This window comes from Anastrepha ludens, chromosome 2 (assembly GCF_028408465.1).
Source record: "Anastrepha ludens isolate Willacy chromosome 2, idAnaLude1.1, whole genome shotgun sequence".
Lineage (NCBI taxonomy): Eukaryota > Metazoa > Arthropoda > Insecta > Diptera > Tephritidae > Anastrepha > Anastrepha ludens.
The window spans coordinates 102,336,721-102,408,088 of NC_071498.1; the positions used below are offsets into that span (position 1 = coordinate 102,336,721).

The following is a 71,368-nucleotide window of genomic DNA, read 5'->3' on the forward strand; positions in this document are numbered from 1 at the left end:
TTTAATTCTACTGACTGAGTGCTTGGGCTTGTCCAACCCCCCACAAATCTAATCTAATGTAATCGGTTCTAATTGAGATAAAATTCGCACAAAAAAATTCGTCTAAACAAAACCTAATTTTTATAAAATTTGCCTATCTCGCACCATTAGAAAAAATCGTGGGCGGTTTTTCATCACTTTTACAGCATAGTAGAAAAACTCAAAAGTTCGTTGCAGTAATAAAAGAGATCTTTGCTTGCTTATAAATGAATACACCTTGATGGGAGTCATACGGTATAAAAAGTGATTTTTAATATCTAATTTGTAAATACGCGATCGGTCATCAAACGTTCAGAGTTTTTTCCTTTCAAATCTTCGTAAATATTGCGGTAACGTTCCATTAACTTTTGATGGTTATGATCAAATAGAGTGTCGCGTTCTTCTGCAGGTCAAAATTAATTAAAATTTTGAAGTTATTTTGTAATTGGAGAAGCACCACAGCAGAAACGTAATCGTCACTTTCAAAAAACCCGCGTAAAGAAGAAACACCGCACAAGACAAAAACACAAAACCGCGCGTGTGAACTAAATGGAAAAGGATTTATGGTGATCCTTTTTGCATGCAAAGAGTTTAAGTTTTTAGTTAAGTTAAGTTAATTTTTCTTCTTCTTATTATGAACACTTTATTTGGTGTTGTTGTACTTTTTATTTTTTCAATACAAATTATTTTTAAGTTTTGAAGTAAAACACTTCATCCTTTTAATCCCTTCTTAAAAGTTTTGTTTTTCACTTCACCTGTTATTAATTTCACACTGTGCTCTCTTACACACCATACTGAGTATTACCAATTCTAAGGGCTTATATACTGTTTTACGAATAAGCTTGTGAGGTGTTTTAGTTTTTTTTTTTGTTGAGCTGCTTATGCAGAATAATGTAATGTACGTGTTAAAACTAATATTTTAAACTTGAATTTGTATCGTAATTTGTGGTAAATGCCTTTTCTCACACATACATATATACAAACCTTATTGAATTGGTTGTTGTAATTTTTTTGCCTTAACGAAATTTATTTTGGAACATCTACATATGTATTTGTGATAGTACTTCGAAAAGCTAAGCTTGAAATTCGCAAACTGAAATTTTATGGGCAATTCTATTAATTTTGTTGTTCAGAAACGTGAATAAAGTAAATCTTGTTCTATGTACTAATGTACTAATAAATCACTTCCATTTCTTTATTAGATGCATTACCGATGACTCATGAATGATTTTCGTTTACTATTTTATTTGTTTGTTCATCTCTGTACTTCTGATTGTAGTTTTCCTACGTAAAACTAATTTTGTAATGCTGCTTGCATATAAATTGAGTTTTTATAACTTCCAACAGGAGAAAGAAAGGTACTTAATTTTATTGCTAATGTTGGAACTCATATTTATAGTTGCCAATGGATGTGGTTAAATATGCGAATATAATGTTTTACAATTTAAAGTCATTACATAGTTATTTTGCTGGTTGGCATTATAAGTAAATCGACTGACTCCCCTTTCCTTCTTGAGTGAATTTTCTTGTATTCCTTACACGTTTACTGCGGCGAAAACTCATATAATAAAAGTTGTTTGGTCATTTCCAATTTTTTTTGTAAAGAAGTGTGGTGAACATTTTTGCACCTTCTTTCGAAGATGAAATTAAGATCTTCAGTTTATGGGCCCGACCCTATTTTAACATCATTCATATTACCAGAACGAGATCATTGGAACGGAGATATTAGCCCTACAAACAGTAAAATTATGTGAGGTGTTTTGTGCGTTTTGCCGATTGAAGCAAAAATTGTAAGCAGATCCAAAAGTGAATTAATCTTATTATATCTAAACGATATCAATATAGCATTCATTCCCGCATATCTTACCCTCCGGATACAGCATAATTTGTGTTCATTAGCAAACTAGCCAAGGCGTTTACAAGGTGACGGCAGATGACATTAGAGCAACAAAATTTTTAAATTTTAGGATATCATGGGAAAGCGAATAGAGATATGGAATGAATTTAAAATAGATTAAATTAAATTATCGCGCGTTCACAACACAATGTGCTTGTTGTAAACTTTAAATAACCACACTTTTGGTCTTCTTTACGGATATTGTACTCAATATACATACACGCCTGCTTGGAGCTCACAAGCAATCAACGTGAAAATAAATAAGAATGAGTAAGGATCGAAACAAAACATTGAAATCAAAATATACTAGGTTGTTCAATAAGTTTTGCGGTTGCATAAGAAGGGGCATTGCTACTAGTTTAATTTTTTTTCATATGAACGTATGTGAAGTTTCATTTCATTCTCTGATTACAGGCCGTTTAGTAGTGACGTGTCACAGTATTTTCTACAATGGAAAAAATCAAGTATCTTATAGTGATTGAGTTTTTATTTTTGGAAGGTTTAAAAGCAACGGAAATTTATGAGCGAATGTTGAAAATGTATAAGGACTTTTCACCATCAATTAGTGGAGTATAAAGATGGGTTGTTGAATTTGAACGCGATCGTACAAGCCTTGAAGACGATCCACGTGAAGGCGTCCAAAAACAGCAACAACACGATAAATGGTAGAAAATATCCTGTATTAGTGGGAGGCCTAGGCTTCTCAATGGGCAGTGTGAGCAATATTTTGACTGACGTATTGGGTTTCAGAAAGCTGTGTGCCCAATGGGTGCCGTATTTCCTGCCAACGGAACAAAAACACATTCGAATGCGACTTTCTCAGCAACATTTACAGCGTTTTCGAAAAGTGGGTCGATTTTTCACTATGTATGAGACTTGGGTATATTACTATGATCTTAAATCAAAACAAGAGCCTAAGGAGTGGTGAGGATCTGGTTCTTCAGCTCCGAAAGGAATTTTGTTGGTAGATTACTTGCAAACTGATAAAACAATAAATTCTGAATATTATTATAACCTTTTAGACCAGCCAAACGAAAAAAATTCGTAAAACAGACCCAGTTTGCTAAAGAAAAAAATTAAAATACTTTCGGACAGTCAATGAGTCCCCAAAGCTTTAAATAACTTTACATTAATTCAAACGTCCTTATAGAGTGTAACAATGCACTCAACAGACTGGCGACTCTTAATCAGATCTTCCTGGTTTGAGTGCAAATGCTCCCCCAAAGGAGCTGGTTCGTTTATTCGCGATACTGAATAATTAAAATTAAGCTCTTAGAGGCGCACAATAGATCAATCTGGTCGCAGTGCATAAAGGCTTAGCCTAACCCGTACAACCATTACCATTACCATTATAATGAGATCATGTAAATAGTAAAAAATATTCCATTTTAATACAAATTGTTCTAAAGGCACAAAACAGTTGTTATATCAAGCATATATTTTATTACCTCAATATTGTAGCGGCCGCCGTAGCCGAATGGGTTGGTGCGTGATTACCATTCGGAATTCACAGAGAGGTCGTTGGTTCGAATCTCGGTGAAAGCAAAATTAATAAAAACATTTTTCTAATAGCGGTCGCCCCTCGGCAGGCAATGGCAAACCTCCGAGTGTATTTCTGCCATGAAAAAGCTCCTCATAAAAATATCTGCCGTTCGGAGTCGGCTTGAAACTGTAGGTCCCTCCATTTATGGAACAACATCAAGACGCACACCACAAATAGGAGGAGGAGCTCGGCCAAACACCTAACAGAAGTGTACGCGCCAATTATTTATTTTATTTTTTTAATATTGTAGTTGTTCACTTTAATTATCACTGAACCTAACAAATTAGCACTGCTTCTTGAGATCTCTGATGTGTGGTTGAGGAATTTTATAGTTAATTGAGAACGTATTGTTGGTATTTTTTTAAATCAGTATTTGCATGAAGTTCTAGAGTTTTTACATATTTATCAATAAATTTAAAGACGCGTCTAAGAGTTTTTCTGATTTTAGTCATAATAAGAATATCATCAGCGTTGGCACATATCTGAAAATCATTATTAAATAATGTTCCATTCGGGCTTATTTCTTGAACGGTTGTGTGAAGCATTTAATAATTACAAGCTTTTTGGATGACCTCAACGGACGCTAAACGTGTTCCTCTCATGGCCAAACCAAATTTTCCGAATAGGTAGAAGTCACAGGGAGCAATATCAAGTGAACGCGGTGAGTGATTGATGGTTAAAACGCAATTTCTAGTCAAAAAATCGGTCTCAGGAGTGGATTCATGAGATGTTGCATTATCATGCAATAAGCGCCAGCTTCCTCCTTCCTGGTATTCAGGGCGAATTCGACGAATGCGATGCAACAAACGCTTCAAAACGCCAAGGTAAAAAATTGCATTGACGGCTTGGCCCGTTGGTAAGAACTCCTTCTGGACGATTCCCTTGGAATAGTGAAACCAAATAAGCATCGAATTGATTTTTGTCTTCTCCAAACGCAATTTTTTGGTTGGGGGCTCGTCTGGGGCCTTCCATTCGGCACTTTGACGCTTAGTTTCAGGTTCATATTGGAAACACCACTTTTCATCACCAGTTACAAAGTTGTAAAGGAAGTTATCGTCTTTCCTCGCCTCTTTAATGAGGTCTTTCGAATGTTGAGCAATTCTGAGCAATTTTGGTCCTCAGTTAGCTTGTGCGGAATGAAACGCGCATAGACCTTTCGTCAGCCCAAACAAGCAGTTAAAATGCAATAAATTGATGTTTTGGAGATATTCAACTCCGTTTCTACGAACTTCAGCGATGATTTTGGTTCATTTTTGATAAATTTACTAACAATTTCGATGGAGTTTTCGGTGGTTACTGATTTTGGGCGGTCCGTATGTTCAATTTCATGAATGTCCTCACAACCAGCTCTGAAACGTGTAACCACTCTTTGTTCGAAACTCATTTCTGTAACGATGACGCAAACATACTGACACTTTAGACGCAATATCTTTCCTTCCACTAAGCCGAATGTCTCCAAACTTTCAGCGGAAGTCAGCTAGGGATGTAACTTCCAACGAACTAACTCATTAAAAAGATGGCGCCATCAAAAACAAATGTGTGTCGCCAATCCTTTTTATTTTGGACCTCACCTTGTAGTACAGGGTGGGCCAAATAAGACCTACTAATGTTAAGCACAAATAACTTTTTTATTGTTTGACATATTTGTTTTTCTCTTTTTGTAGGTTGTAATTGAATTATTGGAAATTTATTATGGAACTATACAGTACAACACAACGCGTTAAAATTATCGAGTTTTTCTATTCCTACCCAATTAGCCACACAAATTGATTTTTTAAATAATGTTTTGATGTCGGATGAAGCGCATTTCCCTTTAAATGGTTTTGTCAACAAACCAAACTGTAGATTGTGCGGCTCTGAAAATCCAAGGGCAACACACCAACATCAGTTGCACCCATCTAAATGTACAGCTTGGTGCGGTGTTATGGCCACTAGAATTATGAGGATGAAACGACGGAATCGATTTCAGGAGCTTCTTACAGAACATTGATTGAAAACTTTTTGCAGCCAATGGCAGAGCAGTATCCTAATTTGTGGTTTCAACAAGATGGAGTAACTGCGCATACTGCTAGGCAGTAGTCTTTAGTAATTAGTAGGTCTTATTTGGCCCACCCTCTATTTTATTTGTTTTCTATCTTTTCTGTCCAATGCCCATTTGAAGTCAACAAAGAGGCAAAATTATCAATGTTATATTCGTAAACTTCTCAAATATCTGATGGACAGTAAAACCTTGATCGATAGTTGAGTGGGAGTTTCTGAAACCACATTGGTAATCGCTTTAAATTTTCTTATGGCCAATGTAGTACTGGTATTCTTAAAAAATAGACTCTTCAACATAGATTTCAGCTGTATGTACTACTTGTTGCTCGTTCGTTGAAATATTATTTCCATCTATCTATAACTTGTTGTTTTTCGCTGATTGTGGAGCCATCTTTTGTTTTGCATATATTTATTCGAGGATGAAATATTTTAATTTGCTTTTTGATGTTCGGATACATGGCTTTGACATGTTTCTAAAATCACTTTCAACTTGTTCAATTTGCCACTTCATGTTCTTGTATATTTTTTTCTGTTTTCGTATTATTTTTAGCTTCTTTTCTTTTATTTTCATAGTCTACTCTATTTGCACGCGTGTTTCTTTCCTATATTTTATTCTAGCTTCCTTTTTCATATAATTCGTTCATTACTGATCTCTGCTCTCCAAATCCGGTATTTATGATTGCATCTTTCAGTTCATTCCATTGATCTTTCACGTCCATTGATCTGAGTCGTTATTTGTGCTATTTTCGTTAAATAAAATATTATCTATGGTATTTTTGTACTTCGCTTTCATATCTTCGTTATTTGTAAGTTCATCTGTATTCCACTTTAATTTCTTATAGCCTTTATCATCATTTACACTTGAAATTCGGATCCGACCTAGCTATCAAGAAAAAGTGATCTGTGTCGCAGCAAGCGCCCCTGAATGATCTCACATCTATGGCCGACGTAGCATTTAACCGATCTTATTAGCCATATTGCAGCAAACCACTTTCCACGTTTGAAGATGAATTCGTTTGTGCTTGAAGGCTGTACTACTCAAAACTAACCCGTGAGCACTTGTAAAGTTACATATTCGTATACCATTCTCATTTGTGTGGTTGTGTTAGAGTTTTCCTTTCCTACTTTTGCATTTTAATCGCCAACAATCATTAAGATGTCGTATTTGCAAATTATGTTAGTTGCATCATAGTCGTAAGAATTAATCTTTTATAGCATCAGTGCTATCGTTTTTAGGTGCATAGATACTTATAATGGTTCCATTTTGAAATCTACCTTGCAATCTTAAATAAGATATACGATCGTGCTTTTTCTGGTTTTACTGTCTACATAGAATCCTGTTCCGCGTAAGCCTTGCGTTTCTGAGCCACTACGAAATATTGAGTAAGCTTTCTTTCTCACTTCGCCATCACCTTTATATCTTATTTCTTATAGTACACAAATATTTGTTGGATATCTCATTAGCTCATCTGCAATTTCAGCAATTTTTCTAGGTTGCAGCAAAGTCAATACGTTCCATGTTCCAAGTCTCAAGTCATAGCCCTCCAAACGTTGCCCGAGGCTGTTGCTGACGTGTCGATACAAGTATTTTTATATTGACATTGAGTTGTCAACCTAAAGGACAGCCCCTTTCGGGAGTTCTCATCTTACATCTTTCGTTCCTAGAGCTTCCACCAAGGTTTCTTCTTTCTTACATGAAGACAGCTACTTGATCTTCGCACTAGTCGATGTAAATGAATTGGAAAAGAAAGGTAGAAGGCTTCATTTCTTTAGATCTGACATTTCGTTGCACATTCTTTCCCTTTGAGACACCAACTGAGCTGCCCACATTTCTATTTAATGAGCCTTCCTTACGATTTGTAGCTACTTGAGGCAGAGCGACTTAATAGCAGATGCCTCAGGCAGTTTTCGAAGGTGCCCAACGGTATTTTTTTAAAGCGCATATTGCAAATTCGGGATTGATTTCATGTTTTGAATTCCCGATTATGTTCAAATACACAACTGTTTTACTAAACTTTCAAAACCACAGGTTAATAAAGCTTTTTCTAGAAACCAAATATGGGCTCCGGACCTTTTACCATCATCATGAATTCCTAGAGTTGCAGTGTGGAACATAGGGCCACAGGACCTTTAATCCAAAGATTTTATTATTTTAGAGATATTTAAATTCTGCTATTTATGATATTTATTTACTTATAGTGCAAATTACATACATTTATCGATTTCATATGGTTTAAAGAACTATAGGAATACCAGCAGCACTGCCTCATTTACTACTTATATATTCATTAATACCGATATTTCCGCAACCATTCGCCTTAGAGTGCAGCACTGCCACCCTGGGCGAACTTTTTCATCCACAACATAATCGGATCACGATATTCGTTCAGCCAGTCAAAATTAGATTGAATATTTGCTTTGGCGACAGTCTCCAAATCGTTTGACAGCTTATCGCTGCCCTTTACCTTATCCAGTAACGCCAAATACTGTAAAGATACATCACAAAATGGGTGTGAAATTATAAGATATTGTAAATAAGAAGTGTGCATATTTCAATACTCACTTTAGTTTCTTGTTCATTGTTAAATATGTAGGTGGACATGTCAACCATTGCTTGATAAAGTGGGTTGACTCTGGTGAATTCCGGATTTAAATTACTGTATGCCTCCCAATTTTCGTTGAGAAATTCAATACACACTAAGAGTCCAACACTGCTGCTCGAATACGCTGCACCGAGTAAGGTGATGCGCTCTTGGGATCGCCATTCGACGGACATATTGATTGAGCTACTCACAAATTTTTGTAGTTGAGACTCGGTTTGCGAACAACCCAATGTAGAGGTGAGTGAGTCACGAAACGCTTGATCACGGGATTGCAATATTTGGTTATAGACAAAATCGAATTCTGTATCACCGGACTGACGTAGGCCGTAACAGTATACATTCCATCGTAAGCTTGGTTCGATGGTGATACCATTGTTCACTATTTCCTTTAATTTGTTACTCGTCTCCGTCAGACAGCTCTCAATTCCTGACAAGCAAGCGAGTTCAATGACGATGTTACGTACTTGCACGGTAAGACGCTGTGCTCCAGATACATCATTCATACCCAACTTCTCAAAATGTCCTGTCACCAATGAGGCTACGTAGAGTAAGAAATTTTTATATTCCTTATCACTATTCAGATACACTTTCAATGTAAGAATTACAGAGTAGCTCGTAGCCCAAGGTGCGTACTGATCCTCGTTCGGCAGATATTGCAATAAATTAAATAGCATGCTGTAGTCGATGCGATCTGTAGAAGTGTACTGGTAGAGGTCGTTAATTAGTTGAGCACGATTGCGTGAATGGAATTTGTATGGTCGTGATTTCAGCTCATCAATGATAAGATTCCAGTTTTGTTCATCGTAATTGATGCGATAGAAACCGGTCGATTGTTTATTGAGAATCAACCAATCATCAGCTGCTAGACTATTATCGCTGATTTCGATTTCTTTCGTTCTGAGCATAAAATGCGATGCGGTGGTGTTACGGTAGTCTGGATTTGATTTGTGGGCATAATTCAAGGGGATGTACCAAGTTTTGTCAGATGTTAGATTTTTGTTTGAGAAGAAAGCATCTTGGGTTATGGTGAATGTGTTATTGTTGTAATTACGTGTAACGGTGAGTAGAGGGTAACCGGATTGTTGAGACCAACTTGAGAACATAGCCGCCATAGTCGCAGGAAGTGACACGTTTTGTGCATCAGCAGCATTACTAAGAGCGTCGAAAAGTTGCCACTCGTCAGCAGCAGTATACTGACTGTTGGAAAATTCAAAATAGTGATAGAAAAAAATTAATTTTATATTAAAACAAATAAAGGATTGTTGAATACCGTACAGCATCAAACCGAAAAAATCCATGCTATGCCAAAGGCTTTTGAAAAAGGGGGCAAGGAATAATATCTGTCAAACATCGCTTTTGATGTTTTTTGTAGTAAAATTGGAGGATATTTACATCTGAGATATTTTATGTGAAAAACGGTAAGGAAAATGTTCGTAATATAAAGATACATTTTGTCCCTCACAGGAAAATGGAAGAAGTCAAATAATAGAGTACCTTTAATACGAAACTAAAATACGGGTGTCAGCCAAAAATTTTCGCCCATCTCTTTGTATAGATGCACCAAGAATAAATTTATAATAATAGTTTTGAATTAAACGGTCATACTTAAGAGCGAGTGGTGCTGCAACATTTCTCAAAAAGTCCTACATAAGCACATAAATTGGCTTTAGTTGACCCCGAACGTGTTTAATACTTTAGGACAAGACTAACTGATGGACGGATAGACTTGGTAAATCGATCGGTAAATGTAAATGCTTATAGTACAGTTGGATTGTTACAAAAAACGGTTACTCCACCAGATCAGCTAATTGAGATTACTATTTCCTTACAATTAGTGGAGTAAGCTGTTGAGGAAGCGGATTAATAGTCGAATTCTCTAAAGTGCAACGCTAATGCGCTCACTTTCATATAATTCCTTATATACTTACTGTTTAGGCCACACACTAAATTTCTATAAAGTTTTAGCCACCCTAGTGTTAATAGCGCCTACCGTGTTAAACGCTTTTCGGCGAGGTTACTTTCGTTATAAAATGTAAATCTAGTATCACTCCAAATCGACTAGAGGACAAGGACGTTTCAACTATCAGAAGGTGAGAATACTTTATAATATAATATATAGTATTTCATTATCATATATTATATAACAACAAACTATGCAACGATCATTCTCAATGAGAGCTGCTGCCTATATAATGGGTTGCGATAAATGTCCAAACACACTTACTTTGTAGTCAAATAAAGATTTAGTCCTTGGCGGAACACCTCGTCGGTCAGCACACACTGCCACATATACAGTACCGAGGCTGCTTTCGAATACGAAATAGAATCGTATCGTGCAGAGATCTCGGATGGAGTTTGCACGTAATGCGTCATTGGATTTGATTGGCCTGAATCATCTGCAGCGAGTGCAACTTGAAAGTCGTCGATAAGGAACATCTGATAGACGTCCCAGTCAGGATATGTCTAATAAACAAGGAAAAAATTAATATAAAATTGACTTTTTTACCATAATTTCGATCGTTTACCGCATCTATCGTCTTCCAAGCGAAGAAGTTAGCAAAACCTTCTTTCAGCCAAAGATACGTCCACCATTTGATAGTTACTAAGTTTCCAAACCATTGATGGCAGTATTCGTGGGCAATGATATTGTCGTCATATATTTGTGAACTTTTTGTCGATGTCGTCTTGTTGTAGATCATATACTGTTCTCGATACGTTGCTAAGCCCCAGTTTTCCATGGCACCAGCTGCAAAATCAGGCACACCAACTTGATAGAGTTTCGGCAGTACGAAATCGAAATTGTAGTATTCAGCAAGGTTTTGCAGAAACAGCATTCCGGAAACCAATGCCAATTGCTGATTCTGCTTTGTACCTGGACGGGTGTAAACTCTTTGTGGAATCGAGTTCAACACTCCTTCAGTATATTCGAAATCGGACACAACAAACGCTACTAAATAAGTTGACATACTAGGAGTCTTTTGGAAGACAGAATATCCAGGTCTAGATGGGGAAAAATTAATACATACCTACGATATTTATTTATCACAGTTACCTGCTCATCTCCTCGTCCAGAGGCATATTTGATATGGCACTGTATGAGGGATCATGGTTAATAGTGATTGTGAATGTAGCACGCTTGGCTGGTTCATCGTAGCAGGGGAATGCATATCGAGCATTGATCGACTCAAATTGTGTCGTTGCTAAATAACTGGAAGTATAAGGAAGGAAGTATGAAAATTGCTATTGATAACGGTGCAGATTTCACTTACTGTGTGTTGTCGTTTTCATCTGTATAGGTGGACAAGTAAAATCCCAAATTATCGACACGCAATTCTCCAGCATAGGTGATGGTCAAAACCCAAAAGGTGCCTTTGCTAAAGATGAGTGAATCATTTGTTGGTGTTAGACTAAGAAATTCACGTGCTTCCTCATACGAGGTGCTTAGCTGTTCTACCACACGATCCGTGCAGTTTGCGTTTGTAATGGTTGCTTTGATTTCTGACAATTGACGTTCATGCAAAACTATGGTATTTGTGTTGTCGATAACTTCTAATAGAATTTTTACAGTGCCTGTGAATCTCTTCGTGCCATTGTGCACATTCGTTGTCAGTTCAACGGCATAGTGCAGTGGTTCGGTGGTGTTTGGCAGCCGATAATTCAAATCGGCCTCTGACTCACTCAAAGCAACAGTTTTTGTAGGTATGAAATGTGCGGCAAGATACTTATCATATCGAGGCGATATACCAGAGCCGTGTGTTGCCGCTTGGCAGGACACAATAATGGCCAACATGGCCAAAAGTATAGCACTTCCGCCCACTTTGTTGCGGTACATTTCGCGATCTAGGCGGCCGCAACGCAATTAGCGAAGTATTCTGAGCCCTTATGTGGAGGAGCTCTTTTAAGGATGTTAATTTGAATCTGAAACTTGTTATCTTAAACTAATAAGTAATTTATTGGTGTTGATATTTAATGGCCATTGGGTTTGATTTGAAATGCTTCAGATGCCTATTATTTGAAATACGCCGATATTTCGCTGATATTCATTTGAATCTAATTACAATGTGAATGTGTATACTTCTGCAGTATATGCATGTACATATGTAGGTTTCTTAACAAATAGAGATAGACTGGAAATTTTATTTGTGGACGTTTCAATTAGGATTATTTGAATGTCAAATGAAAGACGAACATCGCCATTGGCTGATTTTACCGTTTTCAAAACTTTTCGTGGACGTACCAATATGTATCAATTTTCCTTCAGTTCCTTCAGTTTCTCTTGCTATTCGGAAAGTGTTGATACACAACCCATATGTATGTCACTGTTTTAAAAGTGTGTTAGGATTTTGCAGTGGCGAAAATGCAACGATCGTTGGAGCAACGTTACTCGGTCGAATTTTGCGTAAAGCTAACCGAAACCATTGGGCTACTCAATAAGGCTTACGGGGACCAATCTCTGTCCAGTGCCCAGGTAAAACGGTGGCACAAGTCGTTCAAGGCAGGCCGGGAGGACGTCGAAGACGAACAGCGATCTGGAAGGCCTTCGGTGACGCAAACAGACCAAGATGTGAACCGGGTTCGTGAATTTTTGAACATTGACCGTCGTGCTAGTCTACGTGAGATCAGTGAAGAGTTAAATTTAACTTATTACAATGTGCGGGAAATCCTGACCACTCTATCCTTCGATCAACAAAGCTTGCTAGCATTAAATCACCTTGATTTTAGTTAATTGTCTGCAATATATCGTTTGCCAAAAAGAAAGAGCGTACCAGGAGAATTTTCGTAATTACATCTCTATGTCCCCGATTTCATTAATTTGTTGTAGGAGAGGTTTACCGAAAGAGGGATATCTTGTTCTGGCTAAGTCTAAGCATTCGCATAAATAGTGGAAACGACTTTCTTTCACCCACTCCACCTGACATCGTCTGCAGATGGGATTGAAAGAATAATTGAGTCTGGCTGCATAATCCCCTACTTTCCAGTGACCTATAAGGGTTGCAGTAATACGTGAAATAGGTACTTGAGCGAGAGCATCCTAACATGTAATACGTTCTCTGGATGTTGTACGACCGACATGTTTTTCTTGTTGTAGTAGATGTAGTTAATTGCTTCCACCTTCTTTCGGCTAAAACATAGTAGTGTGACGCAATGGATGTTTTTATTGTATTGAATGGAGTAACAACTGCTACCAACTCTGCTACGCCTAGTGCCAAACCTTTTCTTGCTAACTCGTCTGTTTCCTCATTGCCCTCTATATTCCTGTGTCCGGGAATTCATATCAGAGTAATGTGAAGCCAATAACCAAGGAATTCTAGTTCGTCTCGACACTGTGAAACTAATTTGGATGAAATGGAATTGGAATCTAAGATATGTGTATAGCTATTTTTCAGATAAATCAACTAAGTTTCTAAGTACTAATGTAGGCGTTGATTAGTTTTAAGGGCATTTTGGCGATAGTAAATCTTAACATTTCAACTACTAAGTTTTTTTTGGAGAAAATTTAAATAGTTCGATTGGTGATTTATTGTTATTATACTAGGAAACGCAATATGCAATATTACTACCCACATTGAAAGGGGTAACACTGCAACTGTCTTCTGAGGTTAAATATTTAGGAGTAATCCTAGATAGTAAGCTTACCTGGAAGAAGCACATCGATAAGAAGGTCTGCCGAACATTAAAAGTCTTCTGGCAGTGTAAGAGAACCTTTGGCAAGACATGGGGTCTAAGGCCGGCGATAGTACGCTGGCTGTACATCACCATAATTAGACCCATTATTACATACGCCTCTGTAGTAGGGTGGAAAGCCACAATGGTTAATTCCAGAGTAAAACCCCTAAACAGGCTACAGAGAAGTGTGTGCTTGGGTATCATAAGTGTCATGAGTACGACATCTGGTGATGCCCTTAATGCCATTCTGAAATTGCAACCTCTAGATCTTCAAATTCGAAAGGAAGCAATGAAAACCGCGTACAGGCTCAAGTTAAACGGAGTCTGGGGAAATGAAGTAAGCACTGGCCACTGTCATATATACCATCAGTTGTCGGAGCGGTGCACACTTTTCTCGATGCCGGTGGACAATCGGGTGCCTGTCGTTAGCTTCGGTAGGAAGAATGATGTTTTGATCTCAGATAGAGATCAATGGTTAAGTCCAAAGAATCTTTCAACGGGATATCAGCACACTTTCTACACCGACGGATCCAAAACCAGTGATGGAAGCGGATCTGGATGGTACTTAGACGAAAACACTAGGAGTATAGGAGTATGCCACAGGGCAGATGACCACAGTATTCCTTACGGAAGTCTATGCTATCTTGAATGTGGCGTACTGGCTAATTGAGAAAAAGTGGCGGGGTAACAGTATTGGAATTTATAGTGACTGTCAAGCTGCACTGAAAGCCCTTGCTAACCCTCGCTGCTCTTCGAAGTTAGTCGGTGAATGTAAGACAAAACTGAGCAGTGTTGCAAAATACAACAAAGTTAGTCTTATTTGGGTGCCTGGACATTTTGGTATTACAGGGAACGAGGTAGCTGATAAATTGGCAATTGAAGGCTCTGTAAATATGCCACTAGGCCCAGAACCCTTTCTAGGTGTCAATTCGGCACCGATTCGTCTATGGATTGACGACTTCATGAGGTCTACCCACAGAGGTCGTTGGTATGAGTTAAACTCGTGCAGAGTAGCCAAATGCTTTGTGAAAGAACCAAACAGGAAAACAGAGACCTTTCTCCTAAAACTTAGCAGAAAGGACCTGAGAGTACTGGTGGGTGTAATCATAGGGCACAACGTCTGTGGTCAGCATATGGCTACCATGGGGGTCGTAGACAGCCCGATATGCCTTTGCTGTCTTGAAAATGACGACACTGCAGAACATTTTCTCTATAACTGTCCTGCATTTTCCAGAATCAGACTTAGGCTATTGGGTTGCGATATAATGAGTATGGATAAAGTTCATAAAGTTCAGATTTGTGGAAGAGTGACCTCAAACTAATTTATCCGTCTCACCATCCACTTTTTATCTTTCCTATCTTAATTCTTTAATTCTACTGACTGAGTGCTTGGGCTTGTCCAACCCCCCACAAATCTAATCTAATGTAATCGGTTCTAATTGAGATAAAATTCGCACAAAAAAATTCGTCTAAACAAAACCTAATTTTTATAAAATTTGCCTATCTCGCACCATTAGAAAAAATCGGGGGCGGTTTTTCATCACTTTTACAGCATAGTAGAAAAACTCAAAAGTTCGTTGCAGTAATAAAACACATCATTGCTTGCTTATAAATGAATACACCTTGATGGGAGTCATACGGCACAAAAAGTGATTTTTAATATCTAATTTGTAAATACGCGATCGGTCATCAAACGTTCAGAGTTTTTTCCTTTCAAATCTTCGTAAATATTGCGGTAACGTTCCATTAACTTTTGATGGTTATGATCAAATAGAGTGTCGCGTTCTTCTGCCGGTCAAAATTAATTAAAATTTTGAAGTTATTTTGTAATTGGAGAAGCACCACAGCAGAAACGTAATCGTCACTTTCAAAAAACCCGCGTAAAGAAGAAACACCGCACAAGACAAAAACACAAAACCGCGCGTGTGAACTAAATAGGAAAGGATTTATGGTGATCCTTTTTGCATGCAAAGAGTTTAAGTTTTTAGTTACGTTAAGTTAATTATTCTTCTTCTTATTATGAACACTTTATTTGGTGTTGTTGTACTTTTTATTTTTTCAATACAAATTATTTTTAAGTTTTGAAGTAAAACACTTCATCCTTTTAATCCCTTCTTAAAAGTTTTGTTTTTCACTTCACCTGTTATTAATTTCACACTGTGCTCTCTTACACACCATACTGAGTATTGCCAATTCTAAGGGCTTATATATTGTTTTACGAATAAGCTTGTGAGGTGTTTTAGTTTTTTTTTTTTTGAGCTGCTTATGCAGAATAATGTAATGTACGTGTTAAAACTAATATTTTAAACTTGAATTTGTATCGTAATTTGTGGTAAATGCCTTTTCTCACACATACATATATACAAACCTTATTGAATTGGTTGTTGTAATTTTTTTGCCTTAACGAAATTTATTTTGGAACATCTACATATGTATTTGTGATAGTACTTCGAAAAGCTAAGCTTGAAATTCGCAAACTGAAATTTTATGGGCAATTCTATTAATTTTGTTGTTCAGAAACGTGAATAAAGTAAATCTTGTTCAGAAAAATGTACTAATAAATCACTTCCATTTCTTTATTAGATGCATTACCGATGACTCATGAATTATTTTCGTTTACTATTTTATTTGTTTGCTCATCTCTGTACTTCTGATTGTAGTTTTCCTACGTAAAACTAATTTTGTAATGCTGCTTGCATATAAATTGAGTTTTTATAACTTCCAACAGGAGAAAGAAATGTACTTCATTTTATTGCTAATGTTGGAACTCATATTTATAGTTGCCAATGGATGTGGTTAAATATGCGAATATAATGTTTTACAATTTAAAGTCATTACATAGTTATTTTGCTGGTTGGCATTATAAGTAAATCGACTGACTCCCCTTTCCTTCTTGAGTGAATTTTCTTGTATTCCTTACACGTTTACTGCGGCGAAAACTCATATAATAAAAGTAGTTTGGTCATTTCCAATTTTTTTGTAAAGAAGTGTGGTGAACATTTTTGCACCTTCTTTCGAAGATGAAATTAAGATCTTCAGTTTCTGGGCCCGACCCTATTTTAACATCATTCATATTACCAGAACGAGATCATTGGAACGGAGATATTAGCCCTACAAACAGTAAAATTATGTGAGGTGTTTAGTGCGTTTTGCCGATTGAAGCAAGAATTGTAAGCAGATCCAAAAGTGAATTAATCTTATTATATCTAAACGATATCAATATAGCATTCATTCCCGCATATCTTACCCTCCGGATACAGCATAATTTGTGTTCATTAGCAAACTAGCCAAGGCGTTTACAAGGTGACGGCAGATGACATTAGAGCAACAAAATTTTTAAATTTTAGGATATCATGGGAAAGCGAATAGAGATATGGAATGAATTTAAAATAGATTAAATTAAATTATCGCGCAATCACAACACAATGTGCTTGTTGTAAACTTTAAATAACCACACTTTTGGTCTTCTTTACGGATATTGTACTCAATATACATACACGCCTGCTTGGAGCTCACAAGCAATCAACGTGAAAATAATTAAGAATGAGTAAGGATCGAAACAAAACATTGAAATCAAAATATACTAGGTTATTCAATAAGTTTTGCGGTTGCATAAGAAGGGGCATTGCTACTAGTTTAATTTTTTTTCATATGAACGTATGTGAAGTTTCATTTCATTCTCTGATTACAGGCCGTTTAGTAGTGACGTGTCACAGTATTTTCTACAATGGAAAAAATCAAGTATCTTATAGTGATTGAGTTTTTATTTTTGGAAGGTTTAAAAGCAACGGAAATTTATGAGCGAATGTTGAAAATGTATAAGGACTTTTCACCATCAATTAGTGGAGTATAAAGATGGGTTGTTGAATTTGAACGCGATCGTACAAGCCTTGAAGACGATCCACGTGAAGGCGTCCAAAAACAGCAACAACACGATAAATGGTAGAAAATATCCTGTATTAGTGGGAGGCCTAGGCTTCTCAATGGGCAGTGTGAGCAATATTTTGACTGACGTATTGGGTTTCAGAAAGCTGTGTGCCCAATGGGTGCCGTATTTCCTGCCAACGGAACAAAAACACATTCGAATGCGACTTTCTCAGCAACATTTACAGCGTTTTCGAAAAGTGGGTCGATTTTTCACTATGTATGAGACTTGGGTATATTACTATGATCTTAAATCAAAACAAGAGCCTAAGGAGTGGTGAGGATCTGGTTCTTCAGCTCCGAAAGGAATTTTGTTGGTAGATTACTTGCAAACTGATAAAACAATAAATTCTGAATATTATTATAACCTTTTAGACCAGCCAAACGAAAAAAATTCGTAAAACAGACCCAGTTTGCTAAAGAAAAAAATTAAAATACTTTCGGACAGTCAATGAGTCCCCAAAGCTTTAAATAACTTTACATTAATTCAAACGTCCTTATAGAGTGTAACAATGCACTCAACAGACTGGCGACTCTTAATCAGATCTTCCTGGTTTGGGTGCAAATGCTCCCCCAAAGGAGCTGGTTCGTTTATTCGCGATACTGAATAATTAAAATTAAGCTCTTAGAGGCGCACAATAGATCAATCTGGTCGCAGTGCATAAAGGCTTAGCCTAACCCGTACAACCATTACCATTACCATTATAATGAGATCATGTAAATAGTAAAAAATATTCCATTTTAATACAAATTGTTCTAAAGGCACAAAACAGTTGTTATATCAAGCATATATTTTATTACCTCAATATTGTAGCGGCCGCCGTAGCCGAATGGGTTGGTGCGTGATTACCATTCGGAATTCACAGAGAGGTCGTTGGTTCGAATCTCGGTAAAAGCAAAATTAATAAAAACATTTTTCTAATAGCGGTCGCCCCTCGGCAGGCAATGGCAAACCTCCGTGTGTATTTCTGCCATGAAAAAGCTCCTCATAAAAATATCTGCCGTTCAGAGTCGGCTTGAAACTGTAGGTCCCTCCATTTGTGGAACAACATCAAGACGCACACCACAAATAGGAGGAGGAGCTCGGCCAAACACCTAACAGAAGTGTACGCGCCAATTATTTATTTTATTTTTTTAATATTGTAGTTGTTCACTTTAATTATCACTGAACCTAACAAATTAGCACTGCTTCTTGAGATCTCTGATGTGTGGTTGAGGAATTTTATAGTTAATTGAGAACGTATTGTTGGTATTTTTTTAAATCAGTATTTGCATGAAGTTCTAGAGTTTTTACATATTTATCAATAAATTTAAAGACGCGTCTAAGAGTTTTTCTGATTTTAGTCATAATAAGAATATCATCAGCGTTGGCACATATCTGAAAATCATTATTAAATAATGTTCCATTCGGGCTTATTTCTTGAACGGTTGTGTGAAGCATTTAATAATTACAAGCTTTTTGGATGACCTCAACGGACGCTAAACGTGTTCCTCTCATGGCCAAACCAAATTTTCCGAATAGGTAGAAGTCACAGGGAGCAATATCAAGTGAACGCGGTGAGTGATTGATGGTTAAAACGCAATTTCTAGTCAAAAAATCGGTCTCAGGAGTGGATTCATGAGATGTTGCATTATCATGCAATAAGCGCCAGCTTCCTCCTTCCTGGTATTCAGGGCGAATTCGACGAATGCGATGCAACAAACGCTTCAAAACGCCAAGGTAAAAAATTGCATTGACGGCTTGGCCCGTTGGTAAGAACTCCTTCTGGACGATTCCCTTGGAATAGTGAAAACAAATAAGCATCGAATTGATTTTTGTCTTCTCCAAACGCAATTTTTTGGTTGGGGGCTCGTCTGGGGCCTTCCATTCGGCACTTTGACGCTTAGTTTCAGGTTCATATTGGAAACACCACTTTTCTTCACTTCTTCACTAGTTACAATGTTAGAAAGGAAGTTATCGTCTTTCCTCGCCTCTTTAATGAGGTCTTTCGAATGTTGAGCAATTCTGAGCAATTTTGGTCCTCAGTTAGCTTGTGCGGAATGAAACGCGCATAGACCTTTCGTCAGCCCAAACAAGCAGTTAAAATGCAATAAATTGATGTTTTGGAGATATTCAACTCCGTTTCTACGAACTTCAGCGATGATTTTGGTTCATTTTTGATAAATTTACTAACAATTTCGATGGAGTTTTCGGTGGTTACTGATTTTGGGCGGTCCGTATGTTCAATTTCATGAATGTCCTCACAACCATCTCTGAAACGTGTAACCACTCTTTGTTCGAAACTCATTTCTGTAACGATGACGCAAACATACTGACACTTTAGACGCAATATCTTTCTTTCCACTGAACCGAATGTCACCAAGCTTTCACTGGAAGTCAGCTAACGATGTAACTTCCAAAGTTTGTGACGCCAATCCTTTTTATTTTGGAACATTGAATGAAAACTTTTTGCGGCCAATGGTGGAGCAGTATCCTAATTTGTGGCTTCCACAAGATGGAGCAACTGCACATACTGTTCGGCAGTAGTCTTTAGTTATTAGTAGGTCTTATTTGGCCCACCCTGTATTTTATTTGTTTTCTATCTTTTCTGTCTTTTCTGTCTTTTCTGTGAAATGCCCATTTAAAGTCAACAAAGAGTCAAAATAAATCAATGTTATATTCGTAAACTTCTCAAATATCTGATGGACAGTAAAACCTTGATCGACAGTTGAGTGGGAGTTTCTGAAACCACATTGGTAATCGCCTAAGATGGCTTTAGCATAAATATTCAGTATCTCAAACAGAGTATTAGTAAATACTTTATAGCTAGTATTAAGTAAAGATATTCCTCTGTAATTTTGGCATTCACTTTTATGAATATTCGTTTATGTAATATAGTTCTTGTCCACCATATTTAAGAAGCTATGAGGGTATTCCATATTCGCCACAGCTTTTATGTCTTTTAAGTTTTCTTATGGCCAATGTAGTACTGGTATTCTTAAAAAATAGACTCTTCAGCATAGATTTCAGCTGTATGTACTACTTGTTGCTCGTTCGTTGAAATATTATTTCCATCTATCTATAACTTGTTGTTTTTCGCTGATTGTGGAGCCATCTTTTGTTTTGCATATATTTATTCGAGGATGAAATATTTTAATTTGCTTTTTGATGTTCGGATACATGGCTTTGACATGTTTCTAAAATCACTTTCAACAATTTGCCACTTCATGTTCTTGTATATTTTTTTCTGTTTTCGTATTATTTTTAGCTTCTTTTCTTTTATTTTCATAGTCTACTCTATTTGCACGCGTGTTTCTTTCCTATATTTTATTCTAGCTTCCTTTTTCATATAATTCGTTCATTACTGATCTCTGCTCTCCAAATCCGGTTTTTATGATTGCATCTTTCAGTTCATTCCATTGATCTTTCACGTCCATTGATCTGAGTCGTTATTTGTGCTATTTTCGTTAAATAAAATATTATCTATGGTATTTTTGTACTTCGCTTTCATATCTTCGTTATTTGTAAGTTCATCTGTATTCCACTTTAATTTCTTATAGCCTTTATCATCATTTACACTTGAAATTCGGATCCGACCTAGCTATCAAGAAAAAGTGATCTGTGTCGCAGCAAGCGCCCCTGAATGATCTCACATCTATGGCCGACGTAGCATTTAACCGATCTTATTAGCCATATTGCAGCAAACCACTTTCCACGTTTGAAGATGAATTCGTTTGTGCTTGAAGGCTGTACTACTCAAAACTAACCCGTGAGCACTTGTAAAGTTACATATTCGTATACCATTCTCATTTGTGTGGTTGTGTTAGAGTTTTCCTTTCCTACTTTTGCATTTTAATCGCCAACAATCATTAAGATGTCGTATTTGCAAATTATGTTAGTTGCATCATAGTCGTAAGAATTAATCTTTTATAGCATCAGTGATATCGTTTTTAGGTGCATAGATACTTATAATGGTTCCATTTTGAAATCTACCTTGCAATCTTAAATAAGATATACGATCGTGCTTTTTCTGGTTTTACTGTCTACATAGAATCCTGTTCCGCGTAAGCCTTGAGTTTTTGGACCACTGCAAAATATTGAGTAAGCTTTCTTTCTCACTCCGCCATCACCTTGCTATCTTATTTCTTATACTACTCAAATATTTGTTTGATATCTCATTAGTTTATCTGCAATTTCAGCAATTTTTCTAGGATGCAGCAAAGTCAATATGTTCCATGTTCCAAGTCTCAAGTCATAGTCCTCCAAACGTTGTCCGATCGGTATCGATGTCGATTTCTTTTCCGAGGATGTTGCTGACGAGTCAAGACAAGTATTTTTATATTGACATTGAGTTGTCAGCCTGAAGGACAGCCCCTTTCGGGAGTTCTCATCTTACATCTTTCGTTCCTAGAGCTTCCACCAAGGTTTCTTCTTTCTTACATGAAGACAGCTACTTGATCTTCGCACTAGTCGATGTAAATGAATTGGAAAAGAAAGGTAGAAGGCTTCATTTCTTTAGATCTGACATTTCGTTGCACATTCTTTCCCTTTGAGACACCAACTGAGCTGCCCACATTTCTATTTAATGAGCCTTCCTTACGATTTGTAGCTACTTGAGGCAGAGCGACTTAATAGCAGATGCCTCAGGCAGTTTTCGAAGGTGCCCAACGGTATTTTTTTAAAGCGCATATTGCAAATTCGGGATTGATTTCATGTTTTGAATTCCCGATTATGTTCAAATACACAACTGTTTTACTAAACTTTCAAAACCACAGGTTAACAAAGCTTTTTCTAGAAACCAAATATGGGCTCCGGACCTTTTACCATCATCATGAATTCCTAGAGTTGCAGTGTGGAACATAGGGCCACAGGACCTTTAATCCAAAGATTTTATTATTTTAGAGATATTTAAATTCTGCTATTTATGATATTTATTTACTTATAGTGCAAATTACATACATTTATCGATTTCATATGGTTTAAAGAACTATAGGAATACCAGCAGCACTGCCTCATTTACTACTTATATATTCATTAATACCGATATTTCCGCAACCATTCGCCTTAGAGTGCAGCACTGCCACCCTGGGCGAACTTTTTCATCCACAACATAATCGGATCACGATATTCGTTCAGCCAGTCAAAATTAGATTGAATATTTGCTTTGGCGACAGTCTCCAAATCGTTTGACAGCTTATCGCTGCCCTTTACCTTATCCAGTAACGCCAAATACTGTAAAGATACATCACAAAATGGGTGTGAAATTATAAGATATTGTAAATAAGAAGTGTGCATATTTCAATACTCACTTTAGTTTCTTGTTCATTGTTAAATATGTAGGTGGACATGTCAACCATTGCTTGATAAAGTGGGTTGACTCTGGTGAATTCCGGATTTAAATTACTGTATGCCTCCCAATTTTCGTTGAGAAATTCAATACACACTAAGAGTCCAACACTGCTGCTCGAATACGCTGCACCGAGTAAGGTGATGCGCTCTTGGGATCGCCATTCGACGGACACATTGATTGAGCTACTCACAAATTTTTGTAGTTGAGACTCGGTTTGCGAACAACCCAATGTAGAGGTGAGTGAGTCACGAAACGCTTGATCACGGGATTGCAATATTTGGTTATAGACAAAATCGAATTCTGTATCACCGGACTGACGTAGGCCGTAACAGTATACATTCCATCGTAAGCTTGGTTCGATGGTGATACCATTGTTCACTATTTCCTTTAATTTGTTACTCGTCTCCGTCAGACAGCTCTCAATTCCTGACAAGCAAGCGAGTTCAATGACGATGTTACGTACTTGCACGGTAAGACGCTGTGCTCCAGATACATCATTCATACCCAACTTCTCAAAATGTCCTGTCACCAATGAGGCTACGTAGAGTAAGAAATTTTTATATTCCTTATCACTATTCAGATACACTTTCAATGTAAGAATTACAGAGTAGCTCGTAGCCCAAGGTGCGTACTGATCCTCGTTCGGCAGATATTGCAATAAATTAAATAGCATGCTGTAGTCGATGCGATCTGTAGAAGTGTACTGGTAGAGGTCGTTAATTAGTTGAGCACGATTGCGTGAATGGAATTTGTATGGTCGTGATTTCAGCTCATCAATGATAAGATTCCAGTTTTGTTCATCGTAATTGATGCGATAGAAACCGGTCGATTGTTTATTGAGAATCAACCAATCATCAGCTGCTAGACTATTATCGCTGATTTCGATTTCTTTCGTTTTGAGCATAAAATGCGATGCGGTGGTGTTACGGTAGTCTGGATTTGATTTGTGGGCATAATTCAAGGGGATGTACCAAGTTTTGTCAGATGTTAGATTTTTGTTTGGGAAGAAAGCATCTTGGGTTATGGTGAATGTGTTATTGTTGTAATTACGTGTAACGGTGAGTAGAGGGTAACCGGATTGTTGAGACCAACTTGAGAACATATCCGCCATAGTCGCAGGAAGTGACACGTTTTGTGCATCAGCAGCATTACTAAGAGCGTCGAAAAGTTGCCACTCGTCAGCAGCAGTATACTGACTGTTGGAAAATTCAAAATAGTGATAGAAAAAAATTAATTTTATATTAAAACAAATAAAGGATTGTTGAATACCGTACAGCATCAAACCGAAAAAATCCATGCTATGCCAAAGGCTTTTGAAAAAGGGGGCAAGGAATAATATCTGTCAAACATCGCTTTTGATGTTTTTTGTAGTGAAATTGGAGGATATTTACATCTGAGATATTTTATGTGAAAAACGGTAAGGAAAATGTTCGTAATATAAAGATACATTTTGTCCCTCACAGGAAAATGGAAGAAGTCAAATAAAAGAGTACCTTTAATACGAAACTAAAATACGGGTGTCAGCCAAAAATTTTCGCCCATCTCTTTGTATAGATGCACCAAGAATAAATTTATAATAATAGTTTTGAATTAAACGGTCATACTTAAGAGCGAGTGGTGCTGCAACATTTCTCAAAAAGTCCTACATAAGCACATAAATTGGCTTTAGTTGACCCCGAACGTGTTTAATACTTTAGGACAAGACTAACTGATGGACGGATAGACTTGGTAAATCGATCGGTAAATGTAAATGCTTATAGTACAGTTGGATTGTTACAAAAAACGGTTACTCCACCAGATCAGCTAATTGAGATTACTATTTCCTTACAATTAGTGGAGTAAGCTGTTGAGGAAGCGGATTAATAGTCGAATTCTCTAAAGTGCAACGCTAATGCGCTCACTTTCATATAATTCCTTATATACTTACTGTTTAGGCCACACACTAAATTTCTATAAAGTTTTAGCCACCCTAGTGTTAATAGCGCCTACCGTGTTAAACGCTATTTGGCGAGGTTACTTTCGTTATAAAATGTAAATCTAGTATCACTCCAAATCGACTAGAGGACAAGGACGTTTCAACTATCAGAAGGTGAGAATACTTTATAATATAATATATAGTATTTCATTATCATATATTATATAACAACAAACTATGCAACGATCATTCTCAATGAGAGCTGCTGCCTATATAATGGGTTGCGATAAATGTCCAAACACACTTACTTTGTAGTCAAATAAAGCTTTAGTCCTTGGCGGAACACCTCGTCGGTCAGCACACACTGCCACATATACAGTACCGAGGCTGCTTTCGAATACGAAATAGAATCGTATCGTGCAGAGATCTCGGATGGAGTTTGCACGTAATGCGTCATTGGATTTGATTGGCCTGAATCATCTGCAGCGAGTGCAACTTGAAAGTCGTCGATAAGGAACATCTGATAGACGTCCCAGTCAGGATATGTCTAATAAACAAGGAAAAAATTAATATAAAATTGACTTTTTTACCATAATTTCGATCGTTTACCGCATCTATCGTCTTCCAAGCGAAGAAGTTAGCAAAACCTTCTTTCAACCAAAGATACGTCCACCATTTGATAGTTACTAAGTTTCCAAACCATTGATGGCAGTATTCGTGGGCAATGATATTGTCGTCATATATTTGTGAACTTTTTGTCGATGTCGTCTTGTTGTAGATCATATACTGTTCTCGATACGTTGCTAAGCCCCAGTTTTCCATGGCACCAGCTGCAAAATCAGGCACACCAACTTGATAGAGTTTCGGCAGTACGAAATCGAAATTGTAGTATTCAGCAAGGTTTTGCAGAAACAGCATTCCGGAAACCAATGCCAATTGCTGATTCTGCTTTGTACCTGGACGGGTGTAAACTCTTTGTGGAATCGAGTTCAACACTCCTTCGGTATATTCGAAATCGGACACAACAAACGCTACTAAATAAGTTGACATACTAGGAGTCTTTTGGAAGACAGAATATCCAGGTCTAGATGGGGAAAAATTAATACATACCTACGATATTTATTTATCACAGTTACCTGCTCATCTCCTCGTCCAGAGGCATATTTGATATGGCACTGTATGAGGGATCATGGTTAATAGTGATTGTGAATGTAGCACGCTTGGCTGGCTCATCGTAGCATGGGAATGCATATCGAGCATTGATCGACTCAAATTGTGTCGTTGCTAAATAACTGGAAGTATAAAGCACACGCGGTTTCCATGAAAATTGCTATTGATAACGGTGCAGATTTCACTTACTGTGTGTTGTCGTTTTCATCTGTATAGGTGGACAAGTAAAATCCCAAATTATCTACACGCAATTCTCCTGCATAGGTGATGGTCAAAACCCAAAAGGTGCCTTTGCTAAAGATGAGTGACTCGTTTGTTGGTGTTAGACTAAGAAATTCACGTGCCTCCTCATACGAGGTGCTTAGCTGTTCTTGAACACCACTCGTTCCGTTTGCATTTGTAATGGTTGCTTTGATTTCTGACAGTTGACGTTCATGCAAAACTATGGTATTTGTGTTGTCGATAACTTCTAATAGAATTTTTACAGTGCCTGTGAATCTCTTCGTGCCATTGTGCACATTCGTTGTCAGTTCGACGTCATAGTGCAGTGGTTCGGTGGTGTTTGGCAGCCGATAATTCAAATCGGCATCTGACTCACCCAAATCAACGAACCGCATAGGCATGATACGTCCGGCAGGAAGCTTACTATGTTGAGGTGGTGTACCACGACCCTGCGTCGCCGCTCCAGAGGTTGTAATAATGGCCAACATGGCCAAAAGTAATGCACCTTTTGTCATTCTGTTGCAGTGCATTTTACAATGTTGACGATCGCACACGTTATGAGGAATCGACTTTTAAAGATAGTTGATCAGAAGCCGAAACTTGTTAACCTAAACTAATAATTAACTTTGTAGATGTTGGTGAAATGCTACTAGCAAAACACTGGCAACCCCGTTGCTTAAAGTTTTTAAGCTTATTGGGTACTGTAGTAGGAGATGCGCCTATTCAGTAACGAGACTGACGCTACTATAAAGGGAAGGCGACCACTAGCAGCTTAACATAAAGCTTTCTCTTTGGAATGTGCATGTATCCTGGTCTTCGTTCGAATTCGATTTTTTTTTTTTGGCTCGCCGCAAAAATGTTACTTATATTATTAGATCACCGTATTGTTTTGAAAATGTCTATATATATATATACCATATATATAATTGACGCGTACACCCTTTTTGGGTGTTTTGCCGAGCTCCTCCTCCCATTTGTAGTGTGTGACCTTAGGTTGTTCCACAAATGGAGGGGTCGTCAGTTTTAAGCCGACTCCGAACGGCAGATATTTTATGAGGAGCTTTTTCATGGCAGAAACTCACTCGGAGGTTTGCCATTGCCTGCCGAGGCGCAACCGCTATTAGAAAAAACCTTTTCTTAATTTTGGTGTTTCACCGAGATTCGACCCTACGTTCTCTATGAATTCCGAATGGTAGTCACGCACCAACCCATTCGGCAAGGGCGGCCGCCTGAAAATTTCTATGTTGTTTTGAAAATCTAAAAATAAATCTGGCTTTCAAATTATTACTGCATTTACATTTTTACTGAAATCCCTTAAAAGGTTAAGAAAATATGGCCATAATTTTGGGCGGACAAGTTATAGTTCTGCTTCAGGGTAATTTTCCGACTTATTCCATTTTATCAGTAAATAGTTCTAGAAAATTGTATTACCTCAGTGTAAGATCCCTGGACTCATTCGCCGGATTTCGCGTCGTACGATCTTATTCCCACCTGCGTTAAAAGGCACAAAATTCAAATCCGATGAATCTCTGAAAGAGAAAGAAGCACGCACCCTGAAGAAGCTGATGGGAAAAACTTTCATGCTCTGTTTCGAGCAAAGAAAAACTCACTTGGTGTATTTTAAGGCCAGAGGAGGGGTGATTATTTAAGGTAAATATGTATGAAATCAAAATAAAATGGTTTTCAGTTTCAGCCTTGTTATTTAATAGCCACACCTGGTATTTCATATTTTATATTGTATTATTTTTCAATTCACTATTAAATGGCAAATCGATTTGAATATTAGCTTATTTTCTTGTAGTAAGTTAGGTAGCAATACCATAGCGATGCCCTTTGTCAATGGGGTCATGTGAATCTCTACACTCAAAGGAGCCCTAATTCAATAAGTCTCCAAAGTAATGTATTTAGAAGCAATGATGAATTTTAACTTCTTATCGGCCATAAAATCTCAAAATCCCTAACCGCTTTATGTCAATTTAATGAGGTCTTCGTTAACTTAAACAGTTAAAACATACAGGTGCTGGTATGGCACTGAGTAAGGTGGGGTGATGCTGGTGCAAGAACGTTAATACCTGTAAACGTAAATTCACACGATATCAATTTTCACTGGTTTTCCTGTTATGCCATCTAATAGCGTGTCCCATTTTACTGTTGTTTTTTAGGCTATCTAAAAACAGGCCTAGGACGTATTTGGTTTGAATAGGCTTAAAGGGGAATGAAGACAAACAAGTTGTTTTAAGAGGGGTATATAAATAGGCGTTCAAGTTGCAATTAAAAGTTTGTAAGGTGAGATATTTATGCTGAATTATACCAAGTGAAGGTATTAAGTGCGATTTAGGGAAAGCAGAAGCTATTTTATAAATACTGTAGTCGACCAATAGGTAAAAATCAATATTCAACCCGTTATTTTCGCACGACAACTCTCTTGCTTCCATAAAGAGAATGGTCACACACCATTTGATTAAGAGAAAGAAGTAACGATCGAAACAATTACTTTAAACTAAGAATCATTCGATATTTGTTTCAAGAACGTAACCCGAAGGTATTCGCTTCAAAGAGCTTGACAGAGGTAGAAAGTACATAGTTATACGTATTCTCATTTTAGTCGACTTGGCGGAACCAGACCGATTCAGTGAAAAAAATCCGCGTTTAGAGTTCATTTTATGAGCAAAATCGCTTGTTTGGTTCTAATTAGGATAAAATTCGCACAAAAAAATTCGTCGAAACAGAACCTAATTCTCATAAAATTTGCCTATCTCGCATCATTCGAAAAAATCGTGGGCGGTTTTCATCACTTTTACAGCATAATAGAAAACCTCAAAAGTTTGTTGCAGTAATACAATAAAACACATCATTGCTTGCTTATAAATGAATACACCTTGATGGGAGTCATACGGCACAAAAAGTGATTTTTAATATCTAATTTGTAAATACGCGATCGGTCATCAAACGTTCAGAGTTTTTTCCTTTCAAATCTTCGTAAATATTGCGGTAACGTTCCATTAACTTTTGATGGTTATGATCAAATAGAGTTTCGCGTTCTTCTGCAGGTCAAAATTAATTAAAATTTTGAAGTTATTTTGTAATTGGAGAAGCAACACAACAGAAACGTAATCGCCACTTTCAAAAAACCCGCGTAAAGAAGAAACACCGCACAAGACAAAAAACAAAATCGCGCGTGTGAACTAAATTGGAAAGGATTTATGGTGATCCTTTTTGCATGCAAAGAGTTTAAGTTTTAAGTTACGTTAAGTTAATTTTTCTTCTTCTTATTATGAACACTTTATTTGGTGTTGTTGTACTTTTTTTTTCAATTGAAATTATTTTTAAGGTTTGAAATAAAACACTTCATCCTTTTAATCCCTTCTTAAAAGTTTTGTTTTTCACTTCACCTGTTATTAATTTCACACTGTGCTCTCTTGCACACCATACTGAGTGTTGACAATTCTAAGGGCTTATATACTGTTTTACGAATAAGCTTGTGAGGTGTTTTAGTTTTTTTTTTGTTGAGCTGCTTATGCAGAATAATGTATGTACGTGTTAAAACTAATATTTTAAACATGAATTTGTATCGTAATTTGTGATAAATGCATTTTCCCACACATACATATATACGTACATACATTAAGAATAAACATTATTCGATTTTTGTTTGTACTTTTCTCGCTTAACGAAATTTATTTTGGAACATCTAAATATTTATTTGTGATAGTACTTCATAGAGCTAAGCGTGAAATTCGCAAACTGAAATTTTATGGGCAATTCTATTAATTTTGTTGTTCAGAAACGTGAATAAAGTAAATCTTGTTCAGAAAAATTTACTAATAAATCACTTCCATTTCTTCATTAGATGCATTACCGATGACTTATGAGTGCTTTTCGTTTACTTTTGTTTTTTTTTTTTGTTCATCTCTGTACTTGTGATTGTAATGTAATCTAATTTTGTAATTATGTAAAACTAATTTTGTAATGCAGCTTGCAATATAAATTGAGTTTTTATAACTTCCAACAGGAGAAAGAAATGTACTTAATTTTATTGCTGATGTTCAAACTCATTTTTATAGTTGCCAATGGATGTGGTTGCGGCCGCCGTAGCCGAATGGGTTGGTGCGTGATTACCATTCGGAATTCACAAAGAGGCCGTTGGTTCGAATCTCGGTGAAAGCAAAATTAATAAAAACATTTTTCTAATAGCGGTCGCCCCTCGGCAGGCAATGGCAAACCTCCGAGTGTATTTCTGCCATGAAAAAGCTCCTCATAAAAATATCTGCCGTTTGGAGGCGGCTTGAAACTGGTCCCTCCATTTGTGGAACAACATCAAGACGCACACCACAAATAGGAGGAGGAGCTCGGCCAAACACCTAACAGAAGTGTACGCGCCAATTATTTATTTTTTTTTTATGGATGTGGTTAAATATGCGAATATAATGTTGTACAATGCTAGATGTTTATTAATTAATTTAAAGTCATTACATGTCATTACTGGTTGGCATTATAAGTAAATCGACTGATTCCCCTTTCCTTCTTGAGTGAATTTATTTGCATATGTCTCTAGAAAGCCTTAGGAGCCTGAACAAAAATAATGTTAATATCGTTCCGCAAGCACCGTGTTCGCCTGATATGGCTCCATGTGACTTTTTCCTGTTTCCCAAGCTCGAGTTGCCGCTCCGTGGAAAACATTTTGAGACAATTGAAGTCATAAAAGAGAATTCGAAGAACACACTCGAGCTTGACTTGTTTACAATAGCACAGAAAACAAACTATGTGACATATCAAGCTGAAATTTGCCATGTAAGCTTATAACAGTCCTACCAAAAAACAAAAAAATTATTTTTGCCATATGCCATCCGCGGACCGTTTTATTGATAACGTCTCGTTCATATTTGAGCAGAAGGTACATGAAATTGAACGTAAATTTATGAAAAATGAAGCAAAATCATCGTTGAAATTCATGGAATCGGAGTTGAATATCTCCAAAATATCGATTTATTGCATTTTAACTGCTCGTTTGGGCCGACGAAAGGTCTGTCTGTCAGCGTTTCATTCCGCACAAGTTAACTGAGGACCAAAAATTGCTCAGAATTGCTCAACATTCGAAAGACCTCATTAAAGAGGCGAGGAAAGACGATAACTTGCTTTGCAACATGGAAACTGGTGATGAAAAGTGGTGTTTCCAACATGAACCTGAAACTAAGCGTCAAAGTGCCGAATGGAAGGCCCCAGACGAGCCCCCAACCAAAAAATCGTGCTTGGAGAAGACAAAAATTAATTTGATGCTCATTTGTTTCCACGATTCCAAGGGAATTGTCCACAAGGAGTTCTTGCCAACGGGCCAAGCCGTCAATGCAATTTTCTATCTTGGCGTTTTCAAGCGTTTGTTGCATCGCATTCGTCGAATTCGCCTTGAATACCAGGAAGGAGGAAGCTGGCGTTTATTGCATGATAATGCACCATCTCATGCATCCACTCCTGTGACCGATTTTTTGACTAGAAATTGCATTTTAACCATCAATCACTCACCGCTTTCACCTGATATGGCTCCCTGTGACTTCTACCTATTCGGAAAATTGCATTTGGCCATGAGAGGAAAACGTTTTGCGTCCGTTGAGGTCATTCAAAAGGCTTGTAATTATTAAATGCTTCACACAACCGTTCAAGAAATAAGGCCGAATGGGGCATTATGTAATAATGATTTTCAGATATGTATGTGCCAACGCTGATGATATTCTTATTATGACTAAAATCAGAAAAACTCTTAAACATTTGATAAATATGAAACACTAGATTCAACCCGCGGCACCGCTCGCGTGGGAGTAGTTTTGAGGGATTTTGGATATGTATATAAATAATTACAAACAATAATTTCATAGAAAATAATTTTTTATAATTTTTTATTAATAAGCATAATATTACAATACCCGGCATCTGTTGCTATGCCTCGTTGAATAAAGTCCAAGCAACCAATCAGAAAAATATTAAGCAAAATATTTTTTATTAATTTTCTATCTCAAACCGTTTTTAAACTTTGCATTTGGGTCTTAGTTGAACAGCCTATGCGGATTATGAAGTCTAGATTGTGCTATAAATAGTGGGAAATAGGAAAAACTAAAATTTTTTAGCTTAAATCTAAGCAAATATTCGATTATTAATGACGAATGAGAGTGGTGACGCGGCCGGGGGCTGTGGGAAGGGAGTTCCATCATAAAAACATGCCTATAACCTTCATTGGGTGAAAATATGAATGTACTATAAAAATTTTTACGTCATTTGGTGTTGTCGTTTCGTAGCGATGCGATGCGCGGACAACGTACATACATTCACCTTTATAGTATAGTTTTTGATAAATATGAAAAAGCTCTAAAACTTCATGCAAATACTGACTTAAAAAAATTCCAACTATACGTTCTCAATCAACCATAAAATTTCTCAACCACACATCAGAGATCTCAAGAAGCAGTGCTAATTTGTGAGGTTCAGTGATAATTAAAGTGAACAACTACAATATTGGGCTAATAAAATATATGCTTGAAATAACAACTGTTTTGTGCCTTTAGAACAATTTGTATTAAAATGGAATATTTTTTACTATTTATATGATCTCATTATAATGGTAATGGTAATGGTTGTACGGGTTAGGCTAAGCCTTTATGCACTGCGACCAGATTGACCTAAGTGCTTAATTTTAATTATTTAGTATCGCGAGTAATCGAACCAGCTCCTTTAGGAGAGCATTTGCACCCAAACCAGGAAGATCTGATTAAGAGCCTCCAGTCTGTTGAGTGCATTGTTACAGGCTATAAGGACTTTTTAAATAATGTAAAGTTATTTAAAGCTTTGAGGACTCATAGACTGTCCGAAAGTATTTTAACTTTCTTTCTTTTGCACGCAAGGTCTTTTGTACGATTTTTTTCATTTGGCTTGTCTAAAAGGTTATAATAATATTCAGAATTTATTATTTTATTAGTTTGCAAGTAATCTACCATTAAAATTCCTTTCGCATCTCAAAAAATTGATGCTAACACCAAACAACATTTATACAATATGAAAAGGTTTTAGTTCGCCGCAGTAAACGTGTAAGGAATACAAGGTGAAGCCCATAATAAACGAGACTGAGCTAAAATAGAAACGGAGGGGCCTTTGTTCTGATAACTTCGAGTTTGTTTCTTTAAAATAATCTCCTCTGGCCTCGATAAGCTGTTTTGTGCGATCTAAAAGCTTTCGAAAGAGTGTTTCAGGTCATGCCCGGAATGCCCTTCATGATTTCGGTACAAGCCTATTGGATGGCTTCTACGGACGCAAACCGTTTTAGTTTCATGGGCTAATGCAATTTTTCGAATAGGTAACAGTCACAGGGAGCCCTATCAGCCGAATACGGTGAATGATTGATCGTTAAAATGCAATTTCTAGTCAAAAAATCAGTTACAAGAATGGATTGATAAGGCGGGTAATTATCATGCAATAAACGCCAGCTTCCTCCTTCCTGGTATTCAGGGCGAATTCGACGTTCATTAGTACAAAACGCGAATATAGAAAATTGCATTGACGGTTGGGCCCGTTGTAACAAACTTCTTGTACACGATTCCCTTGGAATGATAAAAAAAATGACGTTGACTTCGCCAAACATGATTTTTTAGGTGGTGGCTCGTCTGGGGCCTTCCATTCGGCACTTTGACGCTTAGTTTCAGGTTCATGTTGGAAACACCACTTTTCTTCACTTCTTCACTAGTTACAATGTTAGAAAGGAAGTTATCGTCTTTCTTCGCCTTTTTAATGAGGTCTTTCGAATGTTGAGCAATTCTGAGCAATTTTTGGTCCTCAGTTAACTTGTGCTGAATGAAACGTGCACAGACCTTTCGTCAGCCCAAATGTGCAGTTAAAATGCAATAAATCGATGTTTTGGAGATATTCAACTCCGATTCCATGAATTTCAACTTTACGAACAATTTCGATGGAGTTTCCGGTGGTTACTGATTTTGGGCGGTCCGTATGTTTAATTTCATGTATGTCCTCACAACCAGCTCTGAAACGTGTAACCACTCTTTGTTCGAAACTCATTTCTGTAACGATGACGCAAACATACTGACACTTTAGACGCAATATCTTTCCTTCCACTAAGCCGAATGTCTCCAAACTTTCAGCGGAAGTCAGCTAGGGATGTAACTTCCAACGAACTAACTCATTAAAAAGATGGCGCCATCAAAAACAAATGTGTGTCGCCAATCCTTTTTATTTTGGACCTCACCTTGTAGTACAGGGTGGGCCAAATAAGACCTACTAATGTTAAGCACAAATAACTTTTTTATTGTTTGACATATTTGTTTTTCTCTTTTTGTAGGTTGTAATTGAATTATTGGAAATTTATTATGGAACTATACAGTACAACACAACGCGTTAAAATTATCGAGTTTTTCTATTCCTACCCAATTAGCCACACAAATTGATTTTTTAAATAATGTTTTGATGTCGGATGAAGCGCATTTCCCTTTAAATGGTTATGTCAACAAACCAAACTGTAGATTGTGCGGCTCTGAAAATCCAAGGGCAACACACCAACATCAGTTGCACCCATCTAAATGTACAGCTTGGTGCGGTGTTATGGCCACTTGAATTATGAGGATGAAACGACGGAATCGATTTCAGGAGCTTCTTACAGAACATTGATTGAAAACTTTTTGCAGCCAATGGCAGAGCAGTATCCTAATTTGTGGTTTCAACAAGATGGAGCAACTGCGCATACTGCTAGGCAGTAGTCTTTAGTAATTAGTAGGTCTTATTTGGCCCACCCTCTATTTTATTTGTTTTCTATCTTTTCTGTCCAATGCCCATTTGAAGTCAACAAAGAGGCAAAATTATCAATGTTATATTCGTAAACTTCTCAAATATCTGATGGACAGTAAAACCTTGATCGATAGTTGAGTGGGAGTTTCTGAAACCACATTGGTAATCGCTTTAAATTTTCTTATGGCCAATGTAGTACTGGTATTCTTAAAAAATAGACTCTTCAACATAGATTTCAGCTGTATGTACTACTTGTTGCTCGTTCGTTGAAATATTATTTCCATCCACATATCTATAACTTGTTGTTTTTCGCTGATTGTGGAGCCATCTTTTGTTTTGCATATATTTGTTCGAGGATAAAATATTTTAATTTGCTTTTTGATGTTCGGATACATGGCTTTGACATTTTTGTTTCTAAAATCACTTTCAATTTGTTCAATTTGTCACTTCATGTACTCGTTTAATGTTTTCTGTTTTCGTATTATTTTTAGCTTCTTTTCTTTTATTTTCACAGTCTACTCTATTTGCACGCGTGTTTCTTTCCTGTATTTTATTCGAGCTTCCTTTCCAATAGCATTCTTTACGGTTTTTATGATTGCATCTTTCAGATGGAATGGAATCAATGGAATCATTGATCTTTCACGTCTATTGATCTGAGCAGTTATTTGTGCTATTTTCGTTAAATAAAATATTTTCTATGGTATTTTTGTACTCCGCTTTCATACTTCGTTATTTATATGGCCGACGTAGCATGTCTCTTGTCAGTAAGTATGAATTTAGCCGATCTGATTAGCCATATTGCAGCCATACTCTTTCCACGTTTGAAGATGGATTCGTTTGTGCTTGAAGGCTGTACTACTCACAACTAACCCGTGAGCACTTGTAAAGTTACATATTAGTGTACCATTGTCATTTGTGTGGTTGTGTTAGAGCACTTTCCTTTCCTACTTTTGCATTTTAATCGCCAACAATCATTAAGATGTCGTATTTGCAAATTATGTTAGTTGCATCATAGTCGTAAGAATTGATCTTTATAGCATCAGTGCTATCGTTTTTAGGTGCATAGATACTTATAATGGTTACATTTTGAAATCTACCTTGCAATCTTAAATAAGATATACGATCGTGCTTTTTCTGGTTTTACTGTCTACATAGAATCCTGTTCCGCGTAAGCCTTGCGTTTCTGAGCCACTACGAAATATTGAGTAAGCTTTCTTTCTCACTTCGCCATCACCTTTATATCTTATTTCTTATAGTACACAAATATTTGTTGGATATCTCATTAGCTCATCTGCAATTTCAGCAATTTTTCTAGGTTGCAGCAAAGTCAATACGTTCCATGTTCCAAGTCTCAAGTCATAGCCCTCCAAACGTTGCCCGAGGCTGTTGCTGACGTGTCGATACAAGTATTTTTATATTGACATTGAGTTGTCAACCTAAAGGACAGCCCCTTTCGGGAGTTCTCATCTTACATCTTTCGTTCCTAGAGCTTCCACCAAGGTTTCTTCTTTCTTACATGAAGACAGCTACTTGATCTTCGCACTAGTCGATGTAAATGAATTGGAAAAGAAAGGTAGAAGGCTTCATTTCTTTAGATCTGACATTTCGTTGCACATTCTTTCCCTTTGAGACACCAACTGGGCTGCCCACATTTCTATTTAATGAACCTTCTTTACGATTTGTAGCTACTTGCGGCAGAGCGACTTAATAGCAGATGCCTCAGCGCATATTGCAAATTCGTGATTGATTTCATGTTTTGAATTCTCGATTATGTTCAAATACACATCTGTTTTACTAAACTTTCAAAACTACTAAAGCTTTTTCTAGAAACCAAATATGAGTTCCGGACCTTTTACCATCATCATAAATTCCTAGAGTTCCAGTGTGGAACACAGGGCCACAGGATCTTTCATCCAAATATTTAATTATTTTAGAGATATTTAAATTCTGATATTTATGATATTTATTTACTTATAGTGCAAATTACATACATTTATCGATTTCATATGGTTTAAAGAACTATGGGAATACCAGCAGCCCTGCTTCATTTACTACTTATATTATATTATATATTCATTAATACCGATATCTCACCAAACTTCCACCTTTTACCCAATCAGTTAAAATTAGTTTCAATGTTCGCCTTAAAGTCCGCCTTAGAGTGCAGCACTGCCACCCTGAGCGAACTTTTTCATCCACAACATAATCGGATCACGATTTTTATTCAACCAGTTAAAATTAGATTGAATATTTGCTTTGGCGATAGTCTCCAAATCGTTTGGCACCTTATCGCTGCCCTTTACCTTATCCAGTAACACCAAATACTGTAAAAATACATCACAAAATGGGTGTGAAATTATAAGATAGTGTAAATAAGAAGTGTGCATATTTCAATACTCACTTTGGTTTCTTGTTCATTGTTAAATATGTAGGCGGACATGTCAGCCACTGTTTGATAAACTGGGTTGAGTCCGCTGCTATCGGGATTCAAATTACTGTATGCCTCCCAATTTTCGTTGAGAAATTCAATGCACACTAAGAGTCCAACACTGCTGCTCGAAAACGCTGCACCGAGTAAAGTGATGCGCTCTTGTGATCGCCAATCGACGGACATATTGATTGAGCTACTCACAAATTTTTGTAGTTGCGACTCGGTTTGCGAACAACCCAATGTAGAGATGAGTGAGTCACGAAACGCTTGATCACGGGATTGCAATATTTGGTTATAGACAAAATCGAATTCTGTATCACCGGACTGACGTAGACCGTAACAGTATACATTCCATCGTAAGCTTGGTTCGATGGTGATACCATTGTTCACTATTTCCTTTAATTTGTTACTCGTCTCCGTCAGACAGCTCTCAATTCCTGACAAGCAAGCGAGTTCAATGACGATGTTACGCACTTGCACAGTAAGACGCTGTGCTCCAGATACATCATTCATACCCAACTTCTCAAAATGTCCTGTCACTAATGAGGCTACGTAGAGTAAGAAATTTTTGTATTCTTTATCACTATTCAGATACACTTTCAATGTAACGATTACAGGGTAGCTCGTAGCCCAAGGTGCGTACTGATCCTCGTTCGGCAGATATTGCAATAAATTAAATAGCATGCTGTAGTCGATGCGATCTGTAGAAGTGTACTGGTAGAGGTCGTTAATTAGTTGAGCACGATTGCGTGAATGGAATTTGTATGGTCGTGATTTCAGCTCATCAATGATAAGATTCCAGTTTTGTTCATCGTAATTGATGCGATAGAAACCGGTCGATTGTTTATTGAGAATCAACCAATCATCAGCTGCTAGACTATTATCGCTGATTTCGATTTCTTTCGTTTTGAGCATAAAATGCGATGCGGTGGTGTTACGGTAGTCTGGATTTGATTTGTGGGCATAATTCAAGGGGATGTACCAAGTTTTGTCAGATGTTAGATTTTTGTTTGGAAAGAAAGCATCTTGGGTTATGGTGAATGTGTTATTGTTGTAATTACGTGTAACGGTGAGTAGAGGGTAACCGGATTGTTGAGACCAACTTGAGAACATATCCGCCATAGTCGCAGGAAGTGACACGTTTTGTGCATCAGCAGCATTACTAAGAGCGTCGAAAAGTTGCCACTCGTCAGCAGCAGTATACTGACTGTTGGAAAATTCAAAATAGTGATAGAAAAAAATTAATTTTATATTAAAACAAATAAAGGATTGTTGAATACCGTACAGCATCAAACCGAAAAAATCCATGCTATGCCAAAAGCTTTTGAAAAAGGGGGCAAGGAATAATATCTGTCAAACATCGCTTTTGATGTTTTTTGTAGTGAAATTGGAGGATATTTACATCTGAGATATTTTATGTGAAAAACGGTAAGGAAAATGTTCGTAATATAAAGATACATTTTGTCCCTCACAGGAAAATGGAAGAAGTCAAATAAAAGAGTACCTTTAATACGAAACTAAAATACGGGTGTCAGCCAAAAATTTTCGCCCATCTCTTTGTATAGATGCACCAAGAATAAATTTATAATAATAGTTTTGAATTAAACGGTCATACTTAAGAGCGAGTGGTGCTGCAACATTTCTCAAAAAGTCCTACATAAGCACATAAATTGGCTTTAGTTGACCCCGAACTTGTTTAATACTTTAGGACAAGACTAACTGATGGACGGATAGACTTGGTAAATCGATCGGTAAATGTAAATGCTTATAGTACAGTTGGATTGTTACAAAAAACGGTTACTCCACCAGATCAGCTAATTGAGATTACTATTTCCTTACAATTAGTGGAGTAAGCTGTTGAGGAAGCGGATTAATAGTCGAATTCTCTAAAGTGCAACGCTAATGCGCTCACTTTCATATAATTCCTTATATACTTACTGTTTAGGCCACACACTAAATTTTAAAATAAAGTTTTAGCCACCCTAGTGTTAATAGCGCCTACCGTGTTAAACGCTTTTCGGCGAGGTTACTTTCGTTATAAAATGTAAATCTAGTATCACTCCAAATCGACTAGAGGACAAGGACGTTTCAACTATCAGAAGGTGAGAATACTTTATAATATAATATATAGTATTTCATTATCATATATTATATAACAACAAACTATGCAACGATCATTCTCAATGAGAGCTGCTGCCTATATAATGGGTTGCGATAAATGTCCAAACACACTTACTTTGTAGTCAAATAAAGATTTAGTCCTTGGCGGAACACCTCGTCGGTCAGCACACACTGCCACATATACAGTACCGAGGCTGCTTTCGAATACGAAATAGAATCGTATCGTGCAGAGATCTCGGATGGAGTTTGCACGTAATGCGTCATTGGATTTGCTTGGCCTGAGCCATCTGCAGCGAGTGCAGCTTGAAAGTCGTCGATAAGGAACATCTGATAGACGTCCCATTCAGGATATGTCTAATAAACAAAGAAACGTTAATATAAAATTGACTCGTTTAATTTCGATCATTTACTGCATCTATCGTCTTCCAAGCGAATAAGTTAGCAAAACCTTCTTTCAGCCAAAGATACGTCCACCATTTGAGAGTTACTAAGTTACCAAACCATTGATGGCAGTATTCGTGGGCAATGACATTGGCACTATCTGTTTTCTCAAATATTGTCGATGTCTTGTTATACAGCATGTACTGCTCTCGATACGTAACTAAGCCCCAGTTTTCCATTCCGTCAAAAAACAAATCTGGTACACCTACTTGATAGAGTTTCGGCAGTACGAAATCGAAATTGTAGTATTCAGCAAGGCTTTGCAGAAACAACATTCCGGAAACCAATGCCCATTGCTGATTCTGCTTTGTACCTGGACGGGTGTAGACTCTTTGTGGAATCGAGTTCAACACTCCTTCAGTATATTCGAAATCGGACACAACAAACGCTACTAAATAAGTTGACATACTAGGAGTCTTTTGGAAGACAGAATATCCAGGTCTAATTGGGGAAAAATTAATACATACCTACGATATTTATTTATCACAGTTACCTGCTCATCTCTTCGTCCAGAGGCATATTTGATATGGCACTGTATGAGGGATCATGGTTAATAGTGATTGTGAATGTAGCACGCTTGGCCGGTTCATCGTAGCAGGGGAATGCATATCGAGCATTGATCGACTCAAATTGTGTCGTTGCTAAATAACTTTAAGTATAAAGCACACGCGGTTTCCATGAAAATTGCTATTGATAACGGTGCAGATTTCACTTACTGTGTGTTGTCGTTTTCATCTGTATAGGTGGACAAGTAAAATCCCAAATTATCGACACGCAATTCTCCAGCATAGGTGATGGTCAAAACCCAAAAGGTGCCTTTGCTAAAGATGAGTGAATCATTTGTTGGTGTTAGACTAAGAAATTCACGTGCTTCCTCATACGAGGTGCTTAGCTGTTCTACCACACGATCCGTGCAGTTTGCGTTTGTAATGGTTGCTTTGATTTCTGACAATTGACGTTCATACAAAACTATGGTATTTGTGTTGTCGATAACTTCTAATAGAATTTTTACAGTGCCTGTGAATCTCTTCGTGCCATTGTGCACATTCGTTGTCAGTTCAACGGCATAGTGCAGTGGTTCGGTGGTGTTTGGCAGCCGATAATTCAAATCGGCCTCTGACTCACTCAAAGCAACAGTTTTTGTAGGTATGAAATGTGCGGCAAGATACTTATCATATCGAGGCGATATACCAGAGCCGTGTGTTGCCGCTTGGCAGGACACAATAATGGCCAACATGGCCAAAAGTATAGCACTTCCGCCCACTTTGTTGCGGTACATTTCGCGATCTAGGCGGCCGCAACGCAATTAGCGAAGTATTCTGAGCCCTTATGTGGAGGAGCTCTTTTAAGGATGTTAATTTGAATCTGAAACTTGTTATCTTAAACTAATAAGTATTTTATTGGTGTTGATTTTTAATGGCCATTGGGTTTGATTTGAAATGCTTCAGATGCCTATTATTTGAAATACGCCGATATTTCGCTGATATTCATTTGAATCTAATTACAATGTGAATGTGTATACTTCTGCAGTATATGCATGTACATATGTAGGTTTCTTAACAAATAGAGATAGACTGGAAATTTTATTTGTGGACGTTTCAATTAGGATTATTTGAATGTCAAATGAAAGACGAACATCGCCATTGGCTGATTTTACCGTTTTCAAAACTTTTCGTGGACTTTTCGTGGACGTACCAATATGTATCAATTTTCCTTCAGTTCCTTCAGTTTCTCTTGCTATTCGGAAAGTGTTGATACACAACCCATATGTATGTCACTGTTTTAAAAGTGTGTTAGGATTTTGCAGTGGCGAAAATGCAACGATCGTTGGAGCAACGTTACTCGGTCGAATTTTGCGTAAAGCTAACCGAAACCATTGGGCTACTCAATAAGGCTTACGGGGACCAATCTCTGTCCAGTGCCCAGGTAAAACGGTGGCACAAGTCGTTCAAGGCAGGCCGGGAGGACGTCGAAGACGAACAGCGATCTGGAAGGCCTTCGGTGACGCAAACAGACCAAGATGTGAACCGGGTTCGTGAATTTTTGAACATTGACCGTCGTGCTAGTCTACGTGAGATCAGTGAAGAGTTAAATTTAACTTATTACAATGTGCGGGAAATCCTGACCACTCTATCCTTCGATCAACAAAGCTTGCTAGCATTAAATCACCTTGATTTTAGTTAATTGTCTGCAATATATCGTTTGCCAAAAAGAAAGAGCGTACCAGGAGAATTTTCGTAATTACATCTCTATGTCCCCGATTTCATTAATTTGTTGTAGGAGAGGTTTACCGAAAGAGGGATATCTTGTTCTGGCTAAGTCTAAGCATTCGCATAAATAGTGGAAACGACTTTCTTTCACCCACTCCACCTGACATCGTCTGCAGATGGGATTGAAAGAATAATTGAGTCTGGCTGCATAATCCCCTACTTTCCAGTGACCTATAAGGGTTGCAGTAATACGTGAAATAGGTACTTGAGCGAGAGCATCCTAACATGTAATACGTTCTCTGGATGTTGTACGACCGACATGTTTTTCTTGTTGTAGTAGATGTAGTTAATTGCTTCCACCTTCTTTCGGCTAAAACATAGTAGTGTGACGCAATGGATGTTTTTATTGTATTGAATGGAGTAACAACTGCTACCAACTCTGCTACGCCTAGTGCCAAACCTTTTCTTGCTAACTCGTCTGTTTCCTCATTGCCCTCTATATTCCTGTGTCCGGGAATTCATATCAGAGTAATGTGAAGCCAATAACCAAGGAATTCTAGTTCGTCTCGACACTGTGAAACTAATTTGGATGAAATGGAATTGGAATCTAAGATATGTGTATAGCTATTTTTCAGATAAATCAACTAAGTTTCTAAGTACTAATGTAGGCGTTGATTAGTTTTAAGGGCATTTTGGCGATAGTAAATCTTAACATTTCAACTACTAAGTTTTTTTTGGAGAAAATTTAAATAGTTCGATTGGTGATTTATTGTTATTATACTAGGAAACGCAATATGCAATATTACTACCCACATTGAAAGGGGTAACACTGCAACTGTCTTCTGAGGTTAAATATTTAGGAGTAATCCTAGATAGTAAGCTTACCTGGAAGAAGCACATCGATAAGAAGGTCTGCCGAACATTAAAAGTCTTCTGGCAGTGTAAGAGAACCTTTGGCAAGACATGGGGTCTAAGGCCGGCGATAGTACGCTGGCTGTACATCACCATAATTAGACCCATTATTACATACGCCTCTGTAGTAGGGTGGAAAGCCACAATGGTTAATTCCAGAGTAAAACCCCTAAACAGGCTACAGAGAAGTGTGTGCTTGGGTATCATAAGTGTCATGAGTACGACATCTGGTGATGCCCTTAATGCCATTCTGAAATTGCAACCTCTAGATCTTCAAATTCGAAAGGAAGCAATGAAAACCGCGTACAGGCTCAAGTTAAACGGAGTCTGGGGAAATGAAGTAAGCACTGGCCACTGTCATATATACCATCAGTTGTCGGAGCGGTGCACACTTTTCTCGATGCCGGTGGACAATCGGGTGCCTGTCGTTAGCTTCGGTAGGAAGTATGATGTTTTGATCTCAGATAGAGATCAATGGTTAAGTCCAAAGAATCTATCAACGGAATATCAGCACACTTTCTACACCGACGGATCCAAAACCAGTGATGGAAGCGGATCTGGATAGTACTTAGACGAAAACACTAAGTACTCCTATGCCACAGGGCAGATGACCACAGTATTCCTTACGGAAGTCTATGCTATCTTGAATGTGGCGTACTGGCTAATTGAGAAAAAGTGGCGGGGTAACAGTATTGGAATTTATAGTGACTGTCAAGCTGCACTGAAAGCCCTTGCTAACCCTCGCTGCTCTTCGAAGTTAGTCGGTGAATGTAAGACAAAACTGAGCAGTGTTGCAAAATACAACAAAGTTAGTCTTATTTGGGTGCCTGGACATTTTGGTATTACAGGGAACGAGGTAGCTGATAAATTGGCAATTGAAGGCTCTGTAAATATGCCACTAGGCCCAGAACCCTTTCTAGGTGTCAATTCGGCACCGATTCGTCTATGGGTTGACGACTTCATGAGGTCTACCCACAGAGGTCGTTGGTATGAGTTAAACTCGTGCAGAGTAGCCAAATGCTTTGTGAAAGAACCAAACAGGAAAACAGAGACCTTTCTCCTAAAACTTAGCAGAAAGGACCTGAGAGTACTGGTGGGTGTAATCATAGGGCACAACGTCTGTGGTCAGCATATGGCTACCATGGAGGTCGTAGACAGCCCGATATGCCTTTGCTGTCTTGAAAATGACGACACTGCAGAACATTTTCTCTATAACTGTCCTGCATTTTCCAGAATCAGACTTAGGCTATTGGGTTGCGATATAATGAGTATGGATAAAGTTCATAAAGTTCAGATTTGTGGAAGAGTGACCTCAAACTAATTTATCCGTCTCACCATCCACTTTTTATCTTTCCTATCTTAATTCTTTAATTCTACTGACTGAGTGCTTGGGCTTGTCCAACCCCCCACAAATCTAATCTAATGTAATCGGTTCTAATTGAGATAAAATTCGCACAAAAAAATTCGTCTAAACAAAACCTAATTTTTATAAAATTTGCCTATCTCGCACCATTAGAAAAAATCGTGGGCGGTTTTTCATCACTTTTACAGCATAGTAGAAAAACTCAAAAGTTCGTTGCAGTAATAAAAGAGATCTTTGCTTGCTTATAAATGAATACACCTTGATGGGAGTCATACGGTATAAAAAGTGATTTTTAATATCTAATTTGTAAATACGCGATCGGTCATCAAACGTTCAGAGTTTTTTCCTTTCAAATCTTCGTAAATATTGCGGTAACGTTCCATTAACTTTTGATGGTTATGATCAAATAGAGTGTCGCGTTCTTCTGCAGGTCAAAATTAATTAAAATTTTGAAGTTATTTTGTAATTGGAGAAGCACCACAGCAGAAACGTAATCGTCACTTTCAAAAAACCCGCGTAAAGAAGAAAAACCACACAAGACAAAAACACAAAACCGCGCGTGTGAACTAAATGGGAAAGGATTTATGGTGATCCTTTTTGCATGCAAAGACTTTAAGTTTTTAGTTAAGTTAAGTTAATTTTTCTTCTTCTTATTATGAACACTTTATTTGGTGTTATTGTACTTTTTATTTTTTCAATACAAATTATTTTTAAGTTTTGAAGTAAAACACTTCATCCTTTTAATCCCTTCTTAAAAGTTTTGTTTTTCACTTCACCTGTTATTGATTTCACACTGTGCTCTCTTGCACACCATACTGAGTATTGACAATTCTAAGGGCTTATATACTGTTTTACGAATGAGTTTTTGAGGTGTTTTAGTTTTTTTTTTTTTGAGCTGCTTATGCAGAATAATGTAATGTACGTGTTAAAAGTGATATTTTAAACTTGAATTTGTATCGTAATTTGTGGTAAATGCCTTTTCTCACACATACATATATACAAACCTTATTGAATTGGTTGTTGTAATTTTTTTGCCTTAACGAAATTTATTTTGGAACATCTACATATGTATTTGTGATAGTACTTCGAAAAGCTAAGCTTGAAATTCGCAAACTGAAATTTTATGGGCAATTCTATTAATTTTGTTGTTCAGAAACGTGAATAAAGTAAATCTTGTTCAGAAAAATGTAGTAATAAATCACTTCCATTTCTTTATTAGATGCATTACCGATGACTCATGAATTATTTTCGTTTACTATTTTATTTGTTTGCTCATCTCTGTACTTCTGATTGTAGTTTTCCTACGTAAAACTAATTTTGTAATGCTGCTTGCATATAAATTGAGTTTTTATAACTTCCAACAGGAGAAAGAAATGTACTTCATTTTATTGCTAATGTTGGAACTCATATTTATAGTTGCCAATGGATGTGGTTAAATATGCGAATATAATGTTTTACAATTTAAAGTCATTACATAGTTATTTTGCTGGTTGGCATTATAAGTAAATCGACTGACTCCCCTTTCCTTCTTGAGTGAATTTTCTTGTATTCCTTACACGTTTACTGCGGCGAAAACTCATATAATAAAAGTTGTTTGGTCATTTCCAATTTTTTTGTAAAGAAGTGTGGTGAACATTTTTGCACCTTCTTTCGAAGATGAAATTAAGATCTTCAGTTTCTGGGCCCGACCCTATTTTAACATCATTCATATTACCAGAACGAGATCATTGGAACGGAGATATTAGCCCTACAAACAGTAAAATTATGTGAGGTGTTTTGTGCGTTTTGCCGATTGAAGCAAAAATTGTAAGCAGATCCAAAAGTGAATTAATCTTATTATATCTAAACGATATCAATATAGCATTCATTCCCGCATATCTTACCCTCCGGATACAGCATAATTTGTGTTCATTAGCAAACTAGCCAAGGCGTTTACAAGGTGACGGCAGATGACATTAGAGCAACAAAATTTTTAAATTTTAGGATATCATGGGAAAGCGAATAGAGATATGGAATGAATTTAAAATAGATTAAATTAAATTATCGCGCGTTCACAACACAATGTGCTTGTTGTAAACTTTAAATAACCACACTTTTGGTCTTCTTTATGGATATTGTACTCAATATACATACACGCCTGCTTAAAGCTCACAAGCAATGAACGTGAAAATAAATAAGAATGAGTAAGGATCGAAACAACACATTGAAATCAAAATATACTAGGTTGTTCAATAAGTTTTGCGGTTGCATAAGAAGGGGCATTGCTACTAGTTTAATTTTTTTTCATATGAACGTATGTGAAGTTTCATTTCATTCTCTGATTACAGGCCGTTTAGTAGTGACGTGTCACAGTATTTTCTACAATGGAAAAAATCAAGTATCTTATAGTGATTGAGTTTTTATTTTTGGAAGGTTTATGAGCGAATGTTGAAAATGTATAAGGACTTTTCACCATCAATTAGTGGAGTATAAATATGGGTTGTTGAATTTGAACGCGATCGTACAAGCCTTGAAGACGATCCACGTGAAGGCGTCCAAAAACAGCAACAACACGATAAATGGTAGAAAATATCCTGTATTAGTGGGAGGCCAAGGCTTCTCAATGGGCAGTGTGAGCAATACTTTGACTGACGTATTGGGTTTCAGAAAGCTGTGTGCCCAATGGGTGCCGTATTTCCTGCCAACGGAACAAAAACACATTCGAATGCGACTTTCTCAGCAACATTTACAGCGTTTTCGAAAAGTGGGTCGATTTTTCACTATGTATGAGACTTGGGTATATTACTATGATCTTAAATCAAAACAAGAGCCTAAGGAGTGGTGAGGATCTGGTTCTTCAGCTCCGAAAGGAATTTTGTTGGTAGATTACTTGCAAACTGATAAAACAATAAATTCTGAATATTATTATAACCTTTTAGACCAGCCAAACGAAAAAAAATTCGTAAAACAGACCCAGTTTGCTAAAGAAAAAAATTAAAATACTTTCGGACAGTCAATGAGTCCCCAAAGCTTTAAATAACTTTACATTAATTCAAACGTCCTTATAGAGTGTAACAATGCACTCAACAGACTGGCGACTCTTAATCAGATCTTCCTGGTTTGAGTGCAAATGCTCCCCCAAAGGAGCTGGTTCGTTTATTCGCGATACTGAATAATTAAAATTAAGCTCTTAGAGGCGCACAATAGATCAATCTGGTCGCAGTGCATAAAGGCTTAGCCTAACCCGTACAACCATTACCATTACCATTATAATGAGATCATGTAAATAGTAAAAAATATTCCATTTTAATACAAATTGTTCTAAAGGCACAAAACAGTTGTTATATCAAGCATATATTTTATTACCTCAATATTGTAGCGGCCGCCGTAGCCGAATGGGTTGGTGCGTGATTACCATTCGGAATTCACAGAGAGGTCGTTGGTTCGAATCTCGGTGAAAGCAAAATTAATAAAAACATTTTTCTAATAGCGGTCGCCCCTCGGCAGGCAATGGCAAACCTCCGTGTGTATTTCTGCCATGAAAAAGCTCCTCATAAAAATATCTGCCGTTCGGAGTCGGCTTGAAACTGTAGGTCCCTCCATTTGTGGAACAACATCAAGACGCACACCACAAATAGGAGGAGGAGCTCGGCCAAACACCTAACAGAAGTGTACGCGCCAATTATTTATTTTATTTTTTTAATATTGTAGTTGTTCACTTTAATTATCACTGAACCTAACAAATTAGCACTGCTTCTTGAGATCTCTGATGTGTGGTTGAGGACTTTTATAGTTAATTGAGAACGTATTGTTGGTATTTTTTTAAATCAGTATTTGCATGAAGTTCTAGAGTTTTTACATATTTATCAATAAATTTAAAGACGCGTCTAAGAGTTTTTCTGATTTTAGTCATAATAAGAATATCATCAGCGTTGGCACATATCTGAAAATCATTATTAAATAATGTTCCATTCGGGCTTATTTCTTGAACGGTTGTGTGAAGCATTTAATAATTACAAGCCTTTTGGATGACCTCAACGGACGCTAAACGTGTTCCTCTCATGGCCAAACCAAATTTTCCGAATAGGTAGAAGTCACAGGGAGCAATATCAAGTGAACGCGGTGAGTGATTGATGGTTAAAACGCAATTTCTAGTCAAAAAATCGGTCTCAGGAGTGGATCCATGAGATGTTGCTTTATCATGCAATAAGCGCCAGCTTCCTCCTTCCTGGTATTCAGGGCGAATTCGACGAATGCGATGCAACAAACGCTTGAAAACGCCAAGGTAAAAAATTGCATTGACGGCTTGGCCCGTTGGTAAGAACTCCTTCTGGACGATTCCCTTGGAATAGTGAAAACAAATAAGCATCGAATTGATTTTTGTCTTCTCCAAACGCAATTTTTTGGTTGGGGGCTCGTCTGGGGCCTTCCATTCGGCACTTTGACGCTTAGTTTCAGGTTCATGTTGGAAACACCACGTTACATCACATTGTTGTAAAGGAAGTTATCGTCTTTCCTCGCCTCTTTAATGAGGTCTTTCGAATGCTGAGCAATTCTGAGCAATTTTGGTCCTCAGTTAACTTGTGCAGAATGAAACGTGCACAGACCTCGTAAGCACAAATGATCAGTTAAAATGCAATAAATCGATGTTTTGGAGATATTCAACTCCGATTCCATGAATTTCAGCGATGATTTTGCTTCATTTTTGATAAATTTACTAACAATTTCGATGGAGTTTTCGGTGGTTACTGATTTTGGGCGGTCCGTATGTTCAATTTCATGTATGTCCTCACAACCATCTCTGAAACGTGTAACCACTCTTTGTTCGAAATTCATTTCTGTAACGATGACGCAAACATACTGACACTTTAGACGCAATATCTTTCTTTCCACTGAACCGAATGTCACCAAGCTTTCACTGGAAGTCAGCTAACGATGTAACTTCCAAAGTTTGTGACACCAATCCTTTTTATTTTGGAACATTGATTGAAAACTTTTTGCGGCCAATGGTGGAGCAGTATCCTAATTTGTGGCTTCCACAAGATGGAGCAACTGCACATACTGTTCGGCAGTAGTCTTTAGTTATTAGTAGGTCTTATTTGGCCCACCCTGTATTTTATTTGTTTTCTATCTTTTCTGTCTTTTCTGTCAAATGCCCATTTAAAGTCAACAAAGAGGCAAAATAAATCAATGTTATATTCGTAAACTTCTCAAATATCTGATGGACAGTAAAACCTTGATCGACAGTTGAGTGGGAGTTTCTGAAACCACATTGGTAATCGCCTAAGATGGCTTTAGCATAAATATTCAGTATCTCAAACAGAGTATTAGTAAATACTTTATAGCTAGTATTAAGTAAAGATATTCCTCTGTAATTTTGGCATTCACTTTTATGAATATTCGTTTATGTAGTTCTTGTCCACCATATTTAAGAAGCTATGAGGGTATTCCATATTCGCCACAGCTTTTATGTCTTTTAAGTTTTCTTATGGCCAATGTAGTACTGGTATTCTTAAAAAATAGACTCTTCAACATAGATTTCAGCTGTATGTACTACTTGTTGCTCGTTCGTTGAAATATTATTTCCATCTATCTATAACTTGTTGTTTTTCGCTGATTGTGGAGCCATCTTTTGTTTTGCATATATTTATTCGAGGATGAAATATTTTAATTTGCTTTTTGATGTTCGGATACATGGCTTTGGCATGTTTCTAAAATCACTTTCAACTTGTTCAATTTGCCACTTCATGTTCTTGTATATTTTTTTCTGTTTTCGTATTATTTTTAGCTTCTTTTCTTTTATTTTCATAGTCTACTCTATTTGCACGCGTGTTTCTTTCCTATATTTTATTCTAGCTTCCTTTTTCATATAATTCGTTCATTACTGATCTCTGCTCTCCAAATCCGGTTTTTATGATTGCATCTTTCAGTTCATTCCATTGATCTTTCACGTCCATTGATCTGAGTCGTTATTTGTGCTATTTTCGTTAAATAAAATATTATCTATGGTATTTTTGTACTTCGCTTTCATATCTTCGTTATTTATAAGTTCATCTGTATTCCACTTTAATTTCTTATAGCCTTTATCATCATTTACACTTGAAATTCGGATCCGACCTAGCTATCAAGAAAAAGTGATCTGTGTCGCAGCAAGCGCCCCTGAATGATCTCACATCTATGGCCGACGTAGCATTTAACCGATCTTATTAGCCATATTGCAGCCAACCACTTTCCACGTTTGAAGATGAATTCGTTTGTGCTTGAAGGCTGTACTACTCAAAACTAACCCGTGAGCACTTGTAAAGTTACATATTCGTATACCATTCTCATTTGTGTGGTTGTGTTAGAGTTTTCCTTTCCTACTTTTGCATTTTAATCGCCAACAATAATTAAGATGTCGTATTTGCAAATTATGTTAGTTGCATCATAGTCGTAAGAATTAATCTTTTATAGCATCAGTGATATCGTTTTTAGGTGCATAGATACTTATAATGGTTCCATTTTGAAATCTACCTTGCAATCTTAAATAAGATATACGATCGTGCTTTTTCTGGTTTTACTGTCTACATAGAATCCTGTTTCGCGTAAGCCTTGAGTTTTTGGACCACTACAAAATATTGAGTAAGCTTTCTTTCTCACTCCGCCATCACCTTGCTATCTTATTTCTTATACTACTCAAATATTTGTTTGATACCTCATTAGTTTATCTGCAATTTCAGCAATTTTTCTAGGATGCAGCAAAGTCAATATGTTCCATGTTCCAAGTCTCAAGTCATTGTCCTCCAAACGTTGTCCGATCGGTATCGATGTCGATTTCTTTTCCGAGGATGTTGCTGACGAGTCAATACAAGTATTTTTATATTGACATTGAGTTGTCAGCCTGAAGGACAGCCCTATTCGGGAGTTCTCATCTTACATCTTTCGTTCCTAGAGCTTCCACCAAGGTTTCTTCTTTCTTACATGAAGACAGCTACTTGATTTTCGCACAAGGTTAACAGTATCACCACGTGAAGGCGATGTAAAGGAATTGGAAAAGAAAGGTACAAGGCTTCATTTCTTTAGATCTGACATTTCGTTGCACATTCTTTCCCTTTGAGACACCAACTGAGCTGCCCACATTTCTATTTAATGAACCTTCCTTACGATTTGGAGCTACTTGAGGCAGAGCGACTTAATAGCAGATGCCTCAGCGCAGTTTTCGAAGGTGCTCAACGGTATTTTTTTAAAGCGCATATTGCAAATTCGGGATTGATTTCATGTTATGAATTCCCGATTATGTTCAAATACACAACTGTTTTACTAAACTTTCAAAACCACAGGTTACTAAAGCTTTTTTTAGAAACCAGATATGGGCTCCGGACCTTTTACCATCATCATAAATTCCTAGAGTTCCAGTGTGGAACATAGGGCCACAGGACCTTTCAACCACAGATTTAAGTATTTTAGAGATATTTAAATTCTGCTATTTATGATATTTATTTACTTATAGTGCAAATTACATACATTTATCGATTTCATATGGTTTAAAGAACTATGGGAATACCAGCAGCCCTGCCTCATTTACTACTTATATATTCATTAATACCAATATCTCAGCAACCATCCAGCTTTTACCCAATCAGTTAAAATTAGTTTGAATGTTCGCCTTAAAGTCCGCCTTTGAGTGCAGCACTGCCACCCTGAGCGAACTTTTTCATCCACAACATAATCGGATCACGATTTTTGTTCAACCAGTTAAAATTATATTGAATATTTGCTTTGGCGACAGTCTCCAAATCGTTTGGCAGCTTATCGCTGCCCTTTACCTTATCCAGTAACACCAAATACTAAAAAGATATATCCCAAAATGGGTAATATTTATAAGGATAAGGTAGTGTAAGTAGAAGTGTGCTGATTTTAATACTTACATTAGTTTCTTGTTCCTTGCTATATATGTTGGTGGACATGCCAACCATTGTTTGATAAAGTGGATTCATTCCGCTGCTATCGGGATTTAAATTACTGTATGCCTCCCAATTTTCGTTGAGAAATTCAATACACACTAAGAGTCCAACACTGCTGCTCGAATACACTGCACCGAGTAAGGTGATGCGCTCTTGTGATCGCCATTCGACAGACATATTGATTGAGCTACTCACAAATTTTTGTAGTTGAGACTCGGTTTGCGAACAACCCAATGTAGAGATGAGTGAGTCACGAAACGCTTGATCACGGGATTGCAATATTTGGTTATAGACAAAATCGAATTCTGTATCACCGGACTGACGTAGGCCGTAACAGTATACATTCCATCGTAAGCTTGGTTCGATGGTGATACCATTGTTCACTATTTCCTTTAATTTGTTACTCGTCTCCGTCAGACAGCTCTCAATTCCTGACAAGCAAGCGAGTTCAATGACGATGTTACGCACTTGCACAGTAAGACGCTGTGCTCCAGATACATCATTCATACCCAACTTCTCAAAATGTCCTGTCACCAATGAGGCTACGTAGAGTAAGAAATTTTTATATTCCTTATCACTATTCAGATACACTTTCAATGTAAGAATTACAGAGTAGCTCGTAGCCCAAGGTGCGTACTGATCCTCGTTCGGCAGATATTGCAATACATTAAATAGCATGCTGTAGTCGATGCGATCTGTAGAAGTGTACTGGTAGAGGTCGTTAATTAGTTGAGCACGATTGCGTGAATGGAATTTGTATGGTCGTGATTTCAGCTCATCAATGATAAGATTCCAGTTTTGTTCATCGTAATTGATGCGATAGAAACCGGTCGATTGTTTATTGAGAATCAACCAATCATCAGCTGCTAGACTATTATCGCTGATTTCGATTTCTTTCGTTCTGAGCATAAAATGCGATGCGGTGGTGTTACGGTAGTCTGGATTTGATTTGTGGGCATAATTCAAGGGGATGTACCAAGTTTTGTCAGATGTTAGATTTTTGTTTGGGAAGAAAGCATCTTGGGTTATGGTGAATGTGTTATTGTTGTAATTACGTGTAACGGTGAGTAGAGGGTAACCGGATTGTTGAGACCAACTTGAGAACATATCCCCCATAGTCGCAGGAAGTGACACGTTTTGTGCATCAGCAGCATTACTAAGAGCGTCGAAAAGTTGCCACTCGTCAGCAGCAGTATACTGACTGTTGGAAAATTCAAAATAGTGATAGAAAAAAATTAATTTTATATTAAAACAAATAAAGGATTGTTGAATACCGTACAGCATCAAACCGAAAAAATCCACGCTATGCCAAAGGCTTTTGAAAAAGGGGGCAAGGAATAATATCTGTCAAACATCGCTTTTGATGTTTTTTGTAGTGAAATTGGAGGATATTTACATCTGAGATATTTTATGTGAAAAACGGTAAGGAAAATGTTCGTAATATAAAGATACATTTTGTCCCTCACAGGAAAATGGAAGAAGTCAAATAAAAGAGTACCTTTAATACGAAACTAAAATACGGGTGTCAGCCAAAAATTTTCGCCCATCTCTTTGTATAGATGCACCAAGAATAAATTTATAATAATAGTTTTGAATTAAACGGTCATACTTAAGAGCGAGTGGTGCTGCAACATTTCTCAAAAAGTCCTACATAAGCACATAAATTGGCTTTAGTTGACCCCGAACTTGTTTAATACTTTAGGACAAGACTAACTGATGGACGGATAGACTTGGTAAATCGATCGGTAAATGTAAATGCTTTAGTACAGTTGGATTGTTACAAAAAACGGTTACTCCACCAGATCAGCTAATTGAGATTACTATTTCCTTACAATTAGTGGAGTAAGCTGTTGAGGAAGCGGATTAATAGTCGAATTCTCTAAAGTGCAACGCTAATGCGCTCACTTTCATATAATTCCTTATATACTTACTGTTTAGGCCACACACTAAATTTTAAAATAAAGTTTTAGCCACCCTAGTGTTAATAGCGCCTACCGTGTTAAACGCTTTTCGGCGAGGTTACTTTCGTTATAAAATGTAAATCTAGTATCACTCCAAATCGACTAGAGGACAAGGACGTTTCAACTATCAGAAGGTGAGAATACTTTATAATATAATATATAGTATTTCATTATCATATATTATATAACAACAAACTATGCAACGATCATTCTCAATGAGAGCTGCTGCCTATATAATGGGTTGCGATAAATGTCCAAACACACTTACTTTGTAGTCAAATAAAGATTTAGTCCTTGGCGGAACACCTCGTCGGTCAGCACACACTGCCACATATACAGTACCGAGGCTGCTTTCGAATACGAAATAGAATCGTATCGTGCAGAGATCTCGGATGGAGTTTGCACGTAATGCGTCATTGGATTTGCTTGGCCTGAGCCATCTGCAGCGAGTGCAGCTTGAAAGTCGTCGATAAGGAACATCTGATAGACGTCCCATTCAGGATATGTCTAATAAACAAAGAAACGTTAATATAAAATTGACTCGTTTAATTTCGATCATTTACTGCATCTATCGTCTTCCAAGCGAATAAGTTAGCAAAACCTTCTTTCAGCCAAAGATACGTCCACCATTTGAGAGTTACTAAGTTGCCAAACCATTGATGGCAGTATTCGTGGGCAATGACATTGGCGTCATATATTTGTGAACCTGATGTCGATGTCTTCTTGTTGTACATCATGTACTGCTCTCGATACGTAACTAAGCCCCAGTTTTCCATGGCACCAGCTGCGAAATCTGGTACACCTACTTGATAGAGTTTCGGCAGTACGAAATCGATATTGTAGTATTCAGCAAGGCTTTGCAGAAACAACATTCCGGAAATCAATGCCCATTGCTGATTCTGCTTTGTACCTGGACGGGTGTAGACTCTTTGTGGAATCGAGTTCAACACTCCTTCAGTATATTCGAAATCGGACACAACAAACGCTACTAAATAAGTTGACATACTAGGAGTCTTTTGGAAGACAGAATATCCAGGTCTAGTTGGGGAAAAATTAATACATACCTACGATATTTATTTATCAAAGTTACCTGCTCATCTGTTCGTCCAGAGGCATATTTGATATGGCACTGTATGAGGGATCATGGTTAATAGTGATTGTGAATGTCGCACGCTTGGCTGGCTCATCGTAGCATGGGAATGCATGTCGAGCATCGGTCGGCTCAAATTTTGTCGTTGCTAAATAACTGGAAGTATAAAGCACACGCGGTTTCCATGAAAATTGCTATTGATAACGGTGCAGATTTCACTTACTGTGTGTTGTCGTTTTCATCTGTATAGGTGGACAAGTAAAATCCCAAATTATCGACACGCAATTCTCCAGCATAGGTGATGGTCAAAACCCAAAAGGTGCCTTTGCTAAAGATGAGTGAATCATTTGTTGGTGTTAGACTAAGAAATTCACGTGCCTCCTCATACGAGGTGCTTAGCTGTTCTACCACACGATCCGTGCAGTTTGCGTTTGTAATGGTTGCTTTGATTTCTGACAGTTGACGTTCATGCAAAACTATGGTATTTGTGTTGTCGATAACTTCTAATAGAATTTTTACAGTGCCTGTGAATCTCTTCGTGCCATTGTGCACATTCGTTGTCACTTCGATGTCATAGTGCAGTGGTTTGGTGGTGTTTGGCAGCCGATAATTCAAATCGGCCTCTGACTCACTCAAAGCAACAGTTTTTGTAGGTATGAAATGTGCGGCAAGATACTTATCATATCGAGGCGATATACCAGAGCCGTGTGTTGCCGCTTGGCAGGACACAATAATGGCCAACATGGCCAAAAGTATAGCACTTCCGCCCATTTTGTTGCGGTATATTTCGCGATCTAGGCGGCCGCAACGCAATTAGCGAAGTATTCTGAGCCCTTATGTGGAGGAGCTCTTTTAAGGATGTTAATTTGAATCTGAAACTTGTTATCTTAAACTAATAAGTAATTTATTGGTGTTGATATTTAATGGCCATTGGGTTTGATTTGAAATGCTTCAGATGCCTATTATTTGAAATACGCCGATATTTCGCTGATATTCATTTGAATCTAATTACAATGTGAATGTGTATACTTCTGCAGTATATGCATGTACATATGTAGGTTTCTTAACAAATAGAGATAGACTGGAAATTTTATTTATGGACGTTTCAATTAGGATTATTTGAATGTCAAATGAAAGACGAACATCGCCATTGGCTGATTTTACCGTTTTCAAAACTTTTCGTGGACTTTTCGTGGACGTACCAATATGTATCAATTTTCCTTCAGTTCCTTCAGTTTCTCTTGCTATTCGGAAAGTGTTGATACACAACCCATATGTATATTATGTCACTGTTTTAAAAGTGTGTTAGGATTTTGCAGTGGCGAAAATGCAACGATCGTTGGAGCAACGTTACTCGGTCGAATTTTGCGTAAAGCTAACCGAAACCATTGGGCTACTCAATAAGGCTTACGGGGACCAATCTCTGTCCAGTGCCCAGGTAAAACGGTGGCACAAGTCGTTCAAGGCAGGCCGGGAGGACGTCGAAGACGAACAGCGATCTGGAAGGCCTTCGGTGACGCAAACATACCAAGATGTGAACCGGGTTCGTGAATTTTTGAACATTGACCGTCGTGCTAGTCTACGTGAGATCAGTGAAGAGTTAAATTTAACTTATTACAATGTGCGGGAAATCCTGACCAGAAAACTTGAAATGCTCCAACGATCGCAGCATTTTCGCCACTGCAAAATCCTAACACAGCTTTCACGCGCGGAGCGATGTTGACTGCACCGCTGTTGCCAGCGAACTGGGACCGGTTTCTAGTGGAAGGGGAAGGTCCAACGATCTTTTTCCCCCACCACCCGATTCGGTTGATCGCTTGGCAGACGCTCCGCAAAAGCTTTACATATTTTGGTTACCATACCCATGGTGCACGAACGTTGTCTGTGCGATCAAAAAATACTTTGCAGTATATTCGTTAGCGGTAGTATAAATGTCTCAGAGTGACAGTGATATTCTACAGATATTAGAAGTAGTTCAATAGCGGTAGTAGTTTCATAGATCTGTAGTTTCATACACTCTATCCTTCGATCAACAAAGCTTGCTAGCATTAAATCACCTTGATTTTAGTTAATTGTCTGCAATATATCGTTTGCCAAAAAGAAAGAGCGTACCAGGAGAATTTTCGTAATTACATCTCTATGTCCCCGATTTCATTAATTTGTTGTAGGAGAGGTTTACCGAAAGAGGGATATCTTGTTCTGGCTAAGTCTAAGCATTCGCATAAATAGTTTAAACGACTTTCTTTCACCCACTCCACCTGACAGCGTCTGCAGATGGGATTGAAAGAATAATAGAGTCTGGCTGCATAATCCCCTTCTTTCCAGTGACCTATAAGGGTTGCAGTAATACGTGAAATAGGTACTTGAGCGAGAGCATCCTAACATGTAATACGTTCTCTGGATGTTGTACGACCGACATGTTTTTCTTGCTGTAGTAGATGTAGTTAATTGCTTCCACCTTCTTTCGGCTAAAGCATAGTAGTGTGACGCAATGGATGTTTTTATTGTATTGAATGGAGTAACAACTGCCACCAACTCTGCTACGTCTAGTGCCAAACCTTTTCTTGCTAGCTCGTCTGTTTTCTCATTACCCTCTATATTCCTGTGTCCGGGAATTCATATCAGAGTAATGTGAAGCCAATAACCAAGGAATTCTAGTTCGTCTCGACACTGTGAAACTAATTTGGATGAAATGGAATTGGAATCTAAGAAATGTGTATAGCTATTTTTCAGATAAATCAACTAAGTTTCTAAGTACTAATGTAGGCGTTGATTAGTCTTAAGGGCATTTTGGCGATAGTAAATCTTAACATTTCAACTACTAAGTTTTTTTTGGAGAAAATTTAAATAGTTCGATTGGTGATTTATTGTTATTATACTAGGAAACACAATATGCAATATTACTACCCACATTGAAAGGGGTAACACTGCAACTGTCTTCTGAGGTTAAATATTTAGGAGTAATCCTAGATAGTAAGCTTACCTGGAAGAAGCACATCGATAAGAAGGTCTGCCGAACATTAAAAGTATTCTGGCAGTGTAAGAGAACCTTTGGCAAGACATGGGGTCTAAGGCCGGCGATAGTACGCTGGCTGTGCATCACCATAATTAGACCCATTATTACATACGCCTCTGTAGTAGGGTGGAAAGCCACAATGGTTAATTCCAGAGTAAAACCCCTAAACAGGCTACAGAGAAGTGTGTGCTTGGGTATCATAAGTGTCATGAGTACGACATCTGGTGATGCCCTTAATGCCATTCTGAAATTGCAACCTCTAGATCTTCAAATTCGAAAGGAAGCAATGAAAACCGCGTACAGGCTCAAGTTAAACGGAGTCTGGGGAAATGAAGTAAGCACTGGCCACTGTCATATATACCATCAGTTGTCGGAGCGGTGCACACTTTTCTCGATGCCGGTGGACAATCGGGTGCCTGTCGTTAGCTTCGGTAGGAAGTATGATGTTTTGATCTCAGATAGAGATCAATGGTTAAGTCCAAAGAATCTATCAACGGAATATCAGCACACTTTCTACACCGACGGATCCAAAACCAGTGATGGAAGCGGATCTGGATAGTACTTAGACGAAAACACTAAGTACTCCTATGCCACAGGGCAGATGACCACAGTATTCCTTACGGAAGTCTATGCTATCTTGAATGTGGCGTACTGGCTAATTGAGAAAAAGTGGCGGGGTAACAGTATTGGAATTTATAGTGACTGTCAAGCTGCACTGAAAGCCCTTGCTAACCCTCGCTACTCTTCGAAGTTAGTCGGTGAATGTAAGACAAAACTGAGCAGTGTTGCAAAATACAACAAAGTTAGTCTTATTTGGGTGCCTGGACATTTTGGTATTACAGGGAACGAGGTAGCTGATAAATTGGCAATTGAAGGCTCTGTAAATATGCCACTAGGCCCAGAACCCTTTCTAGGTGTCAATTCGGCACCGATTCGTCTATGGATTGACGACTTCATGAGGTCTACCCACAGAGGTCGTTGGTATGAGTTAAACTCGTGCAGAGTAGCCAAATGCTTTGTGAAAGAACCAAACAGGAAAACAGAGACCTTTCTCCTAAAACTTAGCAGAAAGGACCTGAGAGTACTGGTGGGTGTAATCATAGGGCACAACGTCTGTGGTCAGCATATGGCTACCATGGGGGTCGTAGACAGCCCGATATGCCTTTGCTGTCTTGAAAATGACGACACTGCAGAACATTTTCTCTATAACTGTCCTGCATTTTCCAGAATCAGACTTGGGCTATTGGGTTGCGATATAATGAGTATGGATAAAGTTCATAAAGTTCAGATTTATGGAAGAGTGACCTCAAACTAATTTATCCGTCTCACCATCCACTTTTTATCTTTCCTATCTTAAAAGTAGTAGAGAATCGATCGGAGTGGAGAACCGTAGTTGTGGAAGCAATGGTCTGCACAAGACTGTAATGCTAATGATGATGATGATGATGATCTTAATTCTTTAATTCTACTGACTGAGTGCTTGGGCTTGTCCAACCCCCCACAAATCTAATCTAATGTAATCGGTTCTAATTGAGATAAAATTCGCACAAAAAAATTCGTCTAAACAAAACCTAATTTTTATAAAATTTGCCTATCTCGCACCATTAGAAAAAATCGTGGGCGGTTTTTCATCACTTTTACAGCATAGTAGAAAAACTCAAAAGTTCGTTGCAGTAATAAAAGAGATCTTTGCTTGCTTATAAATGAATACACCTTGATGGGAGTCATACGGTATAAAAAGTGATTTTTAATATCTAATTTGTAAATACGCGATCGGTCATCAAACGTTCAGAGTTTTTTCCTTTCAAATCTTCGTAAATATTGCGGTAACGTTCCATTAACTTTTGATGGTTATGATCAAATAGAGTGTCGCGTTCTTCTGCAGGTCAAAATTAATTAAAATTTTGAAGTTATTTTGTAATTGGAGAAGCACCACAGCAGAAACGTAATCGTCACTTTCAAAAAACCCGCGTAAAGAAGAAACACCGCACAAGACAAAAACACAAAACCGTGCGTGTGAACTAAATGGGAAAGGATTTATGGTGATCCTTTTTGCATGCAAAGAGTTTAAGTTTTTAGTTACGTTAAGTTAATTATTCTTCTTCTTATTATGAACACTTTATTTGGTGTTGTTGTACTTTTTATTTTTCAATAGAAATCATTTTTAAGTTTTGAAATAAAACACTTCATCCTTTTAATCCCTTCTTAAAAGTTTTGTTTTTCACTTCACCTCTTATTAATTTCACACTGTGCTCTCTTACACACCATACTGAGTATTGCCAATTCTAAGAGCTTATATATTGTTTTACGAATGAGTTTTTGAGGTGTTTTAGTTTTTTTTTTGTTGAGCTGCTTGTGCAGAATAATGTAATGTACGTGTTAAAACTAATATTTTAAACTTGAATTTGTATCGTAATTTGTGGTAAATGCCTTTTCTCACACATACATATATACAAACCTTATTGAATTGGTTGTTGTAATTTTTTTGCCTTAACGAAATTTATTTTGGAACATCTACATATGTATTTGTGATAGTACTTCGAAAAGCTAAGCTTGAAATTCGCAAACTGAAATTTTATGGGCAATTCTATTAATTTTGTTGTTCAGAAACGTGAATAAAGTAAATCTTGTTCAGAAAAATGTACTAATAAATCACTTCCATTTCTTTATTAGATGCATTACCGATGACTCATGAATTATTTTCGTTTACTATTTTATTTGTTTGCTCATCTCTGTACTTCTGATTGTAGTTTTCCTACGTAAAACTAATTTTGTAATGCTGCTTGCATATAAATTGAGTTTTTATAACTTCCAACAGGAGAAAGAAATGTACTTCATTTTATTGCTAATGTTGGAACTCATATTTATAGTTGCCAATGGATGTGGTTAAATATGCGAATATAATGTTTTACAATTTAAAGTCATTACATAGTTATTTTGCTGGTTGGCATTATAAGTAAATCGACTGACTCCCCTTTCCTTCTTGAGTGAATTTTCTTGTATTCCTTACACGTTTACTGCGGCGAAAACTCATATAATAAAAGTTGTTTGGTCATTTCCAATTTTTTTGTAAAGAAGTGTGGTGAACATTTTTGCACCTTCTTTCGAAGATGAAATTAAGATCTTCAGTTTCTGGGCCCGACCCTATTTTAACATCATTCATATTACCAGAACGAGATCATTGGAACGGAGATATTAGCCCTACAAACAGTAAAATTATGTGAGGTGTTTTGTGCGTTTTGCCGATTGAAGCAAAAATTGTAAGCAGATCCAAAAGTGAATTAATCTTATTATATCTAAACGATATCAATATAGCATTCATTCCCGCATATCTTACCCTCCGGATACAGCATAATTTGTGTTCATTAGCAAACTAGCCAAGGCGTTTACAAGGTGACGGCAGATGACATTAGAGCAACAAAATTTTTAAATTTTAGGATATCATGGGAAAGCGAATAGAGATATGGAATGAATTTAAAATAGATTAAATTAAATTATCGCGCGTTCACAACACAATGTGCTTGTTGTAAACTTTAAATAACCACACTTTTGGTCTTCTTTACGGATATTGTACTCAATATACATACACGCCTGCTTGGAGCTCACAAGCAATCAACGTGAAAATAAATAAGAATGAGTAAGGATCGAAACAAAACATTGAAATCAAAATATACTAGGTTGTTCAATAAGTTTTGCGGTTGCATAAGAAGGGGCATTGCTACTAGTTTAATTTTTTTTCATATGAACGTATGTGAAGTTTCATTTCATTCTCTGATTACAGGCCGTTTAGTAGTGACGTGTCACAGTATTTTCTACAATGGAAAAAATCAAGTATCTTATAGTGATTGAGTTTTTATTTTTGGAAGGTTTATGAGCGAATGTTGAAAATGTATAAGGACTTTTCACCATCAATTAGTGGAGTATAAATATGGGTTGTTGAATTTGAACGCGATCGTACAAGCCTTGAAGACGATCCACGTGAAGGCGTCCAAAAACAGCAACAACACGATAAATGGTAGAAAATATCCTGTATTAGTGGGAGGCCTAGGCTTCTCAATGGGCAGTGTGAGCAATACTTTGACTGACGTATTGGGTTTCAGAAAGCTGTGTGCCCAATGGGTGCCGTATTTCCTGCCAACGGAACAAAAACACATTCGAATGCGACTTTCTCAGCAACATTTACAGCGTTTTCGAAAAGTGGGTCGATTTTTCACTATGTATGAGACTTGGGTATATTACTATGATCTTAAATCAAAACAAGAGCCTAAGGAGTGGTGAGGATCTGGTTCTTCAGCTCCGAAAGAAATTTTGTTGGTAGATTACTTGCAAACTGATAAAACAATAAATTCTGAATATTATTATAACCTTTTAGACCAGCCAAACGAAAAAAAATTCGTAAAACAGACCCAGTTTGCTAAAGAAAAAAATTAAAATACTTTCGGACAGTCAATGAGTCCCCAAAGCTTTAAATAACTTTACATTAATTCAAACGTCCTTATAGAGTGTAACAATGCACTCAACAGACTGGCGACTCTTAATCAGATCTTCCTGGTTTGAGTGCAAATGCTCCCCCAAAGGAGCTGGTTCGTTTATTCGCGATACTGAATAATTAAAATTAAGCTCTTAGAGGCGCACAATAGATCAATCTGGTCGCAGTGCATAAAGGCTTAGCCTAACCCGTACAACCATTACCATTACCATTATAATGAGATCATGTAAATAGTAAAAAATATTCCATTTTAATACAAATTGTTCTAAAGGCACAAAACAGTTGTTATATCAAGCATATATTTTATTACCTCAATATTGTAGCGGCCGCCGTAGCCGAATGGGTTGGTGCGTGATTACCATTCGGAATTCACAGAGAGGTCGTTGGTTCGAATCTCGGTGAAAGCAAAATTAATAAAAACATTTTTCTAATAGCGGTCGCCCCTCGGCAGGCAATGGCAAACCTCCGAGTGTATTTCTGCCATGAAAAAGCTCCTCATAAAAATATCTGCCGTTCGGAGTCGGCTTGAAACTGTAGGTCCCTCCATTTGTGGAACAACATCAAGACGCACACCACAAATAGGAGGAGGAGCTCGGCCAAACACCTAACAGAAGTGTACGCGCCAATTATTTATTTTATTTTTTTAATATTGTAGTTGTTCACTTTAATTATCACTGAACCTAACAAATTAGCACTGCTTCTTGAGATCTCTGATGTGTGGTTGAGGACTTTTATAGTTAATTGAGAACGTATTGTTGGTATTTTTTTAAATCAGTATTTGCATGAAGTTCTAGAGTTTTTACATATTTATCAATAAATTTAAAGACGCGTCTAAGAGTTTTTCTGATTTTAGTCATAATAAGAATATCATCAGCGTTGGCACATATCTGAAAATCATTATTAAATAATGTTCCATTCGGGCTTATTTCTTGAACGGTTGTGTGAAGCATTTAATAATTACAAGCCTTTTGGATGACCTCAACGGACGCTAAACGTGTTCCTCTCATGGCCAAACCAAATTTTCCGAATAGGTAGAAGTCACAGGGAGCAATATCAAGTGAACGCGGTGAGTGATTGATGGTTAAAACGCAATTTCTAGTCAAAAAATCGGTCTCAGGAGTGGATCCATGAGATGTTGCTTTATCATGCAATAAGCGCCAGCTTCCTCCTTCCTGGTATTCAGGGCGAATTCGACGAATGCGATGCAACAAACGCTTGAAAACGCCAAGGTAAAAAATTGCATTGACGGCTTGGCCCGTTGGTAAGAACTCCTTCTGGACGATTCCCTTGGAATAGTGAAAACAAATAAGCATCGAATTGATTTTTGTCTTCTCCAAACGCAATTTTTTGGTTGGGGGCTCGTCTGGGGCCTTCCATTCGGCACTTTGACGCTTAGTTTCAGGTTCATGTTGGAAACACCACGTTACATCACATTTTTGTAAAGGAAGTTATCGTCTTTCCTCGCCTCTTTAATGAGGTCTTTCGAATGTTGAATTCTAAGCAATTTGTGATCCTCAGTTAGCTTGTGCGAAATGAAACGCGCATAGACCTTTCGTCAGCCCAAACAAGCAGTTAAAATGCAATAAATTGATGTTTTGGAGATATTCAACTCCGATTCCATGAATTTCAACGATGATTTTGCTTCATTTTTGATAAATTTACTAACAATTTCGATGGAGTTTTCGGTGGTTACTGATTTTGGGCGGTCCGTATGTTCAATTTCATGTATGTCCTCACAACCATCTCTGAAACGTGTAACCACTCTTTGTTCGAAATTCATTTCTGTAACGATGACGCAAACATACTGACACTTTAGACGCAATATCTTTCTTTCCACTGAACCGAATGTCACCAAGCTTTCACTGGAAGTCAGCTAACGATGTAACTTCCAAAGTTTGTGACGCCAATCCTTTTTATTTTGGAACATTGAATGAAAACTGTTTGCGGCCAATGGCGGAGCAGTATCCTAATTTGTGGCTTCCACAAGATGGAGCAACTGCACATACTGTTCGGCAGTAGTCTTTAGTTATTAGTAGGTCTTATTTGGCCCACCCTGTATTTTATTTGTTTTCTATCTTTTCTGTCTTTTCTGTCAAATGCCCATTTAAAGTCAACAAAGAGGCAAAATAAATCAATGTTATATTCGTAAACTTCTCAAATATCTGATGGACAGTAAAACCTTGATCGACAGTTGAGTGGGAGTTTCTGAAACCACATTGGTAATCGCCTAAGATGGCTTTAGCATAAATATTCAGTATCTCAAACAGAGTATTAGTAAATACTTTATAGCTAGTATTAAGTAAAGATATTCCTCTGTAATTTTGGCATTCACTTTTATGAATATTCGTTTATGTAGTTCTTGTCCACCATATTTAAGAAGCTATGAGGGTATTCCATATTCGCCACAGCTTTTATGTCTTTTAAGTTTTCTTATGGCCAATGTAGTACTGGTATTCTTAAAAAATAGACTCTTCAACATAGATTTCAGCTGTATGTACTACTTGTTGCTCGTTCGTTGAAATATTATTTCCATCTATCTATAACTTGTTGTTTTCCGCTGATTGTGGAGCCATCTTTTGTTTTGCATATATTTATTCGAGGATGAAATATTTTAATTTGCTTTTTGATGTTCGGATACATGGCTTTGACATGTTTCTAAAATCACTTTCAACTTGTTCAATTTGCCACTTCATGTTCTTGTATATTTTTTTCTGTTTTCGTATTATTTTTAGCTTCTTTTCTTTTATTTTCATAGTCTACTCTATTTGCACGCGTGTTTCTTTCCTATATTTTATTCTAGCTTCCTTTTTCATATAATTCGTTCATTACTGATCTCTGCTCTCCAAATCCGGTTTTTATGATTGCATCTTTCAGTTCATTCCATTGATCTTTCACGTCCATTGATCTGAGTCGTTATTTGTGCTATTTTCGTTAAATAAAATATTATCTATGGTATTTTTGTACTTCGCTTTCATATCTTCGTTATTTATAAGTTCATCTGTATTCCACTTTAATTTCTTATAGCCTTTATCACCATTTACACTTGAAATTCGGATCCGACCTAGCTATCAAGAAAAAGTGATCTGTGTCGCAGCAAGCGCCCCTGAATGATCTCACATCTATGGCCGACGTAGCATTTAACCGATCTTATTAGCCATATTGCAGCAAACCACTTTCCACGTTTGAAGATGAATTCGTTTGTGCTTGAAGGCTGTACTACTCACAACTAACCCGTGAGCACTTGTAAAGTTACATATTCGTATACCATTCTCATTTGTGTGGTTGTGTTAAAGTTTTCCTTTCCTACTTTTGCATTTTAATCGCCAACAATCATTAAGATGTCGTATTTGCAAATTATGTTAGTTGCATCATAGTCGTAAGAATTAATCTTTTATAGCATCAGTGCTATCGTTTTTAGGTGCATAGATACTTATAATGGTTCCATTTTGAAATCTACCTTGCAATCTTAAATAAGATATACGATCGTGCTTTTTCTGGTTTTACTGTCTACATAGAATCCTGTTCCGCGTAAGCCTTGAGTTTTTGGACCACTGCAAAATATTGAGTAAGCTTTCTTTCTCACTCCGCCATCACCTTGCTATCTTATTTCTTATACTACTCAAATATTTGTTTGATATCTCATTAGTTTATCTGCAATTTCAGCAATTTTTCTAGGATGCAGCAAAGTCAATATGTTCCATGTTCCAAGTCTCAAGTCATAGTCCTCCAAACGTTGTCCGATCGGTATCGGTATCGATGTCGATTTCTTTTCCGAGGATGTTGCTGACGAGTCAAGACAAGTATTTTTATATTGACATTGAGTTGTCAGCCTGAAGGACAGCCCCATTCGGGAGTTCTTATCTTACATCTTTCGTTCCTAGAGCTTCCACCAAGGTTTCTTCTTTCTTACATGAAGACAGCTACTTGATTTTCGCACAAGGTTAACAGTATCACCACGTGAAGGCGATGTAAAGGAATTGGAAAAGAAAGGTACAAGGCTTCATTTCTTTAGATCTGACATTTCGTTGCACATTCTTTCCCTTTGAGACACCAACTGAGCTGCCCACATTTCTATTTAATGAGCCTTCCTTACGATTTGTAGCTACTTGAGGCAGAGCGACTTAATAGCAGATGCCTCAGCGCAGTTTTCGAAGGTGCTCAACGGTATTTTTTTAAAGCGCATATTGCAAATTCGGGATTGATTTCATGTTATGAATTCCCGATTATGTTCAAATACACAACTGTTTTACTAAACTTTCAAAACCACAGGTTACTAAAGCTTTTTTTAGAAACCAGATATGGGCTCCGGACCTTTCACCATCATCATAAATTCCTAGAGTTCCAGTGTGGAACATAGGGCCACAGGACCTTTCAACCACAGATTTAAGTATTTTAGAGATATTTAAATTCTGCTATTTATGATATTTATTTACTTATAGTGCAAATTACATACATTTATCGATTTCATATGGTTTAAAGAACTATGGGAATACCAGCAGCCCTGCCTCATTTACTACTTATATATTCATTAATACCAATATCTCAGCAACCATCCAGCTTTTACCCAATCAGTTAAAATTAGTTTGAATGTTCGCCTTAAAGTCCGCCTTTGAGTGCAGCACTGCCACCCTGAGCGAACTTTTTCATCCACAACATAATCGGATCACGATATTCGTTCAACCAGTCAAAATTAGATTGAATATTTGCTTTGGCGACAGTCTCCAAATCGTTTGACAGCTTATCGCTGCCCTTTACCTTATCCAGTAACGCCAAATACTAAAAAGATATATCACAAAATGGGTAATATTTATAAGGATAAGGTAGTGTAAGTAGAAGTGTGCTGATTTTAATACTTACATTAGTTTCTTGTTCCTTGCTATATATGTTGGTGGACATGCCAACCATTGTTTGATAAAGTGGATTCATTCCGCTGCTATCGGGATTTAAATTACTGTATGCCTCCCAATTTTCGTTGAGAAATTCAATACACACTAAGAGTCCAACACTGCTGCTCGAATACACTGCACCGAGTAAGGTGATGCGCTCTTGGGATCGCCATTCGACGGACACATTGATTGAGCTACTCACAAATTTTTGTAGTTGAGACTCGGTTTGCGAACAACCCAATGTAGAGGTGAGTGAGTCACGAAACGCTTGATCACGGGATTGCAATATTTGGTTATAGACAAAATCGAATTCTGTATCACCGGACTGACGTAGGCCGTAACAGTATACATTCCATCGTAAGCTTGGTTCGATGGTGATACCATTGTTCACTATTTCCTTTAATTTGTTACTCGTCTCCGTCAGACAGCTCTCAATTCCTGACAAGCAAGCGAGGTCAATGACGATGTTACGTACTTGCACGGTAAGACGCTGTGCTCCAGATACATCATTTATACCCAACTTCTCAAAATGTCCTGTCACCAATGAGGCTACGTAGAGTAAGAAATTTTTATATTCCTTATCACTATTCAGATACACTTTCAATGTAAGAATTACAGAGTAGCTCGTAGCCCAAGGTGCGTACTGATCCTCGTTCGGCAGATATTGCAATAAATTAAATAGCATGCTGTAGTCGATGCGATCTGTAGAAGTGTACTGGTAGAGGTCGTTAATTAGTTGAGCACGATTGCGTGAATGGAATTTGTATGGTCGTGATTTCAGCTCATCAATGATAAGATTCCAGTTTTGTTCATCGTAATTGATGCGATAGAAACCGGTCGATTGTTTATTGAGAATCAACCAATCATCAGCTGCTAGACTATTATCGCTGATTTCGATTTCTTTCGTTTTGAGCATAAAATGCGATGCGGTGGTGTTACGGTAGTCTGGATTTGATTTGTGGGCATAATTCAAGGGGATGTACCAAGTTTTGTCAGATGTTAGATTTTTGTTTGGGAAGAAAGCATCTTGGGTTATGGTGAATGTGTTATTGTTGTAATTACGTGTAACGGTGAGTAGAGGGTAACCGGATTGTTGAGACCAACTTGAGAACATATCCGCCATAGTCGCAGGAAGTGACACGTTTTGTGCATCAGCAGCATTACTAAGAGCGTCGAAAAGTTGCCACTCGTCAGCAGCAGTATACTGACTGTTGGAAAATTCAAAATAGTGATAGAAAAAAATTAATTTTATATTAAAACAAATAAAGGATTGTTGAATACCGTACAGCATCAAACCGAAAAAATCCATGCTATGCCAAAGGCTTTTGAAAAAGGGGGCAAGGAATAATATCTGTCAAACATCGCTTTTGATGTTTTTTGTAGTAAAATTGGAGGATATTTACATCTGAGATATTTTATGTGAAAAACGGTAAGGAAAATGTTCGTAATATAAAGATACATTTTGTCCCTCACAGGAAAATGGAAGAAGTCAAATAAAAGAGTACCTTTAATACGAAACTAAAATACGGGTGTCAGCCAAAAATTTTCGCCCATCTCTTTGTATAGATGCACCAAGAATAAATTTATAATAATAGTTTTGAATTAAACGGTCATACTTAAGAGCGAGTGGTGCTGCAACATTTCTCAAAAAGTCCTACATAAGCACATAAATTGGCTTTAGTTGACCCCGAACTTGTTTAATACTTTAGGACAAGACTAACTGATGGACGGATAGACTTGGTAAATCGATCGGTAAATGTAAATGCTTTAGTACAGTTGGATTGTTACAAAAAACGGTTACTCCACCAGATCAGCTAATTGAGATTACTATTTCCTTACAATTAGTGGAGTAAGCTGTTGAGGAAGCGGATTAATAGTCGAATTCTCTAAAGTGCAACGCTAATGCGCTCACTTTCATATAATTCCTTATATACTTACTGTTTAGGCCACACACTAAATTTCTATAAAGTTTTAGCCACCCTAGTGTTAATAGCGCCTACCGTGTTAAACGCTATTCGGCGAGGTTACTTTCGTTATAAAATGTAAATCTAGTATCACTCCAAATCGACTAGAGGACAAGGACGTTTCAACTATCAGAAGGTGAGAATACTTTATAATATAATATATAGTATTTCATTATCATATATTATATAACAACAAACTATGCAACGATCATTCTCAATGAGAGCTGCTGCCTATATAATGGGTTGCGATAAATGTCCAAACACACTTACTTTGTAGTCAAATAAAGCTTTAGTCCTTGGCGGAACACCTCGTCGGTCAGCACACACTGCCACATATACAGTACCGAGGCTGCTTTCGAATACGAAATAGAATCGTATCGTGCAGAGATCTCGGATGGAGTTTGCACGTAATGCGTCATTGGATTTGATTGGCCTGAATCATCTGCAGCGAGTGCAACTTGAAAGTCGTCGATAAGGAACATCTGATAGACGTCCCAGTCAGGATATGTCTAATAAACAAGGAAAAAATTAATATAAAATTGACTTTTTTACCATAATTTCGATCGTTTACCGCATCTATCGTCTTCCAAGCGAAGAAGTTAGCAAAACCTTCTTTCAGCCAAAGATACGTCCACCATTTGAGAGTTACTAAGTTGCCAAACCATTGATGGCAGTATTCGTGGGCAATGACATTGGCGTCATATATTTGTGAACCTGATGTCGATGTCTTCTTGTTGTACATCATGTACTGCTCTCGATACGTAGCTAAGCCCCAGTTTTCCATGGCACCAGCTGCGAAATCTGGCACACCAACTTGATAGAGTTTCGGCAGTACGAAATCGATATTGTAGTATTCAGCAAGGCTTTGCAGAAACAACATTCCGGAAATCAATGCCCATTGCTGATTCTGCTTTGTACCTGGACGGGTGTAGACTCTTTGTGGAATCGAGTTCAACACTCCTTCAGTATATTCGAAATCGGACACAACAAACGCTACTAAATAAGTTGACATACTAGGAGTCTTTTGGAAGACAGAATATCCAGGTCTAGTTGGGGAAAAATTAATACATACCTACGATATTTATTTATCAAAGTTACCTGCTCATCTGTTCGTCCAGAGGCATATTTGATATGGCACTGTATGAGGGATCATGGTTAATAGTGATTGTGAATGTAGCACGCTTGGCCGGTTCATCGTAGCAGGGGAATGCATATCGAGCATCGGTCGGCTCAAATTGTGTCGTTGCTAAATAACTGGAAGTATAAGGAAGGAAGTATGAAAATTGCTATTGATAACGGTGCAGATTTCACTTACTGTGTGTTGTCGTTTTCATCTGTATAGGTGGACAAGTAAAATCCCAAATTATCGACACGCAATTCTCCAGCATAGGTGATGGTCAAAACCCAAAAGGTGCCTTTGCTAAAGATGAGTGAATCATTTGTTGGTGTTAGACT

General features: G+C 37.4%; 5 protein-coding genes across 31 annotated transcripts in view; all 5 read right to left on the minus strand.

Annotated features, from left to right (window-relative positions):
• Positions 1–7,659: 7,659 nt before the first annotated feature.
• On the minus strand, positions 7,660–15,974 carry LOC128854934 (aminopeptidase N-like). Of its 10 annotated transcripts, none has more exons than XM_054089435.1 (7): positions 15,909–15,974; positions 11,371–12,025; positions 11,154–11,309; positions 10,627–11,101; positions 10,326–10,564; positions 8,062–9,298; positions 7,660–7,984 (listed from the first exon to the last, which is right to left on the minus strand). In XM_054089435.1, exons 2-7 carry the CDS (start codon positions 11,931–11,933, stop codon positions 7,817–7,819), a joined length of 2,838 nt encoding a protein of 945 aa, XP_053945410.1. In that variant the 5' UTR covers positions 11,934–12,025; positions 15,909–15,974; the 3' UTR covers positions 7,660–7,816. The 10 variants fall into 10 exon arrangements, with proteins under 10 accessions (XP_053945410.1, XP_053945407.1, XP_053945413.1 ...); XM_054089432.1 differs by having other exon boundaries at positions 11,371–12,106; positions 15,909–15,939; XM_054089438.1 differs by having other exon boundaries at positions 11,371–12,019; positions 15,909–15,937.
• A 6,605-nt stretch (positions 15,975–22,579) lies between these two features.
• On the minus strand, positions 22,580–29,737 carry LOC128854936 (aminopeptidase N-like). 2 transcript variants are annotated; one of them, XM_054089440.1, is made up of 7 exons: positions 29,722–29,737; positions 26,297–26,937; positions 26,074–26,229; positions 25,547–26,021; positions 25,246–25,484; positions 22,982–24,218; positions 22,580–22,904 (listed from the first exon to the last, which is right to left on the minus strand). In XM_054089440.1, the coding sequence occupies exons 2-7, from the start codon at positions 26,857–26,859 to the stop codon at positions 22,737–22,739; spliced, it is 2,838 nt and encodes a 945-aa protein (XP_053945415.1). In that variant the 5' UTR covers positions 26,860–26,937; positions 29,722–29,737; the 3' UTR covers positions 22,580–22,736. The 2 variants fall into 2 exon arrangements, with proteins under 2 accessions (XP_053945415.1, XP_053945414.1); XM_054089439.1 differs by lacking the exon at positions 29,722–29,737 and having other exon boundaries at positions 26,297–26,983.
• A 7,338-nt stretch (positions 29,738–37,075) lies between these two features.
• LOC128854937 (aminopeptidase N-like) lies at positions 37,076–45,399 on the minus strand. Of its 5 annotated transcripts, none has more exons than XM_054089444.1 (7): positions 45,362–45,399; positions 40,817–41,465; positions 40,594–40,749; positions 40,070–40,541; positions 39,775–40,013; positions 37,509–38,745; positions 37,076–37,431 (listed from the first exon to the last, which is right to left on the minus strand). In XM_054089444.1, exons 2-7 carry the CDS (start codon positions 41,377–41,379, stop codon positions 37,264–37,266), a joined length of 2,835 nt encoding a protein of 944 aa, XP_053945419.1. In that variant the 5' UTR covers positions 41,380–41,465; positions 45,362–45,399; the 3' UTR covers positions 37,076–37,263. The 5 variants fall into 5 exon arrangements, with proteins under 5 accessions (XP_053945419.1, XP_053945420.1, XP_053945417.1 ...); XM_054089445.1 differs by having other exon boundaries at positions 40,817–41,471; positions 45,362–45,392; XM_054089442.1 differs by having other exon boundaries at positions 40,817–41,479; positions 45,362–45,391.
• Positions 45,400–52,021: 6,622 nt separating this feature from the next.
• On the minus strand, positions 52,022–58,429 carry LOC128854938 (aminopeptidase N-like). Its single transcript, XM_054089446.1, has 6 exons — positions 55,782–58,429; positions 55,559–55,714; positions 55,032–55,506; positions 54,737–54,975; positions 52,472–53,708; positions 52,022–52,390 (listed from the first exon to the last, which is right to left on the minus strand). The coding sequence occupies exons 1-6, from the start codon at positions 56,327–56,329 to the stop codon at positions 52,211–52,213; spliced, it is 2,835 nt and encodes a 944-aa protein (XP_053945421.1). The 5' UTR covers positions 56,330–58,429; the 3' UTR covers positions 52,022–52,210.
• A 9,041-nt stretch (positions 58,430–67,470) lies between these two features.
• Positions 67,471–71,368, minus strand: part of LOC128854939 (aminopeptidase N-like) — an 8,721-nt gene continuing 4,823 nt past the window's right edge. For all 13 annotated transcript variants that reach the window (XM_054089459.1, XM_054089453.1, XM_054089458.1 and 10 more), the window contains exons 2-7: positions 71,229–71,368; positions 71,012–71,167; positions 70,485–70,959; positions 70,184–70,422; positions 67,921–69,157; positions 67,471–67,839 (exon numbers count right to left, since the gene is read on the minus strand). The exon at positions 71,229–71,368 is cut by the window's right edge. In XM_054089459.1, coding sequence (XP_053945434.1) covers positions 67,660–67,839; positions 67,921–69,157; positions 70,184–70,422; positions 70,485–70,959; positions 71,012–71,167; positions 71,229–71,368 — 2,427 coding nt within the window. In that variant the 3' untranslated portion in view covers positions 67,471–67,659. The remainder of the gene's footprint in view (positions 67,840–67,920; positions 69,158–70,183; positions 70,423–70,484; positions 70,960–71,011; positions 71,168–71,228) is intronic.

Bases quoted from the DNA above. Each gene is read 5' to 3' on its own strand.
- LOC128854937 (XM_054089444.1), bottom strand. From the start codon at position 41,379: ATGTACCGCAACAAAGTGGGCGGAAGTGCTATACTTTTGGCCATGTTG. The intron at 40,750-40,816 runs GTAAGTGAAATC...TTATACTTAAAG, and splicing joins GATGAAAACGACAACACACA to TTATTTAGCAACGACACAAT. The intron at 37,432-37,508 runs GTGAGTATTGAA...GTATTTTTACAG, and splicing joins ACAATGAACAAGAAACCAAA to TATTTGGTGTTACTGGATAA.
- LOC128854936 (XM_054089440.1), bottom strand. From the start codon at position 26,859: ATGCACTGCAACAGAATGACAAAAGGTGCATTACTTTTGGCCATGTTG. The intron at 26,230-26,296 runs GTAAGTGAAATC...TTATACTTCCAG, and splicing joins GATGAAAACGACAACACACA to TTATTTAGCAACGACACAAT. The intron at 22,905-22,981 runs GTGAGTATTGAA...GTATCTTTACAG, and splicing joins ACAATGAACAAGAAACTAAA to TATTTGGCGTTACTGGATAA.
- LOC128854934 (XM_054089435.1), bottom strand. From the start codon at position 11,933: ATGTACCGCAACAAAGTGGGCGGAAGTGCTATACTTTTGGCCATGTTG. The intron at 9,299-10,325 runs GTAAGTGTGTTT...ATTTTCCAACAG, and splicing joins AATCTTTATTTGACTACAAA to TCAGTATACTGCTGCTGACG. The intron at 7,985-8,061 runs GTGAGTATTGAA...GTATCTTTACAG, and splicing joins ACAATGAACAAGAAACTAAA to TATTTGGCGTTACTGGATAA.
- LOC128854938 (XM_054089446.1), bottom strand. From the start codon at position 56,329: ATGGGCGGAAGTGCTATACTTTTGGCCATGTTGGCCATTATTGTGTCC. The intron at 55,507-55,558 runs GTAACTTTGATA...TTCCCCAACTAG, and splicing joins CTGGACGAACAGATGAGCAG to ACCTGGATATTCTGTCTTCC. The intron at 53,709-54,736 runs GTAAGTGTGTTT...ATTTTCCAACAG, and splicing joins AATCTTTATTTGACTACAAA to TCAGTATACTGCTGCTGACG.